We start from the raw sequence: 72,089 nt of genomic DNA on the forward strand, positions 1-72,089 counted from the left end.
GCAAAGCTAGAAATACAGATTTCTAGAAGAATCAGTGATCAAAAGGAACCTAAGTGCACCAGGAGCACAGATGTCTACAGAAAAACCAGCAAAGATTCAGTGACAAAAGGATGTAATAAGTATCATCAGACTAGAGACCTAGAGGTTAACCTATGGCCAAACAGAAAAAGGTCCCACTCCTCTGAAGACCTCAAGTCTCGGCCCTGGATTCGAGGGTACACTGAGATTAAATGTCACTTTAGCCTTAGAGTATGCATATCATATGTTATTTCATTTGTTCTTCACTTGTTCAAAGTTATTCAGGGCGTCAGACTTTTGAAACTCCCTGAACAGGAAGTGATGGAGCTGCGAGACCACAATCATGGGCTCCTTCTACTACATTACACTTCAGTTCTTCCTCCTAGCGCCATAACCCTGGAAGGCAGACAAGCAGAAAGGGTTTAAGTTGGAGGTATGACTCTAAACATCACATACAGTCTATCTCTAGATTTACCTATGTACTTTTCAAGAAGTCTGGTAGACACAACCCAAATGTAAAGAAAGTGAACTGGATTACAGTAGACCAGGATATGGAAAAGAGATTCCACTCAACAAGTTAGAAAATTAGAAAGGCCAAAACCTCTGGCAAGACTGGTGAAGATTTTCCTGTTCTTTTTATTATTTGGGTCAAGGCAGCAAGATGGGAACCCAAGATTTGCCAGCAGTGGGCCCGAGGTGCCGTACCCCATTTCATTACAAGCCCATGAAGGCAGATACGATCTGTGCTTAGTATAATCAATATTCCATCTTGAATCTGAACCACTAGGAAGATCAATACCATTTCCTATAATGTATTATTCCCACATCAGCCTAAAAATAAGTTCACAAGTGACTTACTTGTTTGTTTGTTTAGTGGAGTGAGAGGGGAAAGCAGAGGTGAGAAGACCCTTTGTGCGTTGAAGTGACTAGAACTACTAATTTCAGAGACCTGGACAATCTCTTTGATTGTTAAATAGCTCAGTAATTAGCTGAAGTGATTTTTATTAGCTACTTGGACTAGAGGTTTGTGTGGGGGAAATAAAGAGAGGGAGAAACAAGATGGTCATTGTTCTTGTTAAATTTTATTGGCATCACGTTCATCTCTTTACAGAAGAACTCAGCCCACACCCTAGAATGTAGACCTCTGGAAAATAGGGAGAAGTGCTCCATGTAAGCAAGCTACAATGCAGGAACAGATACTAGGGAGGGGAGCTAAACTGTAAATTTCTCCATACCAAAGAAACAGTAATATGGGCAATACTGGGGCAGGAGAGGGAGGAGGAACAAGTTTTCTAGCCTAAGAATACCACAACCCAGAAAGGAGCGCCTTCTAGAACAAAGGTAAAATCACTAGAACAGATCTGTAGATTTTCCTTTTTCACTTTTGTAGAATGCTGATTCAGTGGAGGTTTTAAAATGTGGAGCAGGGAAAAAACAGGAAGAATTTTAAGACCTGCAAATAGTCTCCATTAATCCATTGCACACATCAATATATTACGCCAATCACCCTTTTGAAAATTTAGACACAGAAAGGTAACTAGATAACCCCCCCCCCCCCAAGGAGATGAAAAGCTTTTTGGCTCTTAAGTCTTCAATAAAAAGGCTTACATAATTCTCGCTTCTACTGTACAGAATACTGCCTCTAGCTGGACTTCAAAATTCTGTATTGCTAGCACTCTGCAATCCAGAACAAAGTTCTCCCCTCATCCTACATACCTGCATTACAGGACTTAAACACGTAATCCAAGAATTTCTTACACTAATTTATACATTTTAATTGGTTGCATATATTAACATGTACTATAAGATTTTTCCTAAGAAGCATTACATAATAAATGGATACCGTAAAAAGATCTGATTAGTTAAAAGTAACAAGCATTAACAGATACATACAAAACTCCACCTAGTTAAACTGGGTGTGAGCTTGCAATGAACTATGGGTAACCAGCCTTCCCAGGTGCAGCCTTCACAAGGAGGAGGAAAAAAATGAGACAGTTTAAAAAACCAGGTAACTAATTATACACAGATTAACTGTCAACAGTTTTTCTCCATTGGACAAGTGGAAATGTTTCCAATGTCAAGCCCACATCAGAACTAATTCTTTCCACAAATGCACAGTCCTGCTAGCATACAGAACAGCTGATGTGGAGGGGCTGACACCCATGGAGCTGTGTACAGAAGTGGGATCATGTTTGCTTGTGGCAGATTTGGGTGACATTTTTTGGCAGCTGGAAATGAGAGAATTGATTTCTTGTTGGTTTGAATAGGAGAGGGGGCTTGTGTCTGAAGGCCTAAGTGTGATATCGGTTTGTGAAGGGCTCTGTGCTCTACGCCGCCGCCTCTTCAGCAGCTGCAGCTTTCGGCAGAAGCCTTTGCTCGATCATTCTTGTCCAGTTTGATGGGCTCAGGGAATTCATTGTACAGCTCCACCTCTGTCTCCTGCATGGGACAAAGGACAAGAAAGGTGATGCAGAAGCACCCAAATAACGGTAAGGGAACTAAATATGGGAGGTTTGTTTTCAGGAACCTGTCAAAACCCAACTAAGATAAACAATGACTTGTGTGTATGTTAGCAGTTTCATAGAAAAGGTGGAATTTTTCCCATGTCTAGAAGCGATCTTGATCTCCTACACCATAGCACTTTTCACTTTATGTTGTTCTCTGTAAATGCCATTTGTCCCCTAAGTTCTTAGCTTCCTGAGAGTAAGGGACCATTAACAATTCTAGCTGGCAGGCACTGGAGAGACAAACACCAAACACAAAACCACAACGGACCTCCCCCAAGAAGCTCATGTCCTACAAGCCCAACACACAGATAATAACGAAGGAGGGGGCACTGTACGAGGGAAGTCCAAGAAAGGTCTTATGAAGGAGGCAGCAGCTCAGCTGTGGTTTTAAGACAACAGAAATTTTATGCGGTGGAAGGGATATGGGGGACAAAAGCCTTAGATGCCAAGCCAAGCAGCTTGTATTTGATCTTGATGAGGGGTTTTTAACTTTCAGGTGTGTCATGGACCTCTTTGGCAGTCTGGTAAAACCCACCTACCCTTATCAGAATAATTTTTGTGTTTTATTTCAGCTAGAAGTTAGTGAAAATAAAGATGTGATTCTGTGTTCACTGCTTCAGCCCCCCATCCAAATTTACAGACTTTAGAGGTAAAGAATTCTCTGAAGAGGCAATAGGAAGCCTGTAAATACAGGGGTGATGGTCAGCTCTGCATCTTAGAAACAGTAACAGCAGTTGTGTGGACGATGGATTAGAGAAGGATAAAATAGAAGGCAGAAAAATAAGCGGCCATTGCAATGAAACTGATGAGAGATGGAGAGCAGCAACAGGACAAATGCTCTAAGTGGAGAGAAGCATGAGAACTGTGGAAGAACTGGCTACTAAGTAGATATGTGGGGGGTAGGGAGGGCTAAAAACTCCAATGTTGTGAACCAGGGTGAGATGCCTGCATACTTATCTAAACTCTTGTATCCTCTACTGTACTTGCACAGGTTCTTCTATGTAGTAGGTGTTCAAATTCGTTTGATCAAGTGATAAGGTCGAAATTTGTATCATTATTATACTATAATAGATGAAACATTTTGGGTGTTCTGGTAAAATTCAATTAAAGTAAAATCAGTAAGACAACATGACTATATTTTCAAGAGTTAGAATGCTATGTCAACCATCTTGTCCATACAAAAGGCCTAGAATGCCAATCCCCAGGCCGATCAGTGGTTAGAGCCACTAGAGGGAGACAGATCATTCCCTGAGACTTACCTGTTTAAGTGCATTTCGTGCAATGGTTTGGAAAGCCTGCTCCACATTGATGGCTTCCTTGGCACTGGTCTCAAAGTATGGGATGTTATTTTTGCTGTAGCACCAGGCCTGTGCTCGTTTTGTGGCAACCTGTCAGAAGCAGAGGAAAGGCAAGATGTAAATGAAGCTTTGGTTTTCATCATAAATAGTTCTGAATTATATTTAAAAGATTAAAATACACACTCAATACTTATGTATAGATGAGATGCATGCATGATATGAGAGAGGAGGGAGCAAAGGGGCGGGAGACAAAGAAAGTGAGCCCAACAAATCTCCTATTGAGGAGATCAGTTTAATCTTTTGGAGTACTACAGCTTTTTTCTAAGATGTACGGGAGAGTGTTAGCAGCTCAAATAGTTTGTGGCTTTAATGAATTATATCAGTTATAATATGATATCTAATTAGGTTCTATTAGCCACAAAAGATATTTTACACAGACTCAACATCAGATGCTACCATTAACTCTCTTCTGACTTCATGTCCTTAGGAGGTCCCTGGAAGCTGAGCGGGTCTGGGAATCTGTTTTGCTGCCCACCAGTGTTATTTCAGGCCCACTGATGAGCACCCTAAAGCTCTAGAGCAGCCATACTCTCGTAGCATGGCCTTGCTGGGAAAGCTGACTCTGGACATGAATGGGAGGAGAGGCTATACATAAGATCAAGACATGAATGGAACTAGTTAAAAACAGAAAAGCTTGACGCTCCTGGGGTATTTACCAAGCCCACTTCTTCCTTTTTTTTTTTTTTGCCTGAACTGATCCTACTTTGGACAATTACTACCATTCTTGTCAGACATAATTGGCAAGCAATTCCCATTTTACACTAATGGGAGATAGGGAGCTATTTCCCTGATGGTTTTAATGAACCAGCACCAAGAGTAGGATCATGTCCAAGAACCTCACTTTCATTAGTTAGTGTTCTTGTGTGCACACCACATTCTAGAAAGAAAGGATATAGCTCATCCCTAGAGAGGTTCCTGCAAAAACCCAATTACTAGAGTGCTGCTCCCCCCCACCCCCAATTTCACTCAAGTATAAAAAGCAAGACTCAAGACCTTTCAGTGCTCTAAACATGAAGCCCTTTACCCAGTCTTGCTGCCTCAGGAGATTCCTCTAATCCACATGTTTACTATATACATTTCACATAGTACATTTTTAAAGACTCAAGAATTGAACCTTTCTCCATCTTCTAAGTGAGAGATGGGCACATTACTTACTTGTCTGTTTTCTAGGTCAATCTTGTTTCCCAATACAACAAAGGGGAAGTTTTCAGGATCCCTGGGACTGGCTTGGATGAGAAATTCATCTCTCCAGCTGTCAAGAGTTTTGAATGTGTTAGGGGCAGTCACATCAAAGACCAGGACGCAGCAGTCTGCTCCTCTGTAGAAGGCCACGCCGAGGGACTGAAATCGTTCTTGTCCTGCTGTGTCCCAGATCTTTGGGAGACAAAGAGTTATTCGTCAGTCTGATAGGACATCGTATAGCACAAATGGTTGGGGCACAGAAGAAAGGAAAACACAAAATGATGGCTGTTGCTATTACCATCACCCAGAAGAAATCAATGCTGGCCCTGTGATTAAGAACTTCAAACCAAAAAAATGGATATGGAGGTAAAAGAGAAAATAAATGGAAACTAAAACACAAAATCTTTGGAATGCAATAACCCAGTTCAAGTAGCTCAATCCTCAGTACGTAGGTCCTCAAGAAGAAGGCAACATCTATGACTATAAGGGAGAAATCACTGTCCACAGCTCGTTAGGCAGGGGCAGCTAGTGATGTGGCTACGGATCATGCTTCGCTGATCAAGGGACAAAACTGCTTTAGATATAAAGTTTGCAACTGCAGCTTACAAGGCAAAAGCAACTGTTCTCTCATCTATCCTTCTGGCATTAACCTACCATTCCCAGAATGTCTACCAGGCTTGAGTTCACACAAAGGGGTGGCATTTTACCTCTTATGCTGCTTGGTATATCACTAAAATATGGATTAGATAAAATTGTAAAATTTTTCCATGCTTCCAGAAGCAACATTAATATTCCACAGCTAAGAAATCAGATTATATCTATGCCCATCTCTATGGGAGGTACAGAATACCTCCTTTAGAGTGTGGGGGAGAAATGCCCCATTAATAATTTTGATGAGCAGAAAATGGGGCTATAGGGAGGGATTTTACTACTATTATTCACCATTAGTCAGAAGGGATTAATAATGGCATGGCTTTTATTCATGGGTTTATTAACCTATGAAACAAGCTCTTTTGGCCTTCTACAACACACAAGACTTTTAAATATAGTCCATTGTGTTGCCTTGCAAAAAATTAAAAAAAGCACCCCCCAAACAAACAGTACTTGGTTCCTTTGCCATATGCATTTACCAAACAGCTACTATATGCAATTGTGTTGTGAACAAATGAGCTTGATGAAAATCAAATCATATGCCAGTCAGCATTAGCCCAACATTCATTATTTCAGACTACTGAAACAAACCCAAACCTGAAAGGTTCTAAATTCTGCTACTTAGCACACTTTTCACCAGTGTACACTCTGCTAGGCAAAAACCCCACAATCATATGAATCAGACTTCAGAAGTCATTGAGAGTTAACATGTTCTGGGAAGAGTTAAAAGACATAGCATCAAGCTACAAACTAAAAGAAATTGGTTCATTACATATGACACATGTGACTCATCACCACTAGCCAGGAACCATACTAAACACCCAGTGGCAGGACAAATAACAGTTATGGAATATAACTATAACTAACCCAACAGCAATGAAGTGTGAAAACTACAATCAGGGAAGGCAGAAGAAGCAGCTTAAAGGATTCAACAAAAAGAGCGTTTAGAAAACCCTCCCCAGCATAACTTAAAAGCCTATGGATGCCTGTCAAAACACTGTAAGGAATGAGGGTAGACTTCTTAGAGAGAAAAAGTAGTTCTATCCTGGCTTTCACAGTCCTAACTGTACATGGATAATAATTAACTGTCATCTTTGAAAAACAATCTCTTATCCCACAAATGTTAACATATTCTAGTGGTCACAAACAGATTAGCTAGCTGGAAGGGGAAGAAGAGATCAGGAGCAGAGAACTAGAAGGCTTTTGGGACAGTCAAAGCACACAGTGACTGGTAGATATGATATTACCAAGAACAAATCATTAAGATTTGATGCAAAGAGTATGAAGAGAGCCTAGAGTCATTTCAAAAGGGAGAACTACATAGAACCATGAGAAAAACTGGGCCTAGATGAGTTCCCAGGCAGTCAGATAGAAAAGAGATATTTTTTATAATGTGAAGCACTTAGGACCATGTTATAAAGTGATGGGAAATGTCTGTACTAGGCCTACCATTCCATCACAAAGAGTTTTTAAGGTCCATTGCTAATCAAACAAATTCATTCTAGAGGGATCAAAAGGGCCTAGATCTGGTCACTTAAAACACTTTCAAGTTAAACTAGATTATCAGCAGAAACACTAGAGCAGAAGTAAATCCTGTATCCAGCATTCTGAGTGTTAGAATTTATATCAGAAGACAGAAGTGCTGATGTAGCTGTTGGACCATTCTTGATCTCTTTTGGTAGTAAGATGTGAAAAATCAAGAGGGAGTGCTCTTAATTTCTGCCCCTCACAGGCATGAGCAGGGGAGGGTGGGGCATCACTAAAGACCACGATATGAGAAGGTGCTTTACCTGCATCGTCACTAGTCTGTCATCCACCATCACTTCCTTCGTCAGAAAGTCTGCTCCTATTGTTGCTTTGTACTGATTACTGAATTTCTTGTTCACATACTGGTTCATGAGTGAGGTCTTACCCACCCTAAAATGGGAGAAAAACCACAAATAAGAGCTGACTTGCGGAGTGGGGTAGAAAAGAATCTACAGATTTGTACCTATGGATTACTCAGGGTATGCTTTAAGCCCCTCCCCGATTTTTTTTTTTTTAATCAGAAAGTGCTCCTAGAATCACTCAAGTGCCCAAGTATTTGCTCCTGCCCTTCAGGGTTAGCCACCCTAACCCCAACCTCACCCAACCTGAGAGAGCTCAGAGTACTTGGAACTTGCATATATCCTATACTTCTACACTTCTTAAAGCTAGGTTAGGGAAGATACAAGAACCAGAGTTCAACGTTTTCTTGTCTATTCTAAAGGAAGCTTAAGCAAAGGAGCTGCTATTTCAAAAATACCAATTCACTTCTCAGTGTTTCCCAAGCAAATGTTTCATATATTAGTTTACTGGCTGAGCACTGGCTCTTATGGTATATCAGAGTTGTGTTATAAAACTTAATCTACTGCAGGAGAAAAAAAAAACCAACCAATAACCCTTTGTTATGTAGCTAAGTACCAGGCCCTGTGAATGGAGAGAAGGAAGGTAGAGAGGGAGAAAGGAAAGAAAAGAAAAAGCCTCTACTCAGGGGGCTTCCATTCTATCACAGGAAAAAAATTACACACACACACACACACACACACACAAGCAAAATACAAAATAAATATATGATAGGGAAGGCACCAGAAGTCTGGGGTTTGAGCAAGGTCTATGAAGTGAAAAGGATAGGAAGGAGTGGACAAGGGCAGCCAAGAGAGGGAAAGAGTGCCATGTGTGAGGAAAAGGACCTTTGGGCTGTGCTGTAGCACAGGTGAAGAGGACCTACAATGAGATAGAAAAATAGGTTGGGAACTGGGTTGTAAAAAGCTTTAAAAGCCAACCAGCAGGTTGTATTCGTCTTGGGGGCAATAAGAAGCTGCTGGCATCTGAATAAGATATGTCAAACCTATGCTTAAGAAAAATCTCTTTGGCAGCTATGTAGAAGATGAAAGGACAGACTTGAGGCATGGAGATAATTGGGAGAGGACTACAATAATTTAGGCAAGAGGTGATGAGGGTCTGGTCTAACACAGTAAGTAGGTGAGTAGTGAGAAGGGCATGGATGTAGCAACTGAATGAATATATAGGGTGAGGGAGAATGAGGAGTGGAGGATGATGCAGAGATTAGTAGCCTGGAAGGATGAGGGTACTTTTGAAAGAAATAGGAAGGGCTGGGCTTTTTGGGTGGGTGGGAAGTGCTAAGGAATAAGATGAGTCCTATTTTACAGGCTGGGTTTGAATTGTCCAACAGGCAGTTTGGTGAAATCGAAACAAGCTCAAGGAAGAACTGGAGCTCCATATATAACCTGGAGTCATTTGCATAGATATTCAAGCTCATAGAAGCTGCATGAGGTCACTGAGAGAAAGAAGAGTGCCTCGTGAAGAGTCTTGGGAAACCTAAGAATACTCATTCTCAAAAAATCGCTCTTTGTTTATAAAGAGTCAAGCTAACCAGAAAAAAACCAAAACTATTAGCTTTTGATTTATGATCAGAGGATAGATTTTGAATTGGGAAGAAGGCTTTATATCATCCAGTTTAGCCCCCTCACTTAAAGATGAGGAAACTGAATGAGGTCTGGAGAGACTCAGGGACATACTCAACTTCAAATAGAGCCAAACCCAGGTCTTCTGCATTCAGATTGTACCCCAATACTCTGGAGCCACTGACTGATCCTCCACCTGTCCTACAACGTGATTTACCCTGTTCTTTTGCTCAGACGCTGGTGAAGGACAAAGCTAAGTGCTGAATAAGCAAGTTTTACCCCTAAAATTTGGATCGAGAGCCATTTGTACGTAGCCACCCTATACAAAGAACACACCTACTCTGCGGAGAAGAACATGATTTGCAAGATTTTGTTTCCTGGCAACCTGGGCTTTGGTGTCTCACAGTCTTGGGTCTACTATTAATCATAGCACTAGAGTGATCTTCTCATCCTACAGATGAGGACGCTGAGGCCCAGAGAGAATGATTTATTTAACAGAGAAAACTTCCATGAATAACATGAGAGAACATGAAAGCAGTGCTGTCATTTTTCAACTGGGATTCACTGTGGAAAAGTGTTTTCAATCACTATAGGACAGTACTACAAGGTATGCCCAATGTTCTGATAAAAATAAGCAGCCATCCCTGACACTTCTGGGTTTGACACCATCAGTTCTCATATCAGATTAGAAAAGGGAATGTCATCTACACTGGGATGACAGTGGAAAGAACACTGGATTGGAAACCAGAAGAATTTAGTGTCGGTTCTACAATTACGTGAACTTGGACAAGTCATTTACTTCTAAGTCTCAACTTCCACAACACTAGGAAGCAGGTGGATAGTGCACTGTAAAGCACTATTAAGCATTATCATTCAAATACTCTGGGTTTTTAATTTTTTTTTATTGTTATGGACTTGAACATTCTAGTATACGACAAGCAAAAAAAAAAGATGACTATATGAATTCATGAACTTCTGTTATGAATACTTTGAATGTACATCTTGTGTTTTCTAAGCACTTTGGTGTTTGATTACTTTTTTTCCTTCTATCTTTATCTCTCCCCTCAACCTCATGCCCTTCGCTCCCCACCACATTCTCCCTTGTAACAAATAAGTTTAATTAAGCAAAACCAGTTTATTCCTTGGCTATGCCTAAAAATGAATTTTAAAAACCTGATGAAATATGCCACCTACTTACTGGCAGAAAGGTGATGGTTTGTAGGTGCAGACTGAGACATATAACTACTTCCTAAAAGGTCTCTTTCTTTCCCCAGGTTATACTAGGGGGAAATCAGCTGGTCATTATCAGAATATAAGAAACCCCATGGAGGGTAGCCTGTCAGAGATACACTAATGAGGTAAAAAAATATGGCAACTTATTTTGGTAAGGAACCAGTTGGTCTTAAAAATGCTTACCCAGAATCTCCTAGAATGATAACTTTCAGCAACACTTTCTTCCTAGAGGTCATCTTTCAAGCTAAAAAAAGAAAAGAAAAGAAAAGAATAATATAAGCTTGATGGAAGTATAAACTTAAACTACTTAACATTATTAACGCCAAGAAGTCTCCAGGATAATTATATTCGATCCAAAGCAAAAGCAGCACTCTTTTTCATTCAGGATCTATGCTTTCAGCATGGGGAACTCCCTGGACTGATGCAGGTCTGCCTATAATTTAGTGTTAAGAGAGTTAGGTTGCCCAGGACACTGTGGTTAAGTGACTTGCCTGGGGTCAAAAAGTCAGTCAATGAGCATTTGTTAAATACCTACTGTGTGTCAGGTATTGTGTGAAGTGCTGGGCAAAAACCAATTCTGGCAAAAAGCAGTCAGTCCCTGCTCTCAAGGAGCTCCCAGTCTAATGGAGGACACAACATGCAAGCAAACAACCATGTACAAATAGCATATATGCAGGATAAATGGGGAGGTATCCTCAGAGATAAGACACTACGACTAAGAAGGACTGGGAAAGATTTCTTGTAGAAGGTGGGACTTAGAGAAAGTTAGAACATACAAGTGAGGTAGGACTTGAACATGGGTCCTCCTGATGCCCAAGCCAGCTCCCTGAATTACTAAGCTGAGCCACCTCCCTTGTCCTTCATCATTGCTGTTTTATCATTTGTTCTTGAAGAGGACCATAAGATCAGGAAGGTGATGCCATGATGTGCAAGTGAACTGTAAGTGAGGGAGATCTGTGCCAAGTCACCAGCCTCACTTTCTCCTCCGGAGCCATCTGGGTCCAGTGGCAAGATATAGATAAGAATGACTGGAGATGGTTCCCCTGTCCTTCATTAGGTATGAGCTTAAGGAAGGGCTTCATACTGAAATCTGTTCACTGCAGATGTCTGAACTGTGAGCTTAAGATCAGAGTAAAACGAGTGGTGTGATAACCAGCAATCCATTGTGGTAGGCCCACAAGGCACTAATAACTTCTCTCTCTCTCTCTCTGTCTCTCTCACACACACACACACACACACACACACACACACACGCACGCTTGCTTTTTCCAATCCAATATCTCAGAATAACTAAGCTTGACAGATGGGGATACTGGAGACACTCTCGGAGTTCTTACCCACAGTTAAGTGTAAAAGCAATATTCAGTGAGCTCTCTTTGTAAAAACAGAGTGGAGTACAGGTAGAAGATGGAACACAGGATCTAGAACTTGTGTCAAATGATCCTTGAAAGCAACATTCGTTCTACATACAAGTCTCCTTCATCTACCTCAAATGTAGCAAGACTTAAAAAGATATGATTTCCCCCAAGTTCCTTATATTCAGGTCAAATGGCCGGGAAATTAAAGCCCCGGTCCTGGAAAAAAAAAAAATCAACTGAGACTTAAAATGCCTAGGTGACAAATGAGATCTGCTGATACTGCTCTGACACTGGACTTTTCAGACATCTGGGACTTACAGCCACTAAACAAATCATTCTAAGTTAAGACTAAAAGAAACCTACCAAACCTATCAGCAAGGTTTCAATCAGTACCTCCCATTCTAGTGTAGTTACAAGGGGTAGCGGCAGCAGACAACAAAGGTTATACCAAGTCCAACCTGCATTTATTTGGGTTATCAGCATCAGGAGCTGCTCACCAAACAGGGCTGAGAGGTCAAGGTAATTTACAATCATTGGTGATTAACAGAGCTTGTATTCTGTGCTTCTCGATGATCTATAGACCAGCTCAGTCTGACAAAGGCTGCTGTAATGATAAATAAGACTGAGATTTCTATGAGACTTTAGACAGAATTTGAAAAAAATAAATCTAGCGAAGCACACCACCATTATCTATCAAACTATTCTGCTAGGCTCTAGGAGACTAATATTTAGATAAATTAGAAAACAGAAGCATCTAGGTGGCACTGTGGGTGGAGAGTTGGATCTGGAGTCCAGACCAGTAAAAGTTGTGTAACCCTGGGCAAGTCACTTCACCAGCCCAACTCAGCTTCCTCATCAGTAAAATGGGAATAACAGCACCTACCTCCCAGTACTGTTGTAAGGAGAAAGTAAGAATATTTGTAAATCACTTTGCAAACCTTAACATGACATTATTAAATAATGTTTCTACATAGAAAGTCCTCAAGTTTGGATAAAATCAAGGTGCATTTTTTTCTTTTTAAATCAAGGAGAGTTTCCAACCTAAGTATTTTGGGAAATATTCCTAGTCTCCTGGAAAGACGCTGACTACACAAAAACAGAGCATGTTTATGTCTTCCCTAAATAGAGACACCTCACATTTACACAGCTTTCTTGGCAGGCCTGTGGAGATTTACTAGCAGGGAAACGTCTTCCTCCCCTGATACATGTTAGATGGTAAGTGACTCCCATGGTCATACCACTAGTATATGTCCAAGACAGAGTCTGAACCTAAGTTTTCTTGATTCCAAGACTAACCACTTCATCAAATTGCCTCATGGTTTACAAAGCACTACCTAACCATATTTTAGCGTTAAGGAGATAAGGTCAGAAAGGTTGAGTGACTTGCCCACAGTGGCAGTGGATACAGCACTGGTCCTGCAGTCAGGAAGATTCATCTTCCAGTTCAAATCTGGCCTCAGACACTTAGGAGCTGTGTGACCCTCGGCAAAACCCTATTTACCTCAGTTTCCTTATCTGTAAAATAAACTGGAGAAGAAAATGGCAAACTACCCCCCAAATAATTTCATGGAAGAGTCAGAGATACAACTTAAATGACTAATAGCAAGTTATTAAAGCTGAGCTTCTTAGTGCCCACTAAGGGCATAAATGTATTAACGGTCTGGCTTAAAATGACAATTACTGACCTACAGTCTGCTTTAGAAAAAAATATCCTAGGGAATTTAAAGATTTTAATAGACTATCACTTGCTAAAGGATTATCCAGTAAGGCAAGAGAAACAAAGGGAGCCTATCTCTTAAATTTATTGTCTACAACTGGAACAAAAGATACTCCTAACATAGTGCTCCTTTATGGGGGGCGGGGAGAGGGGAAGTAAATCTTAATAAAAAAAAAAAGGCGAAACCTTAATCGCTTGAAAAGAAAGCCAGAAGATTACTTCTTAGGAGGCTTCTCGGGATCGACTGCCCCATTCCCATTACAAACTGACTGTTCCCAATAACTAAATAACTCACTTCTTTCTTCGGGTCAAGTTACTCACACTCAGGTGGCACAATGGACGAGTGCTAGGACTAGGGTCAGGAAGTCCAAGGGGGGGCTTGTTCCCAGAGTCAGTCTATGTAATAAATAGTATTTTTAAAGACAAAAGAAGAGGGGAAATAAGCATGGAGCAAGACATTATAAAAGTCTGAATATATGCACAATGTGAAACACTAGTGGACCTCCCTCCTCTGCAACTCTTAACCCTTTAATAGATGGTACTGAAACTACCATCAAGCAGTTTTAACATTTGTCTACACCAGTCTACCGAAATCGCTGATCTCTGTCCTTCATTTAGTCAAACCTGATTCTTCAAGGTCTTCTATCCTCACAGTTAACAGTCATGTCTCTGTCCAGGCAATTTCCCCTGGTGCTGTTTACTAGGCCTCCCTTCTCCCCTTTTAATGCCAAAGTTGTTGTGCAAGATACTGTGCCAGTCAATTGTGAATTTTCTTAGGAAATTATTTATCTGGACACCAATTGGCCCAACAAAGACTGCTCCCGTTTGAGATGGCACTATTTCGCATCTCTGCCCTGCCGGTATTTACTGAAAGGTAAGTAGAACATGGCAGATAAAGATTTTTAAGGCACTATTACACCACCTTCTCAACATCCTATGACTAGCAGCTAAAAGGCTATATACAAACACTGGAAAGTTTCTGCTGACAGCTATCTTTGAATCATAAGCTGAAAGTTCAATACTCAGTTTAGTCCTAAGCTTATTCTTAATAACTAATCATATCTCAGACCATTTGAACAATGATAGCTTTCTGACCTTAATATTTACCTGTGAAATAGGAAAAGGCGTGTGGTAGTCTTAACTCCTATCCATGTGCTCCTATGGTCAATTAAACCAACTTGTCAGAGGATAGGAATAATTACCAAAAGAACTGCAAAGTTTTTTTTTTTACTTTCAACCAATCTTAATGGTACAAAATTATTCCAGTCACTGAAGGAAAACAAAGCTTTCAACAAATACAAGTGCAGAAAAGTTAAGTTTTTATAAATGTACTGGAACAAAAATAAATGTGTTTAGAAAAGCTGAGGCTATTACTATAACATGATTTATTCTTCCTCTGAAGCTGTTCATAATCTTCAAAAGATTTTTGTACTATCATACAAAAGACAGAATCCCCCCCCCCCATAAAAATATTTGAGACTCATGGAAAAGGTGGTGCATAACAAGATGATACTGTGGATGATGTTCAAGCAGTTTTCTAAGGAACCCATAGAGAAAATGAACTCGGAATGTTGATATTTATGGCAAATGAGCTTTGTGTCTTTGTATAAAATTTTAAAAGATGAATTCTGATTTCTGCAGAGAGAAAACCACATGGCATTTTAAATTAACCTTTGTTTTATGACTAAAAATTAATCAAAGGAAGATTACATGTAAAATATACAAGACTAACCTGGCTTTAAAAGTGAAAACTCAATTCTAATGAATGATACTAAAAACAAAACGTAACGTTAGTTTCTTTTTAACAACGAGAAAAAATCATTTAAAAGAACACAATCAGTATTTCACTAAAGGCATGGGTAGAAAACGAATTATTCAGTTTTGAGCCTAATTTTGTAAACCTCATAATCCAATATCATTCATTTTATAATGGAAGATCAGATTTTTACATGGAGCTCGGATTTTTGTTATTACCACTTGTCCCAGAATTGAGTAGGCTATAGATGTTAATATGTACTGAAATGAAAAGCAAAGGTGATTTAACAAAAAGATGGTAATCTTGTCATGAAGCAATCTCCAGCAAAATGGAAAAAAGGCCAGCAGCCTAGGCTAAAAGAAGGGTACCAACCTATATATTACTGTGTCATTTAAGTACCACAAATTAATATTTATACAATCCTAAATGAAAATTAATTTTCACTAGAGTATACTTCAAATATTTAAGAAATTGATACTGCCAGTAGGCACTATATACCAATTAGAAGAAGCCAATCCCTCTGGAAAAGACTGACCCATTTTAATAACTGTGGATTCATTGTTCTCCCTCTTGGAAGTAATGTTCCTGACATGGAAAGAAATGAGTTTGACAGTTTTTAGCATTGTCTCTATGTTGGGAAATGCAATTTTTCCATACTAGAAACAAGCTGCCAAGAAGAAGCCAGAATACATGGAGATAGCAGAAGACAATATTCTCTGTGATGATTTTCCTTCTCATGTCCAATAGGTTGCTCATCATAGCTCAGAAATTCCACTACAGTTTAAAGACATTTTTTCCTAGGTTTCCAATTGCCTTAACATAAAGTATACCACATGCAGAACTGCAAATTCTTAACAACCCAAAGAAAGACTGCTCCAAATAACTAAGGAAATCAAATCAAATCAAAACAATTAGTGAAGTTTCACCTCACAACTAGAGATGCCCCTGCTAGACATATACCCCAAGAAAGTTGATGACAAGACAGGCCCAAAGACACCCCCAAACTTTACTTTGTTGTAGATGCTCATGCATTTGAGTAAGTGCTAAACAAATTGTGGCACACGAATGTAATAAACTATTCTGTTGTAATAATCAATGAACATGAAGACATATATGACCACCAGCTACTGAAGACCAGGAAAAGAAAGTTCTTGCCCCCAAATCCTTGGAGCTAGCATATTAGAAGAGGCGTGAGCATCTGCTTTGCTGATGCCCCCAAATGACGTGTAGCTGAAACCTTTCTTTCATCTGTGATAGGATGTGAGCTCTACTGTCTTAACTTTTCTATTTGTATCCCCAGCACTTAGCACAGAGTGATTGGTACATAGTAAGCATCTAATAAATACATCATTCATGTGGGAAAGAACTGAAATAGTGAAGTAAACAGAACAGGAAAACATACTCCAGCATGATAATTTGCATGGAAAGACTATGTGGTACATGAATGCAATGGAATATCATTGTGCTATAAGAAAAGATGTATGTGCTCAAAAGACAGAAGCATGGAAAGATCTATATGAACTCCTGCAGAGTGAAGGAAGTACAGCCAAGAAAATATATACAGTGACTACAACAAATGGAAATGGAAAGGACAATGACACAGGAAAAAAAAAAGTAAATTTGACAAAATTATAAAGATAAGCAGGATTCAAATGAAGGGATATGAGAAGGCACCTTCAACCTACCCCTTGGTGGAGGTAGGAGGTCCACAGGTGTTTCACACTGCACATGTTTTTGAACATTCTCAATGGAGCAATCAATCCATTATACTGACCTTTTTTACTTCACTAAAAAACTCCTTATTTGTCATATGGGATAGCTCAGGGTGGGAGGATTTACATATACTATGGTGAGGTAAGAAACAGAAAACATCAATAAAAATTCATTAAAACAACAACTATGTACTATGAAATAAATGATCAAGCTTGGCCCCCAAAGAGCTATGAGAAGGCAGCTTCCTTCTTTCTTTGAAGGGTGGAGGGAACTGTGGCTATTTCAGACTACTTTGTGGAACTTTGTTTTCTACTCTTCTATATTCTTTGTTATGAGAAAGGTCTTGGGAGCAGGGGGAAGGGGAACACATTAGGAGATGATGTAGAAACAAGATATTAATAAAAATCATCAGTCATGATTTGTTTGTCCAATAAACTAGCATCATTTATTAAGCATCTATTATGTGCCAGACACTGCTAGGCATACAAAGAAAAGCAAAAAAAAAAAAAAAAAGGTAGCCTCTGCTCTCAAGGAACTTGGTCTTACGAAGAAAAACAACATACAAACTAGGTACTAGTAAGATATAGACAGGATAAACTGGAGCAGTCTTAGAGGCTTCTTGTAGAAGGTGGGACTTTAGCTGAGGAAGCCTGGAGGCAGGGATAAGAACAGAGAGCATTCTAGGCATGTGGGTTAGCCAGTCAAAGCACCTTGGAGTCAGGTGTTTAGCCACCAGCAAGGAGGTCAGTATCAAGAGATGATAGTATGTGAAGGGGAGTAAAGTGTAAGAAGACTGGGGGGGGGAGGGGAGAATTGCTTTGCAAGCCAGAGAATTTTATGTCATCCTGGGGGGTAAACAGGGAACCACTAGCATAGGAGAGTGACCTGGTCTGATCTACATTTTGGATCAATTTGAACTGAATTATAGATTGATGGCAGTGAGACCAAGAAAGGCTACTTGCAATAATCCCAGCCTGAAGTGATGTAAAGTGACTGCATCAAGCTGATGGCAGTGTCAAGTGAGAAGAAATGTTACCAAGGTGCACTTGACCACTGACTATATATGGGGGTGCAATGGGGAGGGGGTATGAAGAGTCAGACAAGCCCGGGTAAGTGGGAAGATGGACAGTAAAAGGGAAGTTATGAAGAAGGGATGGTTTGGGGAGATGAGTTCAGACATGTCAAATTTAATTTTCAATGGGGCATCAAATTCAAGATGAGTTATAGGCAGCTGGAGACCGTTGGGAGAGAGGTTAGTGCTAGACAAGTAGATTAGAAAGTCACCCACAAAGAGAAGATAATTGAAACCATGAAAGCAGATGAGATAAACAAATAAAGAAGTATAGAAGGAAAAGAGAAGAGAAAGCCCAGGACAGAATGATTATCAACACATTTTTTAAAGTTAAAAAAAAAATTTCTACAGAACTATCATTTGTCAAGAGGCTAATGCTCTTATCACTAACACAAATTTCTACCCTGGCAAAAAATTCAACTCAACAACTAATTACGTGCCTGCTATTTGTCCATTTTATCTTAAGCTTGCCCCTGGACATAAACTTCTGGATCTACCCTTAGTTCCTCACTCCTCTAATTTGTTTATGATATGGCCTTCAACATACGTAAATCAAATATTCGCGCGGAACCTGTGTCTTGGTATATGGTGGTATGTTGGTCTAAACCTAATTTCTGCCAAAACTGCTTTCTAGTTTTCCCAACAACTTTTGTTGGCCACTAAGTCTGCCCCAGCAGTTGGGGTTTTTGGGTTATTTAAGTTCTATTTGCTTCTGTTGTTTTTTAATCAGCACCAAGACGTGGTATTGCTAAACTATTTTTTCCTCTACTTTCCCCCTCATTATTTCCCTTGAGATTACTTACCTTTTCTCTATTAGATGAATGATTTTTTTCTAGCTCTAGAATGTAATCCTTTGGTGGTCTAATTTGTATGGCATTAACTGTGTATGTTAACTTAGGCAGTACTGTTATTGATATCATACTGGCAGGCCCAGCCATGAACAATTGATGTTTTCCTAGTTACTCAAGTCTGTACTGTTGTAAAGAGTGTAACTGTAGTTGAATTAATATAGTTTCTACGTGCCTTGGTAGCTACACTCTAATATTTTATACATTCTGTAGTTAATAGAATTTCTTTTTATTCCTTCTTGCTGATTTGTGTTGGTAATATACAGAAAAGTTGACAATTTGTGTAGGTTTACTTTACAGTAAAGTTATTGTTTTAATAAATTTTAGGTAATCATTATTATCTTCAAAAAATGGTAATTTTCTTTTTGACTATGCATATTTCCTCAATTTCTTTTACTTGTCTTATTGCTACAGGTAGCACTTAGATGCCTATGTCAAATAATAAGATAATGACAAATGGCATTCTTACTTTCACCCCCTCATCTTTTTGAAAAGGTCTCTAGTTTACTCCATTATATTACCATGGTTTGAAAGAGATACTATTTACCAGTTCTCACATGGGCACCTTCCTTTTAGCCACCTAGGTTTGCAACTGCCTCTAACTTTGTTCTGCTTCACTTCTCACATATTATCAATTGCCAAGTCTTAACTTGTATCATCTTCATCACTCACAAGACAGATACTACAGGTTAATACCACCACTCCTGTGGACTACTGCAATAGATTCATCTAGCTGCCTCCCACTTTTCCTGCTCCAATCCAATCTCGCAACATAGCTGCCAAACCAATATTTCTTTAAATTTATCAGTTCACTATCAAAAATCTGAAGTGGCTCCCCACTGCCTCTAGAATAAAGCCTGATGCACAATGCCTTCAACAACATAGCTCCCACTTTCCTTTTCAAAATTAGCTCATATTCCTCCCCTTCCTGCACTCTGCTCTAGTCAAACTGCCTGCAGAGGATTCTGTTTACTGCTTCTATGACTTCCCTCATATCTCACTTCTGGGTCTCAGCACAACTTGGGCCCTGGGGCTCCCATGGGCTGCCTTTCCTAAGTCCTAAGTGTTGCTGCTCTACTCACTACTTCTCACCAGTTTTTCCTTATGTACTGTGCAGATATACTTGTCTGGGTACACACTGTATTCCTTCTCCCTTTGAATGGCAGTACTCCTGGAGAGCTGGGACTATTTCATTCATATTGGCCTTTCTACGAAGTGAATGTTTAATAAGTGTTCATCGAAACTGAATTTTTAAAAATTTGAATGTTTCCCTATTGCTTACAATAAAGGTCAAAACCATCATTCAAGCATCTCTACAGTCTAGCCCTTACCTACTTATGTTCCAGCTAACCTAGTCTATACAAGCAAACATATGTAATCGAAAATAGGAATGCACGTGGCATTTCCTCTACAGGGAATGTTGTCTTGTTCTTTCTGTGACTAACCAAATCCTAAATTGAATGTCACCTTTCCATTGAGTTTCCCCTAACCAGACTGGCCATCATCTCCTGCTTCTGAAGATTTGGTCAGGACTGATGACCATTCTATGCTCTCCATATACCCTCTCCCACACCTAGTCAATACTACTCTTGGTTTTTTCAGAGCATGAATGCAGGGAACTATTTTAAGTTCTTGGGATCCATGAGGAGCTTAGAATTTAATTACTGAAAAAGCATAAAACTAAGATACAAGGTGATACATAAATTCTGTAATGTGTGGCCTCCACAGTAAGTGCTATTGGAGGTCAGGAATAAGCCATTACTGAGGTCATCTGGTCAAATTCAGTGACAGAAAGGACTATATTCCTATGATTTTGAGCTCTACTTTGAATGATGTTATAAGGAAGCTTTTAATTTATATTTTCTCAACTAGAATAAGATGGGCAGGGAGAATGGTTCCTAGTGCTCAATTTTGCTGAATCAAGGAATAAATAGAGCACAGAAACTTGAAAACCTAAAGGTAGAATGTAGGGGAAGGGGGGGGGGAGTTGCACAAAAAACTCCTAAAACCTGAAAATAGGTACTAGAGTAATTAAATTTCACTTTCCCCTCCAGATGGTCTGTAGCCTCACCCCTGTCCTTGGCTATTCATTAACTTCATTATTACATTCTTTCTAAATAGGTGGCATTGCATAGGATGAATTTACTGTTTCAATCTGAGGAAGTAGATTTACATTTGGCAGAGCAGTAGCAGCTCTTTCCTGAAGTTAAGAAAATGACAAGCTCCTTGGCTTTATAGTGGTTCTGCCAATTCTGACCTCCACCAAATAGCAATGGATGCAATACTCTTCTGTAACAACAGCCACCCTCCCAGTGGACAATTGTTCACTAGTCATCTTTACAGCCAAACCAGGGGTGGGGAACCTTAGGCCTGGAGGCCACATGTGGCCCTCTAGATCCTCAAGTGTGGCCCTCTGACAAAGTTTGGATTCAGTCAGAGAGCCACACATGGCCTCCAGGCAGAAGGTTTCCCCACCTGAGCCAAACCAATCTCAACAGCCTGGCTCAGTGGGACTCCATGTGGCCTGTGGCTGGGTCAAGGACAAAGTGGTTAAAAAGAAAAAGGAACCATACAAGAGCCTACACTAAGTACCTTCTTCATATCCAAGTCAGTATGAGCCTGAGTTATTTTACAAATGGTGCTATGACAATTTTTGTAGCAGCAAAGAAGAGGAAACAAAAAAGTGTACGTTGACTAGGAAATGACTAAACACATTACAGTGCATTAATGTAATGGATTATTATTGCATGAAGAAACTATGACTATAAAGAATTCAAGGAACCATAGGAAAATTAACATGCACTGATAAAGAGAGTGAATGAAGTAGGCAGAACCAGGAAAACAATACATACAATGAGCAAAACCAGTGAAATGCAAATAACAATAAAACAAGATAGACTGTTGTGCAATGATAACAACCTTTTCCCCTGCTAGCAAGTAGCATATCTTGGGTTTCAGTTCTATGGCAAAAACAGACATTATTAAACCAGTCTTTCATTTCCTAATGACATAGCAGGTATCTGTTTATAGGTTAAGGGGGTGGGAAAAAAAAACCTATGGAAGCAATTTGAAAAGAAAAAAAGATCACTTTATTAAAAAAATTTAGAAGCAAAATTCATACTTAGAATTTAGTGAGATAGAGTTATAGGCTATAGGATAGGAGTAAATTAAACCAGGTATTTTTGATTAGTGACTTTAGAAAAATACCTCCCCGGGTACTTCTAATACAAAGGGAGATCAGGACAAAAATAATTACTCAACACAGACAACATGCTATTAGTCTAAATATAGTCTGTCCTTAACATAAACTACATCCCAAAAGTGAGAGCTCTCTGAAAAGATAAAAATAGACATATATTGAAAAAATAAATGCATGAAGTTACAAATATAGAGACGGATGATTTCTAAGATTCATAGATCTATGACCTTATATGTCCTATGGGCAAGCTTTTACAGGGAAGGGGGGGGGGAAGGAAGATGCAGACAATGACGAATAACTACAAATTCTATATTCAATCTTTGCCTCTTAAGATTGAGACAAAGAGATGAGGTAGTCAAAAGTCAACTAAAATGCCAGAATTGTGTTTTGTTCTAAGTTAATTGGGTGGGAGTTGGGGTGGGGAGATGTTTATATTGAAACTATAATATATTCTATATAACCACTTATAGTAACAAAACATTGGAAAAAGTGATATGCTCAATGGCTTGGGGAACTGTGCCATTAAGAATAACAAAATGGTCAGGAATACAGACTGGACCTATTATTTCACTTACCTAGAGGACTATACCTAAGGAAACTTTGTTTTATCAAACTGAGTTCAAATCTGGCCTTGTTTACTAGCTATGTGACCTGGGCAAGTCACTTAACTTGTTTGAGGAAGCTTAACAGTTTCCTCACCTATAAAATGCAAATAATAATAATAATACTATATTACAGTAATAATACTTCTCAGGGCTGTTGTGAGGATAAAAGTATTTTTAACACACTCTGCAAACCTCATGGCACTATGTAATACTAATTATTACATTCTTACTTAGAGTTCTTAAGTCTTGCAACATTGTTTTTACAGCATTGTTTTTACCAATTGGTTATAAATTGTTCTGTTTACTTAACTCTGCATCAGTTCATATAATTCATCTTAGGTTTCACTGAAACCATCCCAGATGGGACAATAGTGTCCCATTACATTCATGCAAAATTTGTTCAGCTGTTCCACAACTAATAGCTACCCCCTTACTTTCCACTTCTTTGACATTAAAAAAAAATCTGCTATAAATACTTTTGCACATATGGGTCCTTTTCCTCTTTCTTTGGACTCTTTGGAGTATATAGGTCTAATAGTGGTATTGTTGGTTTCCACTGATATCCTCACATAAGCAGGCAATCTTCTTTTTAAAAGGCAATGCTGCTAATAAAACGCTGTGCCCTGAGTAGATAGAGGATCATATTTCAGATCAACACTATACTTCAGCAACTAAGTGGAGCAGAGTGAATGAAAAAATAGAGAAGATAGCAGGCCACCATGCCTGGCTGGGCATCTGCCTACAGTGACATCTGAGTACTATTCTGGCATTTAAAAATTCTTTCCAAGTTCCACAATGGCAGTTTTTAGACTTCTTTAAAACCCAAGTACATTTACTTCAAATGGCATAACTTAACCTTCCCTTTTTAAATCAAAGCTCTCCCCCCAGATCCACCTCAAGTAGTAGATTTTATATCATTTCCCCTGTGAACCCAGTTTACTTTCTTCAAATTATCTCCCATCACAGACTTCCATGTACTCTACTCACAGCTGGAAGGATGGGAAAAATTTCACAATCTGCACTTGCTTTTTAACAACTGGCAAACCAGAAGCTATTTACCATACTGACCTCATACTCTAATCAATTCAATCTGACTGAAAGACGTAGCAAGTACCTACTGTGTGCCAGGCACTGTGGACACAAGGAGGAGAGGGGAAGGAGGAGGAATGAAACTGTTACCTCCTTAGTTCTGGATACTGTGCCTTCTCAGTGAAGCCTGAGATATCAGCTGCCCTTACTCCATGCTTGTATTTCATATTTGGCTTATCTGGGGCTTCCGGCTATTACCAACACAGTGTCTGTCTAATACAAGGAAGGGAAATCAACATGACTCATTTAAGCAAGGTGATCAATCAGTAACAAGAAATCCTGTACCAAGCAGGAGAGACTAGGAAAACAACCAAATTCAGTGTGTAGAGTGTCAGGACAGCATATCTCAGAAAGACCATGACTGACTCCTTTCTTCTCTACTTAGGTGACTACACAGATCACCCTGGCTATATTTGAACCAGATGGTGTTTTAGGTCTTTAAACCTCACCTTTTTGAAGATATAACATGATAAAGAGCTTATTTCCTGACCATATACTTTTATAAAAATCTAAGTTCCAGGGGGAGGGAGAAGAGTAGGAAGAGAATTTGGAACTGGAAAAAGAAAAAAGTAAGTCGAAGAGCAAGACTCCACTTTTCATTTTATTTGATTCAGTCCATCATTCTCACCTGTCAAGACCTTTTAAGGGTCTTGACTGTCGTCCATAACATTAGCAACCCCCACCCCACTTTGTGGTCATCTATAAATTTACTATATATTCTGCATCTTCATCCAGGTCACTAAAAGAAAAGCAAGGTGTAAGCCAGCACAGGATCTAGGACAGTACACTACCACAACTCCTTCCCAGCTGATAAGACACTAATACTAATCACTTCTCTGGGTAGCCATTCTATCTATCTAGAAATACTGCTACCAAGGATGGCATGAGATCAAATACCTGCAAAATTCTGGGTAAACTATATCTACAGCTTTCCCTTGATTAAGCAGTCCACTTAGCCTGTTGTTTTTTTTAAAGGAAATGTTAATCTAGCATGATCTGTTTGCCTATTAATTACCTCTTTAATATCTCCTAGAATTGTGCCAGAACTGAAGTCAAGCACACTTAACTATAGTTTACAGACATCACTTTTCCTTAAAAAAAAAAACCAAAACACATCTTTCTTTTTCCAATCCTACTGTCCCTCTCTCATTCTTCAATTCATGAAAGCTCATCATTGGTAGTGATGGGGGTGCTTGGACCTTAATTCTAACATCACTTTTCTCCTCAGCCTCTGCTTGGGTGCCTGTGCCTGGACCCCAATTCCAAAATCACACCCAGTTCTAAAATCACATCTCTCCCTAGCTTCAAAACATTGGCCTTAGCAGTTCCTCTCCAGTTCAAGGGCAGCATGCCTTAGCAAAACACTTATCTCTCCTCCTGATACTGCAGCCACCCACACCTATAGAATTTATTAGTTTGGACTCCATGTGTATTGCTAATTGGCTGTGCACTGGGACATAACAATATTTACTGCTTACTGACCTTCCTGATATGTATCCTAGACATAGTCAAATGTATAATGCCTTACATTCATCTTGTGTAACAAGACATTTGATGGAAGTAACCTGGATATCTTCAGCCAGCCCTGATAGTTGACCTAGTGACAATTCACAGTCAAAACCACACCCCCAGGTAGACCCCACCTTGGGCTATTTCCCAGTGAACTCTGGGTTATACACCTGCACAGTCAATTCAGAAAGTACATGTTCCTTAATCTTGTATTTAAACTTTTCCTGTGCCCTTGTAAGGTTGCAGGTTCCCTAAGAACTCTAACCTGCTGTAAAGCATAATAAATCTTTGCCACCTTGACTTAAAGAATGTTTGAGATCATGAATTCATTCCAGGTAGTGCCGACCCTTCTCCAGTACTCGGGTCTTTGAGGGGCACTCCCCCTCAATGACCCCATCTGGGAATTCCAGTCTTGGGGTTCCTGGACCTTGTCTCTCCCAACCCTCAACATTTCGGCACAGTCATCAGTTCTTTCATGTAGCTCAATTGGGCCTACTGACTTAAATGCACTGAGAGGAGCAGGCTGCAGGGTACCTCTCAATCTCTTTACTTATCTTGGATTTGGACTCCCAATCCTTTTCGGTCTCAGGGAATTTAAAGCTTTTTAGCATTCCAGACTTTATTTTTGCATTCATCCTCCCTTACTGTTACCATGTCCTTACTGAGGGAACTGGAGGAACAAGTAGTAGTGGGAATTAAGTGAACCATACTGACTCCATCTTGTGACTCAATTTTGAAGCTAACTCTGTTCCCTTTCTATTCAATTATGGGTCTATTCTAATTTCCTTCTTGTGAGAAAATAATTCAACAGTGGGAAATGAAAGAAAACTTTGTTGCATTGTTTGAACTTAGCCCTGTGTGACTGGGAAGCTGGACCACTTCTACCTGCTCCATAGAGACCCTTAACTAAGGATGGTTATGCTGAAAAGAAACTCAGTCAGATCCGAACAGTGATACAAGGAGGTTTTCTGTTGCTGTTTTAACAACTGTACATCTCAAGGCACCCATGTCTTATCTGAAAACTGGTGTCATTCTGATCAACCAGTTATTGTTTCCATGTTCACAGACACTTGGGGGGAGTGGAACACCTCTTTTTCTAATTTCGAAGAATTGCACCTGTTTGCTCCCCTCCCAACTTAGAAAGTCCCAAATTCTTCATCCAATTAGAATCAGATTACCTAATACTGTTTACTTTTAATTCATTGGCCTTATTTAATTGTTCTTAATGTACAAAAGTCTGACTCCCTTTGTATTCAGTCCAGCCCTAAGCTGAATGAGGAAGGGGCCTGGTTCTCAATTTGTTAAGCAATTGCATTGCTTAATAAATCAACATGCTCAGAAGATCTAACCTTTGTTTCCTCAGTTATCTCATCTTTTATCCACCACATTACTACTTTAAAAATTGGTTGCTTCCATACTTTTCCTCTTTAGATGACAATGACTACTCTTCCTTCTCAACCAGATTTTCTTTACAAAGTGCTTTTGCATCCCCTTGGGGGGAGTTCTCTTGTCAAATTTTAAGCCACCCCCTCCCCTTCCCCTGCTCTCCCCACATCCAGAATAAATGTCAAAACAATGCCTAGCTTGAAGTACTTCTCATTTCTACTTCAGCAACCAGTTCTTTTCTTTTGATCAGAATCAATTCCAAAAGATCTGAACTCTCGAGTAATGGAAAAGCCAATTATTATCTCAGAGAAAAGGTAATGAAATATATACTTCCTCAAAGCAGAGAAAGTAGGAGACTACTAGGACCAAATATTATCTATATATTTGTTATTTTTGCTTACTCTTTTCTCTTTGCCACAAGGGAGAATTCAACCTTGAAGGTAGGTAAGAAAAGACTATAATATGAAGACAAAGAACATCAATAAAAAGTATGTTTTAAAATAACTGGGTCCAGAATTGGTCCCTTCATTATATCTGCCTTTTGAAGGATAAAATCAGTCATGCAAAGCAATAATTTGTTCTGTTCATCAGAGACCCAATATATGTCAGGAAAATTAATGTCCCCCAGTCATTACAACACTGTGCCTTTGGGCCAAGTTTCTGATTTATTCCCTCAACAATTCATCTATTTCTTCTCTGTCCAGGTGGTCTATAGTATACACTAGTGTCAATATCATTTGTTTCTAACTCTAATGATATTTACCCAAACATTCGCTATGTCTTCTACCCGCTCTGGTTCTTAGATCTCTTCGTATGCAGGATATACATGCTATTCCAACCCCCTCCATACACTTTTTTATCAAGCCCATTTCTTCTTGAAAAGGGTTGCCTTTCAGAGTCATATAGCAATTTTTTCTCATGTAACAGCCTACCAGGTCTTGATAATCATGGGGCCAAATTTGCCTGTCAGGATTTCTAGCTCACTTGAGATTTTCTCAATTTTCTCCCTCAGCACCAACTCATAAACTTGGAATACCAGGACTTCATAGAACCATAAACTCCTTGAAAACAAGGGTATTGTTCTGTCTTATACCTTTGTATAAAAGTAAAGGCCAAATTTCTCTAATCTCACATTTAAAGAGTGCTTTAAGGTTTTCAAAGCATTTTAATAAAAAGTCCAAATAGTCTCAATGAATTCTCACAACCCTGTGAAGTAGGTACTATTTTTATCGTGTTTTACAAATGAGTAAAGTAAGGCTTGACTCAGGGCCATAAAAAGCTAGTGGCAGAAGCAAGATTCTATTGAGCCCTGATGACCACCTTGTAGGCATATCTTTTTACATATGGAGAAGGGGTGGGATGCCACAGGATTGGGGTTGACATATGTTTGAAATTATTTGCCTATGATCACATAACTACAAAACTACTAAGTTTCAGTGGCAAGATTTGAGCAAATCTGTATAGATTCCTAGTCTAGAGCTCTTTCCATTGTAATATTTTGCCTCTGAGAGGAATTTTTAAAAACCACTGAAAGAAGTTTCTCTGGTATGTTAAAATTACTATTCATAAAAATTTAATTCACAGCCTTCAAGAGATTACCTGAAGAGACCAGCAATTTAACAATTATTGAATGCCAATGTACAAGGTATTTTAGAAAACAGAAAGATATTCCAGTTTATAATCTAGTAGACATGTACACAAATAATATATAGTAGTAGTTTAAAAGTGGCAATTATGTCTGACAGGAAATAGTTTTGTTAGATTTCACTTCATGGAAAAAGTATTTTAGCAGGGTCTCAATGGATGGATGGACAGTTAGTTCAGTGGATAGAGTCCCCAGCCTGGACTCAGGAAGACCCAAGTTCAAATCCAGCCTCAGACACTTACTAGCTGTGTGATCCCTGGAAAGTCACTTAGCCCTATTTGCCTCAGTTTCCTCATCTGTAAAATGAGCTGGAGAAGGAAATGGCAAATCACTCCAGTGTTTTTGCCAAGAAAACCCTAAATGGCATCACAAAGAGTTAGACATGACTGAAAATAGAAAAAACAACATTAAAGAAATTTGCCCCACAACCATTCAAGGCTAGAATGAACTCAGATCTTCCACATCTAGTGCCTGCTGTGTTTCTGCTACAGGCTATCTTCTTCTTGCTTGGGGAGGCCTAAGAACTTAACACTGAAAAAGAAAAGTCACTTCTTCATAATTTTGGAGAAAAGTAAACTCATATTTAACAATTAGCTAGGGAGTCTACATGGTGGAGTAACAGGAAGCAATGCAGCTGAGCGTTCCCCTCTACACAGACCTAGAAAATGCAGCAGACTGATGGGGATATCCAGAAAAAGTCAGTCATTTGTTCAGCCAAGGTTGGCATAGGGAGACAGAAAGGTCTGCTGACATTGGGAATAGGGTCAAACTGGGACACCCCATACTGGGGCACCCCCAGACCCATACTGATACACTGCAATAGGAATACCCTCAAGGAAGCATCAACAATTAGATTAACCCAGACCTTCCTTCCAGAAGTGTGGTACAGCCAAGCCCGAACATTAAGTCCAAAGTCAGAAAGTAGACGGGAAGAATAGGTAAAAAACAAACAAACAAAAAAATCTTACCACAAAGCTATTATGGTGGCAAGCTATTATATTATGCTCAAGACATAACGCCAGAACAGAATGACTCCAAAACATCTACAAGCAAAGCCTTAAAGAAAAACACAGCTTGGGCATAAACTAAATCAGAATTTCTTAGATGACATGAAGCAAGAGTGAAAAAAAGTTTAAAAGTTTTTATAAATGAAATTAGAGCACTGGAGGAAAAAACTGGAGAAGAAATGAGAGCTATGGAAGAAAGAACTGGAAAGGGAATCAACAGCGTGGCAGAAGAGTTATAAAAACCTTGCCCAAAGAATAAACTCCCTGAAAATGAGAATGGACCAAATAGAAGGAAATATCTCCACGAGACAACAAGAATTAATAAAGTCAAAAGCCTGGAAAAAATAGAAGAAAATGTAAGTTATTTCATAGGGGAAAAAAAAACTCATCTGGAAAACAGATTAAAGAGAAAAAACAAAAACTCACTCAAAAACCCAAAACAAAAACTTCCAGGAACATCACAGCCAAAAATCCAGTTTCCAGGTCAGAGAAAAAAAAAATGCTGTGAGTAGCCAGGCAGATTCTGGTCAAGGAGCCAGTTTTGGATCATGTGACTTTCAGCAGCCTCCACTATAAAGGAGTGCAGAATTTGAAATACAATATTCTAGAATAAAAATGATATGGACTCATGCAGCCAAGAATAATATATCTAGAAAAACTGAATATAACACTACAGTGGGGGAAATACAGACCTCCCATGTCCAAGCATTCCTAATGAAAAGACCAGAGCTCTGAAAAACTTTGAAGTTCAAACACAGGAGTTAAGAGAAATATAAAGCAGTAGACATGAATAAACAAAGATAGGAGACTAAATAAGAATAAATTGCTTACATTTGAATATAGGGAAATTACACATTTGTCCCCTCTGAGCCTCATCATCATCAGGAGTCACAGGGGGACTCTAACTAGATATGGTCTGGAAGTGGTTCTAGTATGTCTTGATGATCTTAAGAATGGGAACGGAGGGGAAGAGGAATACAGGAGAAGCATGCGGGGAGGGAAAGAAGGTTAGGGAAAATGATCTCATACAATTAGAAGAGCAGAAGCAGGTATCTATACCTACTGGGAGAAGGGAGTGATGGGGGAGGGGAAGACGGCTGATCTTTCAATCTCATTCTCATCTGTACTGGCTAAAAGGAAGGAAGAATATACACAGACACAAACAAGCAACTGGGTATAGATATACATTTCATTCAATACGGAAACAGGAAAGAAAGGGGAGAAGGATGAGGAGGGACTTAGAGGGCCAGTACATTAATGGAGGGATTAGTCCTAAGCAACGCAAAAATGTACTAAAATATTTATAGCCTTTTTTTTGAGGAGGCAAAGAATGGGAATCTGGGGGACTGCCCATGATTTGGGAAATGGATGGAACATTACTAAATGATGAAGGGCATGGTTTCAGGGAAATCTGGGAAGACTTGTATGATCTGATGACAAATGAAGTGAAAACAATTTACACAATGATAGCAATATGGTAAAGGCAAACAACTTTAAAAGACTTAGGGCCTGCATAATGACCAACCACGATCCAGAGACTAATAATGAAACATGCTACCCATCTCTGGAGAGAGGTTTAGGATCAGTGTGCAGAATGAGACAAATTTTTTTTTTTGACAAAGCCAATATAAAAATTTGTTTTGCTGGATTACACATGTTGTACTAGGGAAAAATTTATATACATACACATTTAAATTAGCTGAGGAAATCTAAACTTTTGAGGAGGAAAGAGGATGAAAAAAGTAACTTTGAGGTACTCTCTAAAAAGGTCAGATTACAACTCTGGGCAATAAAGCAGGAAGGCTCAGGTGTCTTCCCAATTTTGGAATTTTGCCTAGAGGTGGCCCAAAATAACAATGAGAAAGCCTGTGACCATTTAACTTCCTTGATAGCGAGACTCCACTACATCTTAATTTAAGAGGGATAAACTGTCTGTTAACGAGTATCTGGGTTCATTTGAATTTTTTCATGGATTTAGGAAATCTGCCAAAATTAAGTCTTCTATCAATAAGAATTCTAAGACCCAACTGTTACAAAACAGGTTTAAAAGGTTCTCTCCCTGGTTTTAGCTTTCCATCACCTCCCTAAGAAAAAAACTATTTCAAGAGAAAGAGGATGTAGCATTGTTAAGATCCTAGGGGTAGCTTCCCTATTCCAATGTGATTAGTCCATACTGTAACACACCCCTCTATTAGGTGTGTACACTGGACCTGGGCATGACAATTGTGTGTGTGAGACACTGTGTGTGTGTGAGACTGAACTAATGATGGGAAAATCAAAACTTCCCCCCAATTGCTTCTGTGCCCAGGATAAGTTTGTTCAAAAGAACACTCCCTAGAGGATTTATAAACTGAGGAATCTTTTTTTTTAAGGATAGGTAAAATCAAACCCTAGAGGCAAGTTAAAGTACGTAAGTTTTTTGGTGGTTGTTTTCGTTTTGCTAAATTAGCTTATAAATTTTCTCCAGAAGCCATGAGTACCTGGATTTAACTCTAGGTATTCTAAAATATCGGCTTTGTGGTCTGGGCAATTCATTTAACCTTTCCATGCCCCAGGAAAGTCTTCTAAGACAATAAGCTGCAGAGATGGTGACCCTATTTCCTCACATGGGAATTCCCTATACCAATAAAATCATGGTCTCCATTCCTATGCTTGTCCCTAATTCCTATATTTTCTTAGGCAAGATGCAATTTAAGCTACCATTCTCAACATAAATGTGCAGTCCTAAACTGAGTTGTAAAAGTTTCATTTTACTTCTTATGCCCTTAGTTTTCATCATGCCTGTCACAGTACAACATGTAGTTTAATTCTCAATTCATCTATTGAGAAATAGCACTAAACATGCAGTTTCTTGTTCCTTGAGCATATGGTAATTTTTCTTTAAAATGAATGGAAAATACTGGGATGACAAGAATTACCTACCAAAGTCATGGTGTTTACTGTACCTATCAGATTTCTTTATTTGATGTTAGACAGCCATATTACATTATCCAACTAAATATTTTGATGTTTTCCTTAAACACTCATTTCAAACACAGACTCATCACCATTTGAAAGAGCTGGTTTCTAATGGTTTTCAAAAATAGCTAGAACAACTTGATAAATCTATTCAGAAAGACGAGCAGTTCCCAGAATAGTTAACTTTATCAAAAGCTGAGGCTCCAACTTCTTAAGAACGAATTACCACCCAAGACTCCTAACTTTTGTTGTTGTTCAGCCCTTTTCAGTTGTGTCCAACTCCTCATGACCCCGTTTGGGGTTTTCTTGACAGATACTGGAATGGTTTGCCATTTCCTTCTCCACTCATTTCACAGATGAGGAAACTGAGGCAAACAAGATTAAGTGACTTGCCAAGGGTCACACAGTTTTAGTAAGTGTCTGAGGCCAGTTTTGACTTCATGATGTCTTCCTGACTCCAGGTCTGGCACTCTATCCACAGGGCCACCGAGCCACCCAAGATTCCTAACTACTTGTGGATTAACAGAACGCAAGGATTCCAAACAATTTAGGAAAGATAGTCATATGCTATCCCTGACTAAGAACCCTAAATTAACTATTTTAGAAATACTTATCAACCAGAGCATATATTGTTGATTCTTGGATAAATGAGGTAGAGTTAGAAAGCATTAAATTCTTAGGGGGAAAATAGTAATTCCATTCTGATTAAAGGTATGTTGGGACCTGTGGGAGCAGATTAATTAGGCTTCACTGGATCTGAGGCATGCCTTACTAGCAATATAATGAATCTTCCTTATAAAATTCACATAAGCTTTTATTCATTGGACTCATGTACTAGGTTTAGTACCCAACAGCCTTCACAGTTGGGGAATGAGGTAGGACAAAAACCGAGGTGGAGAAGAAAGGGGACAGGAGAGGAGTCAGCAGTGCTTTATACTGTTAGATTTACTTGGTACAGAAGAAAATTGTAAGGAGCAGCATTTAAAATGCTATATTTCAAGACTGCTAGCTAGTTTACCTTCTAAAGCTATTCCTTAATCCTAAATCAAATGAGCTAACCTAAACAAAGACAATTCAGTCAGGTTAATTCCAAATCAGATGACCATGGGGTCTTAATTTGGGTTCCATGGAGAGGTTTCAGGGAGATCTGTGAACTATTTGAATGGGAAAAAAATTACATCTTTAAAAACATTTTTTTAAAGAGAAGACTTATGAAGGGGGGGGGGGTGGCGCTTAGAGGTCCATGACACAAAAAAAGGTTAAGAGTGCTTTGCTCTAAATGGTCCCAGACTGCTAAAAAACACTAAGATAATATTTCCCAGGGCTGGAGCCTCAGAAGAGGCTTATTGGCACTATTTTCTTAGCATGCAGCATGCCCCTTGGAGTTTTTTCAATGATCATTTCTGGGAGCAAACAGACCCAGAGAGGTCTCACCATCTTCCCCTGTAAGGCTATATGTACTTGTCTAAGCACTAGAAAACACTGTTCTCAATGAAAACTCCTTCATATTGGGGGGGGGGGGTTACTAGAGAATTCCCCCTTGCAACAAATCAAGTCACTCACTGCCATCACTGTTGAGACTTTTTTAGAGTGGTTTTCTTCCTTCATCACCAAAAATTTCTGTGATTTTCTAGGTCATAACAGCAAAAAGAGAAGGAATGGTTCTTTGGGCAAGACTTAAGTGCTTCCAGTATATTTTTGAAAGTGCCCTTTACAGATTTAGTTACACTGTTAGTTGAAGAAAATGAAAATACTCGTCATTTGGTTTGCTCATAATCATACCAAGTTTAGTATAATTAGATATGTGAAAACTGGAGGGGGGGGGGCGGAGAACTAAGCAAAACCAAAACCAAGAAGTCCAGTAGATGAGAATTTCCCCCCCCCTTTTTTTTAAAGAAAATTAGCTGAGGTAGATTGTTTTCCTTTCACCCTCATCATGAATTTTTAAAAATTCATTTTACTGATGCCTTATGTCTTTTTCCTCGCAATCACTTCCCACTCAACTACTAAAAGGAATCCTCCTTTTTGAAAAAGAAAAGCCAATAAGCAAAATTATCTCATGCAGAAACCTTGCTGATACCTGAACATTCAGAATACTCTGAATGTTTATCATCTAGCCACAGTGGCTTAATAATAGGAACAAGGACTGCATAGATGATTTCATTTGTACAGCAAAGTATTCTCAGTGCAATTCAAAGAACAGCTGAGAGAAATAGGGGGTTAAATGCCAAAGGTCACAGAGCCAGTCTGAATCAGAAACAGGAATTGACTCGGGTTTTTCAAACTTCCAAGGTCATCTCTCACATCCAGCTACCTCTCAGCTCAATAATGCTAGTGGTACTTAAAAATTTTTTTTAACATTTATTTTTAAAAAATTTGAGTTCCAAATTCTCTCCCTCCCTCTAGCCCCTACCCTCCATTAAGAAGGCCAGCAATGATAGCAATTACAGATGTGAAGTTAGGCAAAACACTTAACCATGTTGAAAAAATGAATATAAAAAAGTGGGAAAAATATGCTTAAATCTACACTCAGAGTTCATCAGTTAGCTCTCTGGATGGAGGTGGATAGCGATTCCTTTAGAAATGCCATGGATCAAGTATTAATTGCTGTTACTGGGTACAATGTTCTCCTGTTTCTGCTCACTTCACTTTGCATCAGTTTATGTAAGTCTTCCCAGTTTTTTCTGACACTGTGTCCTTCATAATTTCTTTTAGAATAATAGTATTCCAGCACAATCATATACCACATCTTGTTCAGCAATTCCCCAGTTGATGGGCATCCCCTCAATTCCCAATTCTTTGTCACCATAAAAAGAGCTGCTATAAATATTTTTGTACATAGAGGCCTGTTTCCTCTTTTTCAGATCTCTTTGAGATACAAACCTAGTAACGGTGTTGCTGTTTCAAGGGGATGCAGTTTTATAGCCCTTTGGACATAGTTCCAAATTGTTCTCCAAAATGATTAGACCAGTTCACATACCCAAGTGTATTAGTATACCTATTTTCCCACATCCCCTCCAGCATTTGTCACTTTCCTTTTTTGTAATATTAGCCAATCTGATAGGTGTGAGGTACCACCCTTAGAGTTGTTTTAATTTGCATTTCTCTTATCTATAGTGATTTAGAGCATTTTTTCATGACTATTGGTTTCTTCTTCTAAAACCACCTGTTCATATCCTTTGACCATTTATCAATTGCAGAATGGTACTCATTTTTATAAATTTAGCTCAGTTCCCTATATATGAGATATGAGACCTTTATTAGAGAAACTTAATGTAAAATTTTTTCCCCCAAGTTTCCTGTTTTCCTTCTATTTTTGGCTGCATTGGTTTTGTTAGTACATTTTTTTTTTAAATTTCATGTAATCAAAATCTCTTTTTTACCTCCTGTGATTCTCACTATCCCTTGTTTGAACATAAACTCTTTCTGATGGGAATATTTTCTTCCCATGCTCCCTAAATTGCTTATGTTATCACCCTTTATGTCTAAATCAAGTATCTGTTTTGACTTTATCTTGGTATAAGGTGAGATATTGGTCTATTGCCTAGTTTCTGCCAGATTGCTTTTCAGTTAAGCTTCACTGATGGGGTAGTTAGGTCTGCAGATCCCTTTCCACAATGTTGTGTCTTTGTTTTTGTTAACATTCATAACTGAAGGAAATGTTAAACATCAGTTAGAGGTTAAGGAAAATAAAGATGTAATTTCCCCCCCCCATCCATGCACATAGATCCTTCTGAAATCTCTCCATGGACAGAGGGAATGTGAACATTGAGTTATAGGTTTCTAATCCTTGTTACTTTGAAAGAATGAGTACTTACGTAACCAAACCAAAAAACAAAATGAAGACTGATTCTTTTGTCTTCTATACACAAGATAAGTTTTGTGTGATGTAAGATCAACAGGGGAAAAGTATCATACAAGCACAATACAGAAACAAATGCTATGAACTCTGTATACATTAAGTCCTTCATGAAGAGCTGTTAATAAGCATGGCTTCCTAGGACTGGGAGGCATTGCTCTAAGAAAAACATTTGAGGTACTTAATCACTTTGTATAATCAGATACTTTATGAAGACTAAACCCAGGTTGTTTAGAACATGTTTATAAAGTGTCATACAACAATTACTCACCTGGGGGAGAGAATGTTTTTCAATTTCTTCTGTATCATTAGAATATAATGTATATGTGTGATAGGTGAAGGCCAAAGGTAAGAAATCTAGGAAGTCTGGCAAGACTGCACTGGATAGACACCTGATCCACCAGGTCAAGTTTAGCTGAACCTGGACTCAATGGTCTCAAATGAAGCTTGTAGAGAATGATGGTAAGTGCAGGATAAGTGATCAGAAAAAGCTACACAGTTACCTCATTGTCAAATACTTCTTATCTTGTCTAAAGCACGAATAGTAGATAAAATAAAACAAAACAACCAGAATAGGTTATCAGTTTGACAAGGGGTTCATTCATTTCTACTTAAAGCAGAATGGTCTAGATTACCTCAGGGTCATATCCAGGCCAAAAGAGTTAGTGTGAGTTAGCCTCAAGTCTGGGCTCAGATGTTTTGTCCAAATACCTGTTCATATTGAAAAGGTTTGTTTCATACTGTCACCAGGCCACTGAGGAGCAAATATGTAGTCTGTGGGTCAAAACTGGACTAAAGTCATAGGAAACCTAACCAGACTGGCAAAAAAAAATTACAATAGCTATTTGTATAATAAAGTTATCAGAATCATAGGAAGCATTGGTGGAGCTGTTATGATACAGATCTCTGGTACTTCTGATGTTTTAAGATAAAGTAGCATTCTGTTCATGATGGTGTTAGTATAAAAATAAATGGAAATTAACCATCAGGTTAATAACATGTTGTAGCATTGGAAATATCCTAAAGTATTCTCCTATGTAAGCAGGATCATTACACTTCCCTACCAGGTTGGGAAATTTCAAATATTTGAAATTATAATTTGTTATAGAATTGTAATTTCAAAAAGAAAGATAAATTGATGAATCCTTAAAAGGATTCAAAACCACCTCTAAAAGAAAAAAACTCCAATACTTACTAAGCCCCCAAGTGAAAGGTGGTCCAGTTATAAAGACAATGTAAGCCATTCCCTTAAGGCGCTTCTGTTATAGTTTGAGCACCAACGACATCAGGAGGGTAAGGTCTTGACTTCCGAGTGAATTGGATTTAAGTACGGCAGAGCTGGGCAAAGTCATCAGTCTCATTCTCTCCTAGAGAGTCACAGGAGTCCAGTGGCAAGATAAAGAACCAGCAATGGCTCCGATGCATTGGGAGGCCTTGGGCTTCTTAAGCTAAGGTCTTTCCTCGGTCTCATTTTATCTGAGGCAACACCCATTCAGTAGTTGCAGGCTAGGTAAGAATTGAGGCTATGTGGCCTAGTTTGCCTTCACAAAGAATTAATCTGGGAAGAGAAGACCTTCAGAGTTTCTGGTCAGAACAGAAACAATTGCTATTAACAGGCACTCTGAACCATAAAAACCCCTATGGAAGTTCTAAACTAACTGAGGAGGTGTGGGGGTGGGCAGTATAAAGCCAGTTCACAAAGGATATAAAAGAATGAGATTAAGTACAAAGATGAAAACAGAGCAAAAAGCTATGTGAAATTTGAGGCTAGAAGTCAGTTTAGGCAGGGAGAGATAACAGAGAAAAGACTCCAGAGAGGTGGCAAATAAAGATGATCCTTGAAGGAAAGCAGAGACTCTTAGGGTAGGGAAAGTGATCATTCAATGTATACTGTATATAGGTAGTTGGCACAAAGAACAGAAGAGACAGCAAGAGGGGATGAAAAATAATGTGGTTTGTCTGGAATGCGTGATGAAGGGGAACACTGTGAAATGAGGCTGGACTTATAAACTGGCACAAAGACGTGATGTATCTTGACTCCAATCCAACAAGCTCCAGAATGGGCTGCGCTGAGTGTACAAAGACAAAACCAGAAAACCATCCCTGCCCTTGGGGAGCTTACTGAAATTCGTAGACAATATGATCTGAGGAAAAGAGTAGCCCAGGGGAAGATCAGAAAGGCTTCTTTATTAAAGCATTTATAAGAAGTGAGTGGTATGAGTAGAGGAGTAACATGTAGATGATCACCAAGAAAGCAGACAGCAAGAGATTAGTGAACAGCAGGCAGACTAGTCAGAAGGTTGTAAGAGCCCAGGTAAGAAGAGCTATAGCCCGAACCCAAATGGCTGTAGGAGTAGAGGGAAGAGATTAGAAATGAGACTGGATTATCAAATAGAGCATGGCAACCAAAATGGAGGGAAGCCTCCAAAATCCGAGCCTGGGTTGGGTGGCAAGGAAGATGGGGGTTCCAGAAGCAGCCAAGTGAAAAGGCAGCAGGGCAGGTTTGGAGGGAAAGATAAGTTCTACAGCTTTGTCTGCAAATACACTGGCTGACCAACAAGAACCACCTACTTGAACAAAAAAATTAATGAGGAGAAAAGCAACATTTCCAATAATGTGACAATTAGGGATATTTTGTTTCTGCCATGGACTAATGAAAAGTACACATATTGTAATAGTTCTAACATGTATTAGTGTTTGGTCATAACAAATATGTATCATCTGTGTGATCAGGACAAATAAAAGTAGAGGTCTAGAGAGGGCTTTCCTCAGGTCACACAACAGAATCTGAACTCAGGTATTCCTGCCTCAAAGTCCAGAGCTCTATTTACTACACTACAGATGTCTAAATATGGCAGGCAAAACTCTTTAACTGGAAAATATTTTAACAAAATAAATATACAACACAGTCAATGTGCAGCCCACAGAGATTCACTTCTATTTGGGTTTGACACCACTGGATACATCATCCTGTGTGGGGGGTGGGGGAGGAGATGCAGGAAAGATACAGTAGAGAATGTGGGAAAATATTGGACCAATATTGAAAATATTGGGTGGGAATCATTTTCAGGAAGGCAGAAATGTCAAGGCAAGAGAGAAAAAAAGGAATAAATAAATGCAAGAATGAGCTTGGAGAATGGAGAGGAGCCAGGGAGGGAAATCCTATCACACCATTTCCCTTCTTGTGCCAGTCTCCTCTAGAGCTATTCCAATGCTCCAGTCAAACATCCCCAAACACATTTCTTCCCTTAGGCTATTTCATGTGCCAGAAGTGTTCTCCCATCCTACCTACCCATTAAAATGCAAAGCCAAGCTCATTACCCGCGCCCTACCCCCCACCCCCCGCCCCACTCCAAATCCAGGGCATCCTTCTAGTCACCCAGGCCCTAAATGTTTACTCACCCCACACATCCAACAGGTTCACAAATCTTGTCAATTCTTTAACCCCTTTCTACTTCCCACAGTGACACAAGGCCCTTTTACCTAGAATATTGATTGCAATGGTCTCCCAATGGATCTCCCTGCCTTAAGTCTCTCCCCTTTTAAATTTATCCTTCCTCCACACAGTTGCCAAAGTAATATTCCTAAAGCACAGACTAGAATATGTGCACTACTATGTTCAAAGGGTTCTAGTGGCTTCCTATTGCCTCTAGAATCCAATGCAAATTGGATTTTTTTTGGCATTTACGCCCTTCACAACCAGGCTCCAACCCATGTTTTCCAGATGTCTGTTAAACTCACAAAACTCCCATGTGCTTCCCTGATCAAGATTAAAATGGAATTGGGAAATGTCTAACAAAGTAAGTAAACAAAATAAAAATACAGTAAAACACAGATGTTAATATGTGGTCTTCTAAGTCACTGTTTAGCCTAGGGGGAATTTAATATCACTGCTCAAAATTATCTTATACATATAAGATAGTTACACATGTAGAAAACAATCTCCCTGAGCCCAGGGACCCTGCCTCTTTTTTGTCTTGGTATTCCAGCTCCTAACAAAGTACCTGGCACATAATGGGTATTTAATAAATGTTAACTGAATTTGGCTGCAAGGCCCCACCCTCTTACCGCAAGGAAGAAAGCCAGAAAATTAACATATAGTTAAAAGAGAAATTACTCAAAAAGTGACTTAGTTGACTATGACCCAAAAAAGGGGAGATGTACACCAATGGTGATATAGAAGAACTGAAACTTTTACCATGTAGGACTCTAGATCCTCTGATAGAGAGTTAGTCCTCTGACACATATTGGCCAAGTGACCCAAGCAAGTCAAGTAACCTCTCTAAGTCTCAGAGGAGGTGCCACCCCGCATTGGTAAAGGGAGCACTCTGTACCAATGAAATTACAGGCCCAGTCCCTATCCTTAACACAGAACTTACCCTTCTCAACAGAATCACTGTAAGGAGCTATTTACATTTTGTCTCCCCCATCAGACTGTGAACTCCTTAAGAGCACTTTCTTTAGATCCCCAGTGCTTAGGTCAGTGCCCGGCACATAGTAAGCATCTAAATGCGTACTGACTGACCAGAAGATAGGAGGAATCACGGTATAACCATAAGTAGTTGACTACTTCGAGTAGTAAAAGTAAAGCTGGAAGAAGTCTTATATGACTCAGTCCAATTCCGCAGGGAGCAAACAGACCAAAAACAGGAAACTAACACTCTCCAGGTCATACAGCTATTGGAAGAATAATCCTAACCCAAATGTATATAGTACTTCACAAGTCACAATACACTTTCCCCACAGCAACCCTGTGAGATTATAAAAAATACCTTTTTCTATGTAGTTAGAGATATGAATAAAGTGACAAGACTTGCCCAGAGCCACAGAGTATCAGAACAAAGACTTGAATCAAGGTCTTTTCTGCTTCTTTTTCCTACACCAGAGGTTACAATAAGCAGTCTCTACCTACCACACATTCTCTAGAACACAGCTTCTCTAAGCAGGCAGTAGAAAATGCAGACCAGGCCTCTCAGGTTCTTTCCCACCATCTCTTGCTACAGGGCAAAATCACTTGACTTCTTTAAGCCCTCATTTCTTAATTTATAAAAAGAGGTTAGATAGATTTTTCTCATATCCATCCTAGTTCTAAAATTACAAACTTTTTTTACTAGCATGCCCCTTCCCCCAAATCAAATTTACTACTACCCTTTTCTATTGATTCATGTGAGAAAATTATTTTAAAGTTTTAAGATAACAAATTTAAGTTTCAAATCTCCTGACTTTTTATTTCAAAAGCTACAAAACTTAGTTCAGGTCATTACTTCACATCTGGCCAACTCTAACTACCCCACTCCTTAGGCTATTTTACACAGATATCAGAAAAAAAAAATCTTAAAAGACCCCCCCACCCCAGACCATCTAATGCAGGGGTTTATTTAAACCCTTTTGGGTACTGGATCTCTTTGACAGTCTGATGAACCTCTTCTCAGGATGTTTTTAAGTGCATAAAATATATAGGACTGGCAGCTAGGTGGTACAATGGCTGGAGCTCTGGGCTTGAAGTCAGGAAGATCTGAGTTCAAATCTAGCACCAGATTCTTACTAGCTGCATGACTCTGAGTAAGTCACTTATCCCTGTTTGTCTCAGTTTCCACATCTGTAAAATGAGCTGAGGCAAACCACTCCTGTATCTTTGCAAAGAAAACCCCAAATGGGGGTCCAAGATAGTCAGATGTGAGTGAAAAACGACCTAACCGCCAATGAATTGGTACTATCGGTATTCCAATACCCTCCAACAACTCCATCCATTTCCCAAATTTGTCATCTTCAAACATGCTTGCTTCAATCTCTGTTCAATCCATTCTTCCCACATGAATTACCTTTTTTTTTTCTCACCAACCATGTTCTTCCCTTCTTTCAAAAAGGGAATTCTCCCAATATATTACTTCCTGGCATCCCTTCAGCACTGTGAGTGAACTCCATTTGTATCTTGCTCTACACTTAAGTATCCAGACATTATTCATGGGGATATACCTCCTCTGTTACTTCCCTAAAAACAATATTTGCTCCAAGCCAGATACAAATTTTCAGCTCTAAAGACCCTTGTTTGGCCCCATACTTTTAGAGACTCAGAAGACATTATCCCCTAACAAGTACAGAGGCTTTAATAAAGTGAGTGCTCAACAGTGATCACTTTCCTCCAAAGTACCCCAACAGCCTCAAGTCTTCAACTACAGGAGTTCCAGTGTCTACTGGGTGCAAAGCAGTGTGTGGTAACACGGCAAAACAAAACAAAAAAACACAGAATGCCACCAACTCTGCCCTTATGGAACTTACAACTTATTGGAAAACTACAACACATTTACACATCAGTACATGTGACATAATCTGAGGAGGGAGAGGAACTAGCAAGGGAGAGGGCAGAAAGAGAAAAGTCAGTTTGCTGATGTGTACGTGTGTACATGTATGTTTTTGTATGTATACATACATATACACATATTGCAAGCTGCAAGGTAAGGCCATTTGGGGAAGAATCAGTTAACAGGAGGAAAAACGAATGGTTATATTGTATATATAGGTACAACGTGAAGCAACAGCTGCCTACTGAAGTTTAGACAGTACTTGTTTTAGAGTCCTAAAAGCAAAAGGATTTAATCTTCTCAGAAAAATTGAGTGTTTAGAAATCTAACATCCCTCAGACAGATCAATCCACCAGTATTCCTTTTAAAAAGCACTAAAGATAAAATATGACTTAATGGTTTCTTTTTAGACAATTTAAATTTAAAAGTGTAGGTCAACTGGGATGAAGAAGTAGAGCAAGCAAAACACTGAAGTTATCATAGCAATCAGATACCTGAGATACATTTAACTTGTTTCCCAAACTATATTCTACATGATGTGAATAAAGGGTCTTAAAGAACATTTTAATACTAGTGATTTTTCATATGTAACTAAAATGAAATTCTATCAAAAATCACCATTGGCATATTTTTAGGTGAGATTATTCTTATTTTTGCTCCAAAAACTACCCAATCCTTCCTTCTTTCCCAGGATATATAGGCCCAGACTCTCTCCTTCCCAAACCAGAATTTATGAGTCATGTCGATCGATGTACTTCAAAAGTCTCTACAAAATGTTCCTTGGCAAAATTAAGTTGAAAAAACAATGGTGTAACCCCACCCTTTTATTTTTCAGGGGGAAAAATGAAAATTTTTCTTACCTTGGACTTCCTTCTCTCTCTCTCTCTCTTTTTTTTTTGCAGGGGGGAAGGCTGGGCAATTGGGTTTAAGTGACTTGCCCAAGGTCACACAGCTAGTAAGTGTGTCATGTGTCTGAGGCTGAATTTGAACTCACCTGACTCCAGGGCTGGTGCTCTACTCACTGTACCACCTAGCTGCCCCAGACTTTCTTCTTTAAAACAAAACAAAACAAAACAAAACACAATTTAGAGCCTATAAAGTTTTGAATTTTGTACTTTCAAATGCTGCAAGGAAAAAAAGCAGAGGGCAAGGGAAGGATACTTCAAATTCCAAATTTAGTGCTTTAAATACTACTGCTTTCTAAAGTCTTTAAATTCTATTGGCTTCTTAAATTAGTTTCAACAGCATAAACTAAGTGACTGGGACTAAGAGGTGGAATTAAAAAAAAAAAAAAACATTCAAGTGCCTGCCTTTCTGTCCAGCACTGATTCAATGTTAAGAAAAAATAAGTCCAGTAAACCGCCTTGATTACTTGTACTTGGTGTAAGGTTCTATTCCCTCATCCTCTACCTCCCCAAAGAAATATGTGACTTCCATGACAATATTCTCTCTATCAGTACAGATAGCAAACTATTCATTCTTTTCCATCCTGTAAAATGCTTGCCCATGTCCTTCCACATTAAGGATTCCTCTCTCCATCATGGTAGAAGCTCTTTTCCAGGTTTAAACATTTTGCAGGTGCCAGCACAGCAGTCTGGAGGACTTACTTCAGTTTTCAATGGTGTTATCATGCCAGTTAAGATATTACAAAAATCACTATGAGCTCTTAATGACAGGACTCAACAGCCATACTAACTCAATAAGCAAATATACTTAGAAGGTATCCACCTATAGATCCTATTCACTTTAAGCTTAATAATTTTATATGGTATCTGGCACAACAAAATTCCAAAATAATTAAAGAACTAGAATAGCTGTTTAGAATTAGCGTAAAAAGTCTAATCCACACGATCAAGTTTTGGAGGAACTTTTTTATTTATTTAGTAATTCCATTTAAAGAACTATACTAGAAAGATGGCGGCTGGAAAGCAGGGACTTGCCTAAAGCTCTCCCCCAGGACCCTCCAAACACCTATAAAAATGGCTCTGAACAAATTCTAGAACTGCAGAACCCATGAAATAGCACAGGGAAGCAGGGCTTCAGCCCAGGGACAGCCTGGATGGTGGCTGGGTAAGGTCTACTGCACTGTACTAGGAGTGGAGCAGAGCAGAGACCAGCATGGGACGAGCCCAGACCAACCAGACTAGAAGCCAGGCGGAACAGGCCCTAGCGCCCTGAATCAGTGAGCTGTGGCAGTTACCAGACTTCTCAGCCCACAAACACCAAAGACAACAGAGAAGGTTAGTGGGAAAAACTGCAGGGACAGAGTGAAAGGAGTTGGTTGTGGGCCACTGCCCCGGGGAGGCAGAGGTGGTACAACTCTGAGGCTGCTTCCAGAGCTACAGCTGCAGTTGCTTCCAGCCCCAGGCTCATCTGGTGGGAGGAATTAAGTGGTGGATCAGAGTGGGAGCGCAGGGCCTGCTTAGATCTGAGTTGTGGTCCGGGTTGGTGGTTCTTGGGGGAGGAGGAGCACTGGTGTGGCAGAGCTTGCTGTGTAGAAATAGCTCTGAAAACAACAGCGCAGCCCCTCAAGGTTGGGACAAAGTACTCTCTATTCTACAAGCAGCCATACCCTGACAAAAAGCTCAAGAGTCAAGTAGTTGGCAGTGAAAACAGACTCAGATTCAGACTCTTTCTTTGGTGACAAAGAAGACCAAAACATACAGCCAGAAGAAGTCAACAAAGTCAAAGAGCCTAAATCAAAAGCCTCCAAGAAAAACATGAACTGGGTCTCAGGACATGGAAGAGCCCAAAAAGGATTTGGAAAAGCAAGTTAGAGAAGTAGAGGAAAAATTGGGAAGAGAAATGAGAAGGATGTGAGAAAATCATGAAAAACAAGTCAATGACTTGCTAAAGGAGACCCAAAAAAATACTGAAGAAAATAACACCTTAAAAATAGACTAACTCAAATGGTAAAAGAGCTCGAAAAAGCCAATGAGGAGAAGAATGCCTTGAAAGGCAGAATCAGCCAAATGGAAAAGGAGGTCCAAAAGACCACTGAAGAAAATACTACCTTAAGAATTAGACTGGAGCAAGTGTAAGCTAGTGACTTTATGAGAAATGAAGATATTGTAAAGCAGACCCAAAGGAATGAAAAAATGGAAGACAACGGAAAAACCACTGGCCTGGAAAATAGATCCAGGAGAGATAATTTAAAAATTACTGGACTACCTGAAAGCCATGATCAACAAAAGAGCCTAGATACCATCTTTCAAGAAATTATCAAGGAAAACTGCCCTGATATTCTAGAGCCAGAGGGTAAAATAGAAATTGAAAGAATCCACTGATTGCCTCCTGAAAAAGACTCCAAAAAGAAAACTCCTAGGAATATTGTCACCAAACTCCAGAGCTCCCAGATCAAGGAGAAAATACTGTAAGCAGCCAGAAAGAAACAATTTGAGTATTGTGGAAACCCAATCAGAATAACCCAGGATCTGGCAGCTTCTACATTAAGAGATCGAAGGGCTTGGAATGCGATATTCCGGAGGTCAATGGAGCTAGGATTAAAACCTCGAATCACCTACCCAGCAAAACTGAGTATCATGCTCCAAGGCAAAATATGGACTTTCAGTAAAACAGAGGACTTTCAAGCTTTCTCAGTGAAAAGACCAGAGCTGAATAGAAAATCTGACCTTCAAACACAAGAATCAAGAGAAGCATGAAAAGGTAAACAAGAAAGAGAAATCATAAGGGACTCACTTAAGCTGAACTGTTTTGTTTACATTCCTACATGGAAAGATGATGTGTGAAATTCATGAGACCTCAGTATTAGGGTAGCTGAAGGGAATATACATACATGTATATGTGTGTGTGTGTGTGTGTGTGTGTGTGTGTGTATATATATAGATAGATAGATAGATAGATAGATAGATAGATAGATAGATAGATAGAGGGCACAGGGTGAGTTGAATATGAAGGGATGATACCTAAAAAAATAAAATCAAATTAAGGGATGAGAGAAGAATATGTTGAGAGAGGGAGGAAGGGAGAGATAGGATGGGGTAAATTATCTCACATAAAAGTGTCAAGAAAAAGCAGTTCTGTAGGAAGGGAAGAGAAGGCAGGTGAGGGGGAATGAGTGAATCTTGCTCTCATCAGATTTGACCTGAGCAGGGAATACCATACACACTCAATTGGGTATCTTACCCCACAGGAAAGAAGGAGGAAGGAGATAAAAAAGGGGGATGATAGAAGGGAGGGCAGATAGGGGGAGGAGGTAATCAAAAGCAAACACTTTTGAAAAGGGACAGGGTCAAGGGAGAAAACTGAATAAAGGGGGATAGGAAGGAGCAAAATATAGTTAGTCTTTCACAACATGAGTATTGTGGAAGGGTCATACATAATGATATGCATGTAGCCTATGTTGAATTGCTTGACTTCTTAGGGAGGATGGGTGGGAAGGGAAGAGGAGAGAGAATTTGGAACTCAAAGTTTGAAAAACAGATGTTCAAAAACAAAAAAAAAGTTTTTGCATGCAACTAGAAAATAAGATACACAGTCAATGGGGCGTAGAAATTTATCTTGCCCTACAAGAAAGGAAAGGAAAAGGGGATGGGAGGGGAGTGGGGTAACAGAAGGGAGGGCTGACTGGGGAACAGGGCAACCAGAATATACGCCATCTTGGAGTGGGGGTGGAGGGTAGAAATGGGGAGAAAATTTGTAATTCAAATTCTTGTGAAAATCAATGCTGAAAACTAAATTTAAAAAAAAGATTAAAAAAAAAAAAAAGAAAACTGCTCAATGCTCTTAGAAACAGAGGGCAAAGTGAAAATACAAAGACTTTACAGATCACGTCCTGAAAGGAACTCTAAAAACTCCCAGAAATATTAGAGCCAAAGTCAAGGAACCCTGCAAGTAGCCAGGAAGAAAGAATTAAAGTACCTGAAGAGCCACAGTCAGGATCGTATGTGATTTAGCAGCTACCACTATCATGGAGTGGAGAGCTTAGAATCAATATTCCAGAGGGCAAAGAATTCTAACTTACACAAAAAATAACTTACTCAGCAAAACAGCGAAAATGGATCTTTAGTGAAAGAATACTTCCAAACATTCCAGTTGAAAAGATCAAATTTTGTAGCGACTGTGAAGTGCAAACACAGGATTACAGAAATTAAAAGTTCTTTTGGTGATAGTGAAGAATTGGAAAGGGGGGAGGGGATGCTGGTTCACCAATTTGAGGAATAGTGAACAAGTTATGGTATATATAATGGAATGTTATTGTGCTCTAAGAAATGATGAAGGAACGGGTTTCAGAGAAACCTAGGAAGACTTGTATGAACTGATACAAAGTGAGGAGAACCAGAACAAATTATACAATGAAAACAATATTGTAAAGACAAACGACTTTCAAAGACTTAGTACTCTGATCAGCATACGGTACCGACTACAGGTCTAATGATGAACCTCCTGTTAGAGAGGGGAATGACTCTGAGTTTGAAATGAAACTTTCCCCCCCAAGGTCACTGGAAATTTGCTTGTTTTGACCACATGTATTTGTAGAAGAGGATGTGTTTTTCTTTCTTAATTGGAGATGGGTGGAATAGTGAGGAGAATGTTTGCAGATTGAAAATAAAATTTAAAAAAAGAACCATTAAACTTCAAGAACAACAAATGTGAAGAATTCAGAGAACTATGGGAAGGTTTGTCCAAACTAATATGGAATCAGAAAAATACAATAGCTACAACATGAACAAAAAGAACAATAAAACAACACTGAACAGTGTAAAACAGTTGAAAAAAATGAACTGACCCCCCTTCATTGCAAAAGTGGGAGACTATGGATACTAAATATTACATATACTGTCGTGCTCAGTAACTGCACTGATTTTGCTAAACTGTCTTTTTAAGTGATGGTAAGAAACATGTATTGCTAAATGAATGCAAAAACCAAAGGGCAATGAAAAGATGAAGTCAATAAACAAGTCTGTATTGCTGTTCAATATTAAGTGCCTAACAAAACATTTTATAAAGAGAAGAAAAAGAGTTTAAGCAAAATGGACCAGTCATTACTCTGATTGCTACCAGGCTGCTACTACTCTCTAGCATGCTAAATGTTCCCCAACTAGTTTCAAGTCAGCTGTCCTTGATGAATTTGTCATCTGACCAGAATGAATTACCTCCTTAAGTCCTGAAAGGACTGGCAGATGGGAATGAAAAAGAGAAGAGGTACCGCAAAGCTTGCAAAAGGATGAATGTCCTGACTTTAAAAAGTGGGGGTAAGGGATTTGTAATGGTAATGTAAATTCGAAGATCTTCCCATCCATTAATAGGCCCATGTGACCTGCTTACACCACAGGAAAACTAAGTCACATGTGGTGGGAGGAGCTTGCTGAAATAGTGGAACAGGAAAGGGTGGAGCAGGAAGGAAGCTGGTCAGAGCAGTTGGAGCTGAGGAAGGGAAAGGAGGCAGGCAGCTTGCTGTGAGTGTTTGTTGAGAAGGCGCCAGCAAAGGGGCATGGGGGAGGCCATGGAATGGAGCTGCTCTCTGTGGTGGTAATGTGTTTTAACTTCTTTTTTGCTTGGATGAATTGGACTTACTGGTTTTGGATCTGGCTTTCTGGTGTCTGAATAAACGTTTTGCTTCTGTCTTCTATATGCAGAAATCTGTTATATTTTATGATTCGGAACCATGCAGGCATACTTATAAAAATAGCAATCGTTGTGAATATTGCCCTGGCAATACAGGATTGCAAATTTGGGGTCAATGAGCTTGACTTTATTTCCTGGGAAAATGTCTACAAAGAATCATTAAAGAAATGGTTGGCAAATACTTAGAAAAGGGAACTGGTGAATGTAAAGAACTAGAATGGCTTAAACAAGTCATGTCAGATTAACCTCATATTCCTTTGATAGGACTGTTGTTCAGTTGTGGCCAACTCTCCACTCCATTTGGGGTTTCCTTGGCAAAGATGCTGGAGTGGTTTGCCATTTCCTTCTCCAGCTCATTTTAAAGATGAGGAAAATGAGGCAATCAGGGTTAAATGACTTGCCTAGGGTCACACAACTATTGTGACCAGATTTTTGCAGAGGCCATATTTGAATTCAAGAAAATGAAATCTTCCTGACTCCAGGCACTCTATCCACTGAACCACCTTCTAACAGGATTACTAAACCAGTAGATGAGAGGAATGCTAGGGATTTAGCTGGCCAAAATTTTAGCAAAGTTTTAGATAAAGTTATCTTATACTGTTCTTGGGGAGAAGATGGAAAAATATGGATTAGATGATAACATAATCAAATGGATTCAAAACTGGATGGATGGCAGGTCTCAAAGAGATATTATCAACATGCAGCAGGTCTCCAGTGGCATACTCCAGGGATCTACACATACTTGGCTTGGGGGGGGGGGAAGGGGGGTGATTTAGCAAAGAACCATCTCCAGTTCTCCTAATCTGTATCTTGCCACTGGACTCAGATGGAGGAGAAAGTGAGGCTGGTGACTTTGCAAAGCCCTCCCTCACTTAAATCCAATTCACTTGCAAGTCATGGCATCATCACCTTCCTGATGTCATGGTCCACTCTGAGAATGAAGGACAAACGCCACCACCACTCTGTTTCCTCTGACTAATAGCTTTACTGATCACTTTATTTGACTTTTCCTCTGAGCAGGTAGGTGATGCAGTAGATAGGGGACCAGGTCTGAAGTTAGAAAGACTCATCTTTCTGAGTTCAAATCTGGCCTCAGACACTTAAAAGGAAAAAGTCAAGCCCTCCAGACTAACTTAGTCCTTCCAACTACTATATTGCCCCTTCCAAAGCATCATTTTGCATGTTTCCCTGATTAAAAGCATTCTGTGGTTTCCTAGTACTTACTGAATAAGATATGTTCTTCCTCCAGGCATTCCAGGAACTCAACCATTCTAGGATCCCAACCTACCTTTCTCACATCACCTTCTACTGCTTGAAAAACAAACTAAAATCATCACTCTTACTTGACTCTTTCCTACCCTTCTTTGTTGCTGCTTTCAACTGAAATCTTACACACACACACACAACTTATAAATCCTACACATTCTTTGATACCTAGCTCAAATGTTACCTCCTTCATTTAGCTGTCCCCTATTAATCTGCTCAAAGTCATCTGACATCTTAGTTCCTACAGCATTTCCCCAACTGATAAATGGTCAAAGGATATGAATAAGACAACATTTGAAGGAAGAAATCTAAGCTATCAAGTCACAAAAAAACTGCTCCAAATCAATAATAATTAATTGGGAAAATGCAAATTAAGAGCAGCTCTGAGGTTTTACCTCTGGATGCTAAGAAAAGCTGACAAAAATGGAAAATGACCAATGTTGGAGAGACTATACAAAAACAAGCGTATTGGTAGAGTTATAAATTGGTCCAGTCAGTCTGGAAAGCAATTTATAACTATGTCCAAAAAGTCATTCAACTCTACATATCTTTTAGCCCAACAACTTCTAGGTCTATACCCCAGAGATCAAGGAAAAAGGACCCATATGTACAAAAATATTTACAGCACCTCCTTTTGTAGCAGCAAAAACCTGGAAACTAAGGGGCTATCTAAACAAATTACAGCATGTGAATGTAATAAAATGCTACTCTGTCATAAGAAATTATGAAAGGGACAGTTCCAGTGGAACTTAGGAAGACTTAGATGAATTGATGCAAAGTAGTCAGAACAATTTATACAATAACATTGTAAAAAAAAAAAAGCCACCAACCATGATTCCAGAAAACTGCTAATAAAGCATGCTACCCACCTCCCTCCTGATTATGACAGAATAAGGCTCAATGAGACATTTTTTGGATAGTCAATGTGTGAATTTGTTTTGCTTGACTACGCATATTTGTTAAAACATTTTTTCTTTCCATGGTGTGTGGGTGGGGGAAGAAAAAAAAATTAAAAATTTTTTAAATTGTAAAAATTTCTACAGCATTTAATTTGTGACACATATTTTTAACTACCTTTCAATATAGTAAGGTAATATCTCCTTTAGTAAAGAATATAAACTCCCAGAGGGAACACATCTTTATTCCCCATCCCACAACCCTCAATGAGATATTCTTTTTCAATTTCTCTCTGAAAAGCTTAAAATCCCAGCACACCTATCCACACTGTAACAAAAATCACAACCAGTATACTGTGTAGAAATTTACTCTGTAGGATGAGAACATTATAAATTTATTCAACAGAGACATTGTATGAAACATCATATGTAATCTACACAATAGTTTGTTAAAGGCAAAAGCTGCCACTACTACCAACTGCAGTCAAAATGCTACATCATTTTTAACAAGTAATTTTAACAGTATGGGGACTATTCTTACCAAGTCAAAGTGAAGTGCACTGAATGCTGCTGATACTATCTACTATGAAAGACTCACACCTCAGAGATATTACAGTCCAGTATGTGAGCTAGTGCTACCAGCAGGAACAGGTTCAAATTAGTGACAGAAAAACAAACTCAAGGTGAGATTAAAGTAATAATTTTTAACAATACAAATACGTGAATTAATATAATGCTGCTGAAACTTCTTCAAAACATGATCTGAATGGACAAGGAGAAGAAAAGATCAAACCTAGAAAAGGAATTTTTAAAAAATTGCTGTTTTTCAACAACAAAATGCATTTATTAAGCACCAACAACATGCCAGCCACTATGCTAGGTAGTGGGAATAAAAGACTGCAAAGCAGTCCCTATCCTCAAGGAGCACACTAACAGGCAGATAGCAGGCACAGTATAGAGTACTGGCCTGACAGTCAGGAAGACCTAATTTTAAATCTGATTCCAGACATACTCGCTTTGTGACTGGGACAAGGCACTTAATTTCTGTTTGCCTCAATTCCCTCATCTGTAAAAGGAGGATAATAACAGCACTGACCTCAAAGAGATGTTGTGAGGATCAGTGCTTGGCACATAGTAAGCACTACGTAAATACTAGCTATTATTATTATTATTATTATTAAATAATACAGTAATCTAGTGAGGGCACTAGTAGTCAGACAATATGGAAAGACCTCAGGGAGGAGGTTAGGACCTGAGGCTTGAACTAAATTTTAAAGGAAACTAGGGATCCACGATGCCAGACCTGAGGGATAATTTGTGCAAAGGCACAGAGAAAGGAGAAACAATGTCATGGTTGGAGAACAGCAAGCAGACCCATGTGGCAAGAGCCTAAGTTACTGAAAAGAAACTACCTACACCCAACAGAGGGAGCTACTGGAATCTTTTTTTTGGGGGGTGTGCGGGGTTGGTGGGTGGAAGCTTAACATAAAAGATAACAAGTTGTTTTGGACTTGCTGAGTTCCAAATGTCTATGGGATATCTATTGAAAAGTTGTACCAACCACCTATGGGACACTTTTCCCTAGATATCCTGTGGACACCTCAAACCCCTTATATCCAAAACCAAATCTGTTATCTTCCCCTTCTTCTGAACTTCCTATCTTTCTAGTCACCCAGGCTGAAACCTCCGAATCATCCTCAGCTCTTCCCTCCTACATCCTGTCAATTCTCCATCCACGAAATCTCTGGCATCAATTCCCTTCTCTGCTTACAGAGCCAGAGTCTAGGTCCATATAACCTATTAGTAGAACAATTAAAAATAGCCTCCTATTCTGGGAGGCTCCAGTCTATCCTCCACACAGCAGCAAAGTAATATACCTAAAGGGTCTGATCATGTAACTCCTGCTCAAAAAACTTGGTGACTATTGTCTCGGATAAAACACAAATCTTATATTTGACATTTAAAGCCCTACACAACCCAATTCCAGACTATCTTTCCACTATACTGTGCATTATTCCCCTTCAACACTCTACATATTAATAGCTATAATAACAGGTAGGATTTATATAGCACTTTAAGGTTTGCAAAGTGTTTTACGTGCTATCTTATTTGTTCCTCACAACTCTCTGAGGCAGATACTAAAGCATCTCCCACTTTACAGATGAAGCTGAGAAGAGACTTACTTGCCCAGGGTCATGTAGCTAGGTAGTATCTGAGGCAAGATTTGAACCCAGGTCTTCCTGATTACAAGTCCAACACTATCCACTGTACTGTCTGACTACCCTGACCACCTTGAGGATCCTTACATACAGTATTCCACTAATTTTCTCCAGGCCTCTGCATAGGCATAGAATATAATCCCTCTTTGTTTCCACCTTAAGTTCGAGGCCCTTTCTACTTCTAGGTACTAGTGCTCCCCCCACTACATAACTTTACCTATACGTGTCATGTGATCCCCACCTAGTCCCCCCGCTCCCCAAAAGAATATAAGCACTTGCTGGCCAGGAACCAAGTATCTGGTACATAGGTGGTCCAGTGGATACAGTGGCAGGCCTAGAATCAGGAAGCCTCATACTCATTTCCCGAGTTCAAATCTGACCTCAGACACTTGCTAGCTGTGTGACTCTGGGCAGGTCACTAAGAAAACCCCAAACGGGGTCACAAAGAGTTGGACATAATTGAAGGGAATGAATAACAACAAAAATCATGTACCTTTATAGTAGGAGCTTAACATTTGCTTGTTGAGTGATGAGGAACTGGAGCTCAGGAGAGGAACAAAGACATGATACACAGATCAATCATCTGCGTGGAGGTGATAACTGAACCCACAGGCTCAGCCAGTGAACAGAGAAAGCAAAAAAACAGAGTTTTCAGGTATATCCAGTTACTTGGGGATGGAGAGGGAACCTGAGATAGATGGCTCAATAAAGGAGACTGGGCAGCACAGTGGTCAAACAGGTAGAAGAACCCAGAGAAAATAGTGTCAAGAAAAGAAAATCAAGAAATGTAAATAAAGGCAACACCATCTGGGAGGGGATGATGTTAAACAATGTAGAACGGTAAAGATTGAGGGATTAGAAAAGGCTACTGGATTTAGCCAACACATCTAGACTAGCAAATTTACTTTGATTATTTGAAATGTTTAAGAATAATGAAAATCTATACTGGGTCTGGGGGTAGAAATGAAGAGCATGTTACCATTTCTTGTTTAATGCCATCCATATCAAACCTACCCTGCAACATCCCCCCCTAGCATTTCTATAATTTTCACTACACTGATTGTATTCTCATAGGTGTTACCTTATATGTGTTTTCTGATATTTTGTTTGTTTGTGTGTGTCTTGTTCCCTAGATAGACTGCAGGCTCTGAGTCACCCTTCCTCAGCACCAAGCAACCCAAGTTTGAGCACACTGCCAGTACCCACCTCTCCTTCACTGAACTACATTCACAGAAAGGCGGCTCCATTTGAACAAAGATCTGCAGCAGCAGCACAGCGCAGGGAGGGCTCCCTGGAACACTTTACTGAACCCTGGGGCAGATTAGTTACTCCCCCTGGTTTGGCAGAGCTGTTTCCCACAGGAAAAGAGGGACTAGAAGTGAGGGAAGACACAGCCAAGCACTATGACTAAACCAAGACTGCAAGAAGCTTCCAGTCTACCAAAGGATAGAAACAAAAACTAAAATGGATACAAATACCAGAGTCTGAATACAAAGGACAGCATGTAGGCACCACGGAACAGCTGAGAATTGTGGCCCTGAAATCAGGAAACCTGAGTTCGAATCCTACCTTAGAGACTTAATAGCTATAGGACTCTCTATTGGACAAATCCCTTAACCTCAGACTTTCAGTTTCCTCATCTGTAAAAGAACACATGCACAACAGTCCTTAGCAGGACTGTTGAAGAAAGCATTTTACTAAATTTAAGGTACTATAAAAGTATAATATATTAATATTTTCCACAGTGATTCTCTTTAAAATCTTAAAAACAAAGATAGTTGATCTCTTCCATCCTTATAAACTATGTAATAGATAAGCCTGATACAGGTACGACCAGCTCAAAAGCTATAGGGCAGTTACTGCAAAGAAACCAATGCCCTCCTCATGTTTTTTTTTTAATTCATTTTTTTTTTTTAGTTTACAACACTCAGTCCACAACGATCTGGGTTCCAAATTTTCTCTCTCTCCCACTCCTCCCCCCAACGGCATGTAATCCAATGTAGGTTCTACATATACCATCACACTGAACAGTTGTAATGAAGAATTATAACCAATGGAATGAATCAACTCATGTTTGTAATAGGTTGTTTTTATTGTGTTCTCAATGGTGGGGCAGGAAGGTGGGGTTTAGGAGAGGTAAGAAGGTGGTTTTTGGTCGATGAAAACAAATATTTAAAAAAATAAACAACAAAGCAATTAGGACAACTAAAAAAGAAGGGGAGGGGAGACACGCCTTTAATACACATAATAGCACTAAAACAAGCTAGGCTATATGTAATTTACTCATTAAATTGGAGAATTCCTAAAGTGGACATTAGTTTTCATTTTGTTGCCACAATTTTGCTGTGTCCAAGGAACTCATACTGCTTGGCATTATGCAAAGCGGGAAGCAGAATCAGTTAGACTGATCTCCACAGCAGTGGTGACATCACTAAAAAAAAAGCATATACCAGAGGTTCCTCTATCCTCTTGCATAAAGTAAAGAATTTGCAATGAAGTAAGCAAGGAAGGACTGAAACAAAACTTTCAAACTATCTCCCAAAATGAAATATTTTGAAAACAGCTATTCTTTAAAGTTGCTTTTGAAACTGCAGCCCAGAACTGTAACTGATTTCAAATTTAAATATATTTTTGTAAGGAGTAAAAGAGGCAAATTCGACAAACATTTCTTTGACCTGTTCAAATCTGTATGACATACTACTCACCTTTGATTTGTAGCTGATACAACTAACCACTATTACGTTTCAGAGAATTTCAAGAGGCAAAGGCACACTATTTTCCCTGTGTTCAGTATAAAAAGTGGGAAGAAAACCATGGCAAGAAGAGTGAAAATGTGGGGGCAGGTAATTCTGAGATTAACACATTGCAAAATGTTACTGCAGCAAACTGCAGATGGAAGAGCAAAGAAATCTATTTAAATGGAATTAATAGATGGTAGTTTGATAACCCAAAGAACTGCAACTGAGAATTCAATAACAATGTTATATATGAGATAAGAGGCAGCAGTAAGACAGTAGGCTTTGGAATACAGGGTCTGAGAAGAAAAGAGAAGCAAGCACTTATTTCTATCCCCTAAGTCCTTCTTCACAAGATGACATCAGTGCCAAGTGAACCATTGTTTAGTCTTAATAAGGAGGAAGCCTCCTCCTAGTTTCCATTCCCAGCCCTTGGCTCCTTAGTTCGGTGTCTAATAAAATTTGTCACAGCTCGATGTTTAAATTACTTTAGATTGTGGACTAATACTGGGCTCATTAGCAGAGAGCTAGACAGTTTTCAGGAAGTACAAAGGACAAACCTCAGGTAAAATCATTGTTGAGACCTCAGTTGTATTTTGCATTAATTCAACTGTACAAGATACATCAAATGCAGACCACACCCATAAACTTTAATTCACAGTGCTTTCTTCGAAATTTGGTTCATGCTCAAGAAGGGTAAAATCCTCAAGCTAAATAAATGGCTGGGTTGGGAGAAGGGGGTGTGAGAGGGCATTCATTTATTTATTTGTATTTTGATTTTTCCAACGTTGTATCATAAGGCTGAGGGGTTTTGTGATCGTAGGTCTTCCAACCAAAGACAAAGTTAACTCAAAAAAGCAGACAAAATAAGCATCACTGTTTCGAGGCTGCTTCAGATCCAAGTGTTCCTTCACTAAATAATTGCAAACAAGCACATGAGACACAACAGTATCAAAATACTGCTCTTCTGAAACATCAATGTCCCTCTGATCCACACCATCTTGGCTATAAACCCCTCAACAAAAATCCTTGTTTGGACTAAGAAAAAGGAATGAGAGCTGTAGGCATTTCACATGTGCAACATGTTAACAAAGATATGCTGAATGTAGCTGATAGGATTTGTTCCAAGTGTGCAAACTCCTCAATCACTTCAGTTAAAGAAATCAAGAATCTAGCCTATACCCAGTGTGACTGTTTCAAACCTTTTGAGTAAAGTACATTTAAACAAGTCATTAACATCTGAAGATGAGTAGAAAACAGGTATGAGGAACTTATTTGATAAAAAAGCACCACTAAAGCAACAAGGACAAGGAATAGTAGTTAATCCTCCAAATTAAAGATATGCTTTAAGCAACAACTGAAGTCCTAGGGGTAACTTGTCACAGAGATACACTGGCAATATTAACTAGTTTCCCTCAAAATTCAACCTAAATAGATGTTTCCCTAACCCATCAAATTCCAAACATAACCTAAATTGTCATGTGTCATCTTTGTAATCTGGGTTGATATAAATAAGAAAAAGAATGTAATAGCTATTCCCCAGCTATGTCTACATGTTCCCCTCCAGAGAATAAGTTTGCATGTTTCCAAAGTTTAATCATTCCACTGTATGTTTCTATGATATCCAAATGTATTCCTCACAAATTCTTGAACACAAAAAATTTGCCATTTTTAATCTGGAGAACAGTACCTGATAGTAATATTCCATTATAAATCCAAGGAAGTCTAAAAAGTACTTTAGAATGAAAATCAACAAAAAGCTGGAATTACTATTTCAGGTTAAATTGGGAAGCTCTTCTTTCCCACACTTCTATCTCTGCTTCTACTTTCATCTGGAATTCCCAATCAAAAAACAAACTCTACTTATAAACCATTCTTTAAAGCCAAACATATACACACATACGTATGTGTATACATGTACACACACAATGAGGCTTTTAATATTAGACAGTTTTAAAAATAACATTCGCTAAGGAAGACCCATTCGAACTCAAATTATTCTAGCCTCCTGATATAAGGTCCATTTCACTCATCATGAAATATTTGAACACTCACTATGGGCAAGTTACCCTACTTAACACCAAGTTCTCATGCTGCACATCTGGAAAGACCTCAGTTCTCTAAAAAGAATAACACTCCGGACAGACTTTATTAATCCACGGATGACAAGTCATGTGTTTAAATCAGCTGCTAATGTCACAAGGAATGGACAGTACTTATTCTTTCAGTATCCGAGGAGAAGATTTACTTTAAAAGGGAGTATGAACATTCAAACACATTAGATCTTCACTTATTTCACTCTGATTTGTTAAAATTCAGATTATAGTAATAGAAACAAGCAGGTACAGAAGGCCAGCTGCCAAGTCTCAGTTTGTCCTTTAACAAAGCTTAGTTATCCTGACAGCACTCAAGTGCTCCTAAGTTACTGACACTATACAAGAGTGTACTTGAAGTAGCAACTACCAGCTGAATTACTGGCTTTAGAAAAGAACTGTTCCTTGCTGTTGAAGCAGCTCTATAAAAGCTTTTTCAAAAACAATATCAAACATCACAAGAAAAGTCACTGAAAGCTTCAGGATTCCATTCAAAATGTATATTTAACCTACTATACATAACTCAGTAGGATAACCAGAGAAAGCTACCGGGCAGGATCTAAATTTAATCTCCTCCCCAAAGTTCTAGAACTTCACCCCATAAAGGAGCCACGATTTGTTAACACATGTGGATCACAAAAAGCCCTCTGTCTTCCATGGCCCGAAGGGTCTCACATGTACACAACACGAAGGAAAAGCATACTGGCCACATGACTCGGACTGATTCAGCTTGACTCAGGTGTTCTGGGGAAGCCTCTCCCAAACAAAAGAATCGAGTTTAATAACTTAATGGGCTCGCAGCCTTGACACTCGTGACAGATCCCCGCACACTCGACTGCACCCGGGGAAACTGTCACCGAAAATTGCTGTTTTGTCGTCACTGTCACCGCACAGACGACCTGCTCCTCGTCGATGGGGAGCCACCAATGCTAATTTCATCACTGCACAAGGCCGAAATCCTTCTCGACCTGACCTCGGCGGCCACCCCGCTCCGCGAACCTCCCCCCAGCGGGTGCTGCGGCCCCGGAGGCCGGCTGGACGGCTGCCCTTTCCTCCCCACTTCCCGGCACCAAGCGCCTAGTAAACAAGTCCAAGACAGCTGACCGCCCTGGCCCCCATCCCCAGGCCCCGGGCGGCCCCCGAGGCAAAGAAGGGCGAGCCCCGAGCCCCCCGCGACGTGCCCGTCAGTATCCCGCTGCCTCCGACCGGCTCCGGGCCCCTGACCAGCGCTCGGACACCTCCCGCGAGACCCCGGAACCTCCCGCTTCACTGCCGGGAAGCAGGGGGGGCCGGGACGGCGGGAGTCCCGGTCCCAGAATTAGGACCCTCGGTAGGCCCCGGCCCCGAGGGACGCGGGGAGTCGGAGGGGGAAGGGCGGAGGGGGCCCGGGGGCGGGCGGCCGGACGGAGGGAGGGGGCAGCTGGGCCCGCGGCTCACCGCAGGCAAGAGGGCGGGCGGCTCCTCCGGGGGCTCGGGAGCGATGCCGGATGCGTCTCGAGGGCTCGGCGAGCGGGGCAGCAAGGGAGGGGACGCTCCAAGTCCGCTCAACGAGTTTCCCTTCTCCTTCACCTCCTCCTTCTTCCACCACCGTCGCCGTCGCCGCCTCGGGCTTTATGGCCAACACTAGGGCTCAGCTCTCACTTCCGCCACCGCCGCCGCCCCGAGCGGAAGTGCCTGTCACGAGACCCCCGACGCCAGGGCCCGCCCCGTACGTCCGCACGCCTGACACCGGCCGGGCCCGGCCGCGCTGAAGGTCACGTGAGAAAAGATGGCGGCCCCCGTGCTGAGAAGACTCCGCTCTAAGGGCGGCGCCATGTTGGACCCCAAGCTGACCTCCTCGGCTCTCCACCCCGGAGAGAGAAAAAAAGAAAGCAGTGACGGTTTCTCCTTGCGTTTCTCAATGCTATGGCGTCCCCACCGCCACAAACAGAGCCCTAGGCTTCCATGTGCTTGTAGGATTCTCATTCACGCCCTTCGTCCAATGAGGATTTATTAAGCGCCTACTGAATGCCAGGTGCTGGAGATGTTTCATGGGCAAGCCATGAGGCTCAGAAAGACCTTAGTGTTAAAGCAAGGTGAATGCACGAATAAAACATTTATTTAGCACTTACTACATGCAAAGCACGAGGCACAAACACAAAAATAAGGCAATTCCTGCCCTCGAGGAACTTACATTTTAAGGAATTCCAACTCCTCCTTTTCAGGAGGCCCGTGAGCTTGAATGGGGAGGAGGGGACGGGGTTACTCTTCTGTTTTCACTAACCTCTAACTGAAAAATTCATTATTGTGAAGTGTGCCAAAGAGGGGGTGCACGCCACAGAGAAAGGCTAAGAACGCTTGGATTCAGGCCCAGGTGGCTGGAAGGACAGCGGAGCCATCCAGAGATGAGCAAGTCAGGTGACGGATCTTGGCCATGTTGAGTTTGAGCTGACTGACTGTGATAACTGTGATGTGATAGGCATTCGCTGGTGGATGCTGGGGAAGCTAAGGTTTTCACCTTAGGCATCCTCCGCTCTCCAGGAGGTTACATGCTGGGGATGGATGGGGGCACGGGGAAGGATGCTACAACATATACACAGATCAGTGAGTACCAGATTATCTGAGGAGGGGGAGAGTACTAGACTGGAGGAATCAGGGGAAGGTTCATGGAAGAAAGAGATAGCACCTGAGCTAAACTCTAAAGGCACGAAAGGATGCCGAGCTGGGGATATGGTGCGATCTAGGCACCTGGGAAAGCTCCAGGTGGAGGTAGGCAGCAGGTAGTTGGAAATACAGGGCCGGATTCACTCTAGGAAGAGACTGAGAATGGAGTTACCCATTTGGAAATCTGCTTTAGAAGTGGGAGGTGAAGCCCAGGTCCTGGATGAGATCGTTACGGGTGAGAAGTAGGTAAAGAATGCCATTAAGTAACAATGCAAGTCAATGAATAAGTCCCTAATTAGTGAGGCAGACTATAAATATTAAAGAAATTCTGAGGAAAGAGGGAGAAAGAGAGACAGAGAGAGCTGTTGTGGTGGTCCAAGTAGCTCTAAATTTAGAGTTTAGTAAGACATCAAAGATGCCAAGGTCATCCACTGCATCTCAGGCCACCACCAATCATCCTGACTTTTTTCTTGCTACCGACTTCCAGATGTCTCTGGAAGAGAGAGTGAGGCCCACAACTTTGTGCATCACTGCCCCACTTAAATCCAATTTATGAACTAGTCAAGACATCATCCTGCCACATCACTGGTCCCTCTTTGATAACAAAGAACAAACAACAAATTTGGAGTAGTGCCTGTTTTCAAATCCTGGCTCTCCTACTTAATACTTTAGAAAAGTATGACCTTGGGCGGGTGACAACCTCCTGGCGCCTCAGTTCTTCATCTGTAAAATAAAAAATCTGGACTAGATGACCTGACTAGACTTCTAGCTCTAAATCCATATAATCCCATGATCAGCGTGGAATATAGGAGGTCAGAGAAGGCTTTGGGAAGAAAGTGGCCCTTCAAAGGTTTCCAAGATATGCCCAGGGAGAGAGGAGGAAGTTGAATTTTCAGAAGAACACATCATCTCCATGTTACAAGTGTAGAAACTGAATCTCAAAGAGACCCCAGTGACTTATCCAAAGTCATGCAACCAGGAAGCAGCTGAGCTATGTGGTAATTGGAACCCAGGTCCTCTGACCCCCAAGCATAGTGCTCTTTCCCAAAATGAAATAACATATAAAATGTATAATACTTAAAGTATTATATAAATACGAGTTTTTATTATCATTATTATTATTATTATGACACATGTAAAAATCACTAATAGCAGATCATTTCTTGTTTTGATAGCTGTGAGGGGTTTAGACAGCAAAAAGACACTGGGCATTCAAAGTGAAGAGATTATCCACTGCGAGACAAATTTCAATAAACCTCTTTATTAACTGTAAAACTCTATATAAATGTGAGCTATAATTATTATTCACAATTTCATATAAAAACCTTCAATTGTAGGGAGCCAAATTAAAAGCTATAGATAGGAAAGTGATTTGTAATCTTGTCAAAATGGGTATTTCCCCCATTGGTGCAGATTAAAATCCATGCTTGCCAATTGTCAATAAATAGTTAATAAACATTATTAAGCACCTGTCAGGCACTGTGCTAAGTGATGGGGATACAAATATGAAAAAGACAGTCTCTGCCCTCAAACTGCTTACAGTCTTATTGGGGAAGATCAGAGACAAAAGAAAGCTGAAAAGGGAAGAGAGGCGATACCTAGCACATTGGCACAATGAAGTCAAGTACGTCTGAAATGGGTATAACCAGATGGGGAATAAAGAGGCGTCTTAGGAGATGCCTGTCCTGCCTTCTTTCCTTAAATGGGGGAGTTTATGGTTCCACCCTTCAATGAGAGGGGCAGGTGTGAAGAGGTTTAACAAGGCTAATTGGATCTTACAGAATGAGATTTCCCAATGACAAGTTTATTGGGACCATGGTGGAAGAAGTCAAAGAAGTACAGAAAGAGTGCAGCTGGTGGGAAATGAGATGTCAGATGTCCTTGCCTTTACATCTTGTGCATCCTTCTTCTCTCATAGATGTTCCATAAAGGAGGATCTTCTATGTGCTAAGGTCCTTCCTCTGGGTATTCATTCATGGATATTAGTGGATTATCTGGGTAAGGGATCTCTTAGCCTTATAATTGTAGCCAGCCTCTTTCTTTCTTTCCGTCCTCTTTCCTTCCTTCCTTCTTTCCCTTTCTTTCCTTCTTCCTTTCTTCCTTTCCTTCTTTTTCTTTCTTCCTTCCTTTCTTCCTTCCTTTCCTTTTTTCCCTCCTTCCCTTCTTTCCATCCTTCCTTCCTTCCTTTCTCTGTCTCCCTATTTTTCCCAGGCTAGAAGTCCACTAGCCACTCATGAGCCAGCTTTGACCTACTCAGTTTCCAACCTGTGCGGTTTGTCCTACTTTAAGCAGCCTATTAGCCCAGAGGCTCAATATATTGGTACCACTTAATACAGACACCCTACTACAGCTCTAGCCCTATTACAGCTCAGAACTCCCAAACTCAAGTGATCCACCAGCCTCAGCCTCTTCGGTAGCAGGGGCTACAGGCCTGAACAACTGTGCCTAGCCCTACCTCCTTTTCTAAACACCTATTTCTTCAGTGATATAACTTATGTCACATTTTTTTTTTTTGCATAGGTCATCACTGGAAGCAGGCTGCAGTCTGCTTATGCCCACTATGCATCTCTCCATTGCCCTTGATTCAAGGTCCATGTGATGAGGCCAACATGACCTTGTGTGATTTGTTAAGTTTTAGTTTTGTGTGTATATTCTAAAGCCTGACTAAATTTGTTATAAAGGGAACCCCCTACCCTGCCCAGAACATGGTAATTTAGGTGTACCTGCAATAGGTATTCACTGCAATTCCTATAAACCCTCTAGATTTTCAGCCCTACATCTTATCTTTCCCACTATTCCTCAGTCCCACCTCTACACAATCTGGCCAGATTGATCTCCTTGAGTGCCATGCTCCCTCTTGGCCTTTGTTCCTAAGGCTTCTCCTCTATGACAATCCTCTCTCTCCCCTCCTCTGCATTTCTAAAGCATACCCATTCTTAACATTGAAGCCAAGTCCAAAGTCTTTCTGAAAGCCTTTCCTCATTCTTCTGGCCTCCATACATTTCTTTCCTTCTGACTCCCAAGAAACACCTGGTCTGTAATACAGGGTTGTCACTTAATTATTTGCAGAACTGACCTACAAATCTCAGGTGTATACAAAAGACTACTCCTTTCTTTCCATGCTGGAGTCTTTTTCTTTGGCCCATCCAGGGAGGTACCCAAAAAACAAAACAAAATTTAAGAGAATTTGTATTTGCAGATGTAAAAGAAAAAAAAAAGTTGCGGAAGACAGGATGAGTTTAGAAAAGCTTATCCAAAGCCAGGACCTGGTCTACCTGTAATTCCCTAAGACATCCTCTGCATTGCTTCAATTATTTCATTTCACTTCTGCTTTGTTTGTTTGCTGAGGTGGAAGGTTAGGAGGAAGACTCCAAGAATGGCCAGGTGTAGATTTATTCAGGATAACAATCATCCTCTTTTAAAAAATATGAACAATTCTAGAATGGTTAAGTATTTCTAGGTCATTCAGTCTCACTTTAGAATAAATTAGTTGAATCAGTTTGCTTTTCCTGTAATATGCAGATGACCACAATTACACTGAGGGAATGGGGGTTTCCTAAAGAGGGGGAAAGGATAGCAGTTAATTTTGGAGCTTGGAGCACTTTGGGAAGTAGGGCAGGTTTGGGAGGAGTGCCAGAGCGTGTGTGTAGAGGAAGAAGGTCAGGGCAATCTGTACTAGACCCCTTGGGACAGTGCAGACAGGAAAGTAGGAGGGGTGCTCAAGACAAAGTTGGCCTATTTCAAAACTTTACCCTGCTTCCTGGAGCTGGAAAGGACCTTAAAGGCCATCTAACCCAATCACTTTATTCTATATCCCATAAGTCCTGTAACAGGTTCAAAAACCTACATCTACACAACTCTGACGTCCTTTCAGTGGAATAAGGGAAAGACAACTCAACATGAAGTCAAGAGACCTGGATCCAAACCCTACCTCAAACAGTTCCTAAATGTGTGACCATGGGTGACTGTCATAGTTAATAGGGCAAAAGGCTTGGAGTCAGAAGACCTAGGTTCCCATAGGCCTCAGCTACATATGAGTGGCCCACCTTCTTTTCTGATCTCTTTATCTTTTACGACATTTCTTGCCTTTAATATATCAGTAATAAGTTGTATTGTCTGTATACTCACAATATGACTTTCCATTACCTTGTGGGAGATTGTGAAATTTCATGATTGGGAATTAATAGGATCACCAGAAGAATAAATTGATATTTAAAAGATGGGCAAATAACCTCCTCACCTATGAAATGGGAATAAGAATTACTAAGTACAATAATAATGATATCCACCTGCCTCACAGGTGGTATTGTGAGGAAAATGTTAGACATCATTCCCCAAGCCCACTCCTCTTGGGACATACACAGGAACAGGTAGGATAAAGTTCCGACCTCAGGGGAAAGAGTCTTTGTCTCTTAATCCTACATAACTTGGGTCCTTGGAGGGCCCATGACACCTCCCCTCCAGGTAGAGATGGGGCTCATTTTGCTTACCTGATTTTTGCAACATTATCTCCCACCACTTCCTACCGTGTGTTGCCACACCATCCCCTGTAAAAGTTCTCCTCTCTCCCTCTTTCACTTTCATGCCGATTGCTCAGCTCCCTATGTGGGCAGCACCCCTCCCCACCAACTCTGCCTGTTGAAATCCTACTCATCCTCCCAGACCCTGCCCAAATGCCACCTTCTCCATGAAGCCTTCCCTGACCCTGCTGCCAGTCGGGAGTGGTCTTGACCTCACATAGCAAATCCTCTGCCTGTCTTGCCTATGTCTCATACCATTTAACTTTGTAGTTCTTCATGAACGTGTCCCTGTCATTTTATTAGCCTGTACACTCTTTAGGGGGATGTTAAAGTAAAATTTGGTCTAAATGTACATATTAACAAGCCACAGCATACAGCTGTTCTGCTTCCTCTGTACTAAGAGATAATAAAATCTCAAGGTTCAAACAACACCAAATGTACAGGCTTCATAATCATTTAAGTTAAGTCGTCACAAGTCTTAGCTAAGATACATTTGAAACGCTAACTAGCGTTCCTAGCATGGGATGTAAAAGCACAGATAAAATACAATGACCATTTGTGATTCCAGAGGGCCAATGATGAAACATGCTCTCATTACATTACAGAAGGGTAATGGATTTAGGGTGCAGAATGAGGCACATATACTTTTTGTGTACAGCCATTGGGGGAATTTATTTTGTTTGACTATGCATATTTGCATATTTGCAAACATCTACTATCTGCCAGGCACTGTGCTAAATGCTGAGGATACAAAGAAAGGCAAGATAGTTCCTGCCCGCATGGAGCTTACAATCTAACGGGGGAAACAACATGCAAACACAAGACAGGAGAAAATGTAAAAAATCAACAGAGGGAAAGTCACAGTATTAAATAAAACATTCAAACATGAGCATTTCTTATTCCTTGTAGCAAAAATGGAGAGGTGGGGTGTTGACAGAGACCTATTAAACGGTTCTGCTTCCTTATGGGAATGAAAAGGCTTCCCGACCCAGAATGATCACTGGCTTTGGAGCCAGGGTCCCTCTGTCACTTACTACCTGTGTGACCTTAGGCAAATAAATCATTTTGCTGGGACTCAATGTCTTTGTCTATAAAATGAAAGGCTTAGCTAGGAGGAGTGAGGCAGGATTCAACAAATATTTGAAATGTGCTTTTTTTCCCCTTTTTTTCTTTTCCAGTAGGGTAGGGGATAGGAGGGAGAGAAAATAGATTTCTGTTGATTTCTTAAAATAGAGAGGTAGAGGTGAGGTACTAAATATGAAATATAATATGAACTTCCATTTGAGGTCACTGTATTAACAGTTTTGTTTAACTGTTTTACTTCGTTATAAGAGATTTCACAAAACAGGAATAATCTGTAAATGTTTGTAATATAGAAAAAATCATTAAAACTAAAGGTATTAAAAAAAAGCAGAGAAGAGAAATGGAATGCTGTCTATAGGGGAACAGCAAGGATCCCAGTTTGGCTGGAATGTAGAGTTCATGAAGTGGCGATAAGGTGTAATCAGCCTAGAAAAATAGGTTGGGGACAGATTGCAAAAGTGTTTCATGTAGGGCTAGGCCTCAGGACAGTGCCTCTGGCCTTTTTCAGGCTAGAAGCCGCTTGGATAAAGAATCTGGTCTCTATTGATCCATTCAGAAACCTCAGGCTCTGTCCAGTCTGAACTTAGTAGGTTGCTTAGTACCTTTTGAACTAAAAATTTAATTGAGCTGTCTAGCCTAACCAATGGCCCTTTGGACCTCAGCCCTCCAATTAATGATAATCACAGCATAGAGTGGGAACAGCATACAAATGCTGAGGCCCGATGAGCCTGAGGGACGGACAATACTAACTCAGAGTGGACAGTTCCATTCAATTTTTAATTCAAGTATTTCTTAAGCACTCACCATAGATTAAGCTCAATGCTGTGTACTGAGGATACCAAGACAAAAATCAATCCGTTTCCTCAAGGAGGTAATATTCTACTGGGATGGGGTAAGGGAAGAAAGAGAGACTGAGTTGGCCAAATGGGTATGATGTGATGGAAAGATCTTATCCAAGGCCAGAGGACTTTTTTCCTTTCTTTCCTCCTGATAAGAGGAATCTTAGATTCTCTGTTCTCAGGCTGGTGGGTCTCCATAGCTCTCCCGGAGAAGCCCTTAGATACTGTTGTTGTTTAGATGTTTTCAGTTGTGTCCCACTCTTCATGACCCCATTTGGGGTTTTCTTGGCAAAGATACTGGACTGGTTTGCCATTTCCTTCTCCAATTCATTTTACAGATGAGGAAACTGAGGCAAACAGGGTTAAGTGACTTGTCCAGGGTCACATACCGAGGAAATGTCTGAGTTCAGATTTGAACTCATGAAGATGAGTCTTCCTGACTCCAGGCCCAGTGCTATTAGTACAGTGCCTCTGGTCTTTTTCAGCTGCACCTAGAGAGAGAGAGAGACAGACAGACAGGCAGACAGACAGAAAGACAGAAACAGAGACAGAGGGAGGAGAAAGTCCGAGGGACAGAAAGAGAGACAGAAACATGGAAAAAGAGAGAGATAGAAAGAGACATAGAAAGACAGGCAGAGAAACAGAAAGAAACAGAAACAGGGGGAGACAGAGACAGAGAGAAAGTATGAGAGACAGACCGAAAGACGAAGAGACAGAAACAGAGACAGAGAGTCTGGGACATACGGAGGCCAGCTGCTTCAGAGCCTTTAATTACTCATTGCTACCCACACTGGAGAAGATCAGGTGAGATGGAAACTCATCAGTGTGCTCAGAGAAGAGAGGGTAGGAAATGGAAGGAAAGGAAGAGGAAAGCTCCCAAATCCATCCGATTAATACTGCTGCTTTAGTTGGGGGTAGTGTGGCGCAGTGGAGAGCTGGTCTTGGAGTTAGGGTTCAGTTCCTGCTTGGGACACTAACTCACGTCTCCGTGAGTGCATAACTTCATCTCCTAGTGCCCTGAGGCAACCCTCTCAAACGGAAAGTTACAGATGGACGAACAGTTTATCTGCCCTGCTTAAGGGAGTTCCCTCTTAACGAAAATACAGGTCAAAAGCCCAGGAGAAGGGGGAGGCAATTTCCAATCCTCTAAAAGAGATTTTCTTCTAGATCTTGTGGAAAAGGTAAAAGAGCTGCAAGTATTATTTCGATGCTCCCAGACAACAGGACCAGTCAGCTTTCGCGGGCAAAATTCATCTTTGGGTTTATTTTTTTTTTTGTGTGTTTCCCCTTCCCCTCTCCCTGCTCTCCCAGAGTCATTCCTTCTAGGCTTGACTAACCCCAGAAAACCTTTGCTGATAAGGGAAAAGGACACTGGGAGACCAAAAGGTTTCCAATAATCAAGATTACCGTTCAACCCGAAGGCTTTGGCTGCAGAATTTAGAATCAAATTTTGAGATAAGATACATCCATTCCATTGTTGATCTGACTCATATCCTTAGAATACGAAAAATTGTTTTGCTTTTCATTTAGGTCTCTTCTATCTGTGGTCCCCTGCTGGTTGGCTAGTTCTTCCTTCTTCTTGGCTTGTGGTTCTTCGAGATCCAGGCTAACAAACAACTATTGTACATAATCATCATATGTGATCTACCCAGTCCCAGTTTATTTCCCCTAAGTAACTTCCAGTAAATAGCAATAATCATTTCGGTTTTTTTTCTACTAAGCTTTGAGATTTGTTGAGCAAATAAACTTGTAGACCAAGCATTTTTGCCATTTTGCAGATGAGGAAACTGAGGCACAAGGACCTTAATTGAATTTGCTTCAAATTCATATATTGACATATATTGACATATATTAACATATATTGAGCACTAACTACACACCAGGCACTGTGCCAAGTGCTGGGGATACAAAAAGAGACAAAAGACAGCCCCTGCCCCCAAGGAACTTACAATGAAATCCAGTGACATCATGCAAACAAACAAATGCATGTACAACAAAGCAAGTTACATACGGGATAAATAGGAAATAATTAAAAGAGGGAAGGCACTAGAATTAAGAAGGATTGAAGACGGCTTCTTGTGGAAGGCCCGTATGGTGGCACACAGCTAACGAGTGTAGTTCCTAATATTATATCCATTTTAAAGATGAAACAGAGACCTAGAGAGATGCATTAATGGTTCATTGTCAGTATGGCAGGAGGCCTCCAGTGGAGTACCCCAGGGTCTTAATGCTTTTCTATAAATGATTTGGTTAAAGGTATAAATGGCCTACTCCTCAAAGCTGGAGACAGCACAAAAGTGGGCTAAAACCCCAAGAGAGACAGGTAAAATGATTTGTCATACACCTAGTTAAGAGTAAGAACTGGATATAAACCTGGGTCCTGATTCCATATATACTGTTCTTTCCCTGCTGCCTCAGACATCTCTCACCCTCTGGAGAGATCTTCATTTGTTCAATTCAATTCAGTTCATAGGATCATAGATCTAGAGAAGAAACCGTCTAGTCCAACCCTCTCTTTTTTCAAATGAGGGAACTGAAACCCAGAGAGTTTAAATGACTTGCCTGAGGCCATATAGGTAGTAAGCAACAGAATCAGGATGTGAATCCAGGTCTTGACTCAAGAGTCAGGGCTTTTAAAAAAAATTTATTTTATTTTATTTTGTTTATTACATACACGCTGTTGTCTCTGCCACCCCCTGGCCCTTAGTAGTTAACTTTATTTGTCATTAAAATAACACAGGAAGATATTAACAAAGAGATATCTAACTTAGGGTAGAGTCCAAAAGGTGGCAAGATTTAAAGCTGATCATATATAGATGATATAGCCAGGAATTTGAACTAAAGTGAAAGTGGAGGATTGTGTCTACCTGATGTACCTTTACCTGAGAATTTCATCTCTGTCTTTGCCCCTTTCATTCCTCTGCACAGGCAGCTAAGTGGCATATCAGAAAGAGCTCTGGACCTGGAGTTAGTAAGGCTTGAGTTCAAATTTGGCCTCAGACACTTATTGGCTGTGTGACCCTGGGCAAATCACTTAACTTCTCTCTGCCTCAATTTCCCCAGCAGTAAAATGGGAATGATCACAATGTTGTTGTGATAATTCAGGATTGTTTTGCAGATCAAATGAGACAATAACACAATGCCTGGCACATACTCAATAAATGCCTATTTCCTTCCTCTGTGAGAAACAAATAAACAAACAAAAAATCTTGATGTTAAGTCAGACTAGAGGACCTCAAGCCCAGAGAGGTCTTCTTTTGAAAGGACGTTTTCTGAAATGATATTGAATAAGTAAAATTTAGCAACCAAGAAGCTACAAGAAATTTCTAACTTTTAAGTCAAATAGTGACCGGAGAAAGAGACAGTGAACATAGTGAACAGGACAGTGAACATAGAATTGAAGCCTATGGAGATACTTGGCTATCGTAACTATTTCATCAGTTTGGCTCCTGTGACTAAGAATCTGTGCTAATCCAGATACGACTTTCATAAATGGTGAAGACTTGGCTGCTGGATGGGAAACCTGGGACCATACGTAGACATCCTGTAACTGGTTCCTGTCAACTAATCACATGGTCTAGGGGAGGCTTTGGAGGTATTCAAAATGGCCCATCATCTACAGCTATTTCTTTGTCTCTCTGCTTTAATCGGTGACCAAACTTTCACTTATAGCATCAGGTGAGAGACCATGCCCTAAAAGGAAGGCCCATAGGCTTTTTCTTTCTCTAAGGCTTTGTGGCCTCTGAGAAATGGGTCTTTAGCCAGAGCCAGAGATCCTTGGGTTTTGTAGCTGGTGCAGCACCAATAACCTGAGGAGCAAAAAGTGATCTTTGGTAATAGCTTTTGGGATCTCAGCCCAGCAGAAGAATTCACCCCAAAGTTATGCCACTTCTAAGCATGAATTTGGTGGGACCAGGAACAGAGCTGAGTTATGAGCCTTATTTTCTCCCTCCATACCCAACACCATTAAGTTGGAGTAAGGTAGATATTGCCCCTGAGGCATTGGGGAAAATAGTCCTTTGTAAAAGTCATGAAAAATGGGATGTGGTCACTGATTTCTAACAGTGGGAGGAGCACAGATTATGGGGGCTAGAACCCCAGGGGAGGTGTAACACTTTGTCTCTGAGAGAGTGGAGCCAAAGTAAACTCATTCCACTAAACTCTATTTAGAGAAAAAGAAAGGTCGAAGAACAGCCAGGACCTTTGCCTAAGGTGAATGAGATGATGTTAACTGATCCCAGGAAGAAAACAGAGCTGCCCAATGTTTGGATAGTTTCCATTTCCTCTGCCAAGGAGAAGGATCTTTGCCCTGTAAAAGACTGAATGAAAATAAAGACTGGGAAGCTAGATAGCCAAGATAAGTAGAGCACCTAGTTCCTTGGACAAATTCAAGTCATCTGTTCCAGAAGAACTTTATTTTGGGATACTGAAAGAATTGGCAAAGGCGGCTGGTGAGCCACTATCAATGATTTCTTAAAAAGTCATGGAAAATGAGAGAGTCACCATAAGACTGGAGAAGGGCAAATACTTTGATTTTCAGAGAGAGAAGAGAGGAGAACCTGCAAACTCTAGGGCCTTTAGCTTGACTTTCATTTCTGGGGAAATTCTGGAATGGAATGTCTAGAGGTGGTTGGAGAACATCGAGAAAGGAAACGATGATTACAAAGAGCCAGCCTGACTTCATCAAGAGCAGGTCGTTCAATCCCATTTCCTTTTTGGTCAGGATTCCCAAATAACTTTGGATATAGTTTACTGAGGTTTTAACAAAACTCTTGATAAAATGTTCATA

General features: G+C 40.1%; 1 protein-coding gene across 1 annotated transcript; it reads right to left on the bottom strand.

The window, feature by feature from the left end:
* Positions 1–1,080: 1,080 nt before the first annotated feature.
* On the bottom strand, positions 1,081–59,887 carry RAB7A (RAB7A, member RAS oncogene family). The gene is made up of 6 exons (XM_036739485.1): positions 59,653–59,887; positions 10,579–10,639; positions 7,507–7,633; positions 5,039–5,257; positions 3,785–3,913; positions 1,081–2,457 (listed from the first exon to the last, which is right to left on the bottom strand). Exons 2-6 carry the CDS (start codon positions 10,629–10,631, stop codon positions 2,362–2,364), a joined length of 624 nt encoding a protein of 207 aa, XP_036595380.1. The 5' UTR covers positions 10,632–10,639; positions 59,653–59,887; the 3' UTR covers positions 1,081–2,361.
* Positions 59,888–72,089: the final 12,202 nt, after the last annotated feature.

The sequence above is a fragment of the Trichosurus vulpecula genome, chromosome 9 (assembly GCF_011100635.1).
Source record: "Trichosurus vulpecula isolate mTriVul1 chromosome 9, mTriVul1.pri, whole genome shotgun sequence".
Taxonomy (NCBI): Eukaryota; Metazoa; Chordata; class Mammalia; order Diprotodontia; family Phalangeridae; genus Trichosurus; species Trichosurus vulpecula.

Bases quoted from the DNA above. Each gene is read 5' to 3' on its own strand.
- RAB7A (XM_036739485.1), bottom strand. From the start codon at position 10,631: ATGACCTCTAGGAAGAAAGTGTTGCTGAAAGTTATCATTCTAGGAGAT. The intron at 7,634-10,578 runs GTAAGCATTTTT...CTCCCATTTTAG, and splicing joins ATCATTCTAGGAGATTCTGG to GGTGGGTAAGACCTCACTCA. The intron at 3,914-5,038 runs GTAAGTAATGTG...TGCTTCTGACAG, and splicing joins TTGACCTAGAAAACAGACAA to GTTGCCACAAAACGAGCACA.